Source organism: Pleuronectes platessa, chromosome 13 (assembly GCF_947347685.1).
Source record: "Pleuronectes platessa chromosome 13, fPlePla1.1, whole genome shotgun sequence".
NCBI classification, from domain to species: domain Eukaryota; kingdom Metazoa; phylum Chordata; class Actinopteri; order Pleuronectiformes; family Pleuronectidae; genus Pleuronectes; species Pleuronectes platessa.
Genome location: NC_070638.1, coordinates 17,158,851 through 17,210,675, shown reverse-complemented (window position 1 = coordinate 17,210,675; position 51,825 = coordinate 17,158,851). Strand labels below are relative to the sequence as shown.

General features: G+C 42.4%; 7 protein-coding genes across 9 annotated transcripts in view; 3 read left to right on the top strand and 4 right to left on the bottom strand.

Moving 5' to 3' along the window:
* The first annotated feature begins 4,807 nt into the window (after window positions 1-4,807).
* LOC128455142 (myocilin-like) lies at window positions 4,808-6,779 on the top strand. Its single transcript, XM_053438818.1, has 3 exons — window positions 4,808-5,291; window positions 5,752-5,856; window positions 5,977-6,779. The coding sequence occupies exons 1-3, from the start codon at window positions 4,808-4,810 to the stop codon at window positions 6,777-6,779; spliced, it is 1,392 nt and encodes a 463-aa protein (XP_053294793.1).
* A 1,666-nt stretch (window positions 6,780-8,445) lies between these two features.
* On the bottom strand, window positions 8,446-9,817 carry LOC128454597 (polyisoprenoid diphosphate/phosphate phosphohydrolase PLPP6-like). The gene is given in 4 exon segments (XM_053438030.1): window positions 8,446-8,614; window positions 8,616-8,844; window positions 9,474-9,720; window positions 9,722-9,817. Coding segments are annotated over 4 exon segments (741 nt in total).
* Window positions 9,818-10,261: 444 nt separating this feature from the next.
* Window positions 10,262-13,585, top strand: LOC128454071 (peroxiredoxin-6). Its single transcript, XM_053437236.1, has 5 exons — window positions 10,262-10,420; window positions 10,978-11,134; window positions 11,693-11,842; window positions 11,987-12,133; window positions 12,231-13,585. Exons 1-5 carry the CDS (start codon window positions 10,329-10,331, stop codon window positions 12,357-12,359), a joined length of 675 nt encoding a protein of 224 aa, XP_053293211.1. The 5' UTR covers window positions 10,262-10,328; the 3' UTR covers window positions 12,360-13,585.
* A 454-nt stretch (window positions 13,586-14,039) lies between these two features.
* Window positions 14,040-25,679, bottom strand: fggy (FGGY carbohydrate kinase domain containing). Of its 2 annotated transcripts, XM_053437231.1 has the most exons (16): window positions 25,448-25,679; window positions 23,904-24,097; window positions 22,656-22,767; window positions 22,028-22,179; window positions 21,722-21,810; window positions 21,314-21,429; window positions 21,050-21,178; window positions 20,152-20,255; window positions 19,136-19,243; window positions 18,458-18,519; window positions 17,978-18,140; window positions 16,940-17,014; window positions 16,703-16,823; window positions 16,420-16,514; window positions 15,008-15,069; window positions 14,040-14,360 (listed from the first exon to the last, which is right to left on the bottom strand). In XM_053437231.1, the coding sequence occupies exons 2-16, from the start codon at window positions 24,084-24,086 to the stop codon at window positions 14,279-14,281; spliced, it is 1,653 nt and encodes a 550-aa protein (XP_053293206.1). In that variant the 5' UTR covers window positions 24,087-24,097; window positions 25,448-25,679; the 3' UTR covers window positions 14,040-14,278. The 2 variants fall into 2 exon arrangements, with proteins under 2 accessions (XP_053293206.1, XP_053293207.1); XM_053437232.1 differs by lacking the exons at window positions 22,656-22,767; window positions 23,904-24,097; window positions 25,448-25,679 and having other exon boundaries at window positions 22,021-22,071.
* A 5,507-nt stretch (window positions 25,680-31,186) lies between these two features.
* On the top strand, window positions 31,187-33,360 carry LOC128454069 (transcription factor Jun). Its single transcript, XM_053437233.1, has one exon. It carries the CDS (start codon window positions 31,383-31,385, stop codon window positions 32,544-32,546), a length of 1,164 nt encoding a protein of 387 aa, XP_053293208.1. The 5' UTR covers window positions 31,187-31,382; the 3' UTR covers window positions 32,547-33,360.
* Window positions 33,361-33,752: 392 nt separating this feature from the next.
* Window positions 33,753-38,914, bottom strand: tada1 (transcriptional adaptor 1). The gene is made up of 8 exons (XM_053437235.1): window positions 38,798-38,914; window positions 38,242-38,333; window positions 38,064-38,129; window positions 37,538-37,632; window positions 37,157-37,369; window positions 35,992-36,143; window positions 35,586-35,742; window positions 33,753-34,733 (listed from the first exon to the last, which is right to left on the bottom strand). Exons 1-8 carry the CDS (start codon window positions 38,899-38,901, stop codon window positions 34,581-34,583), a joined length of 1,032 nt encoding a protein of 343 aa, XP_053293210.1. The 5' UTR covers window positions 38,902-38,914; the 3' UTR covers window positions 33,753-34,580.
* A 5,990-nt stretch (window positions 38,915-44,904) lies between these two features.
* Window positions 44,905-51,825, bottom strand: part of LOC128454585 (angiopoietin-related protein 1) — a 9,863-nt gene continuing 2,942 nt past the window's right edge. Inside the window, exons 2-5 of one of the 2 annotated variants that reach the window (XM_053438003.1) lie at window positions 50,353-51,193; window positions 48,284-48,477; window positions 46,929-47,199; window positions 44,905-46,232 (exon numbers count right to left, since the gene is read on the bottom strand). In XM_053438003.1, coding sequence (XP_053293978.1) covers window positions 46,045-46,232; window positions 46,929-47,199; window positions 48,284-48,477; window positions 50,353-51,160 — 1,461 coding nt within the window. In that variant the 5' untranslated portion in view covers window positions 51,161-51,193 and the 3' untranslated portion in view covers window positions 44,905-46,044. The remainder of the gene's footprint in view (window positions 46,233-46,928; window positions 47,200-48,283; window positions 48,478-50,352; window positions 51,194-51,825) is intronic. The other variant, XM_053438004.1, reaches the window with a different exon arrangement.

The following is a 51,825-nucleotide window of genomic DNA, read 5'->3' as shown; positions in this document are numbered from 1 at the left end:
GTTAAAATGTCACCTCTGTGCGGTGGTTGTGTTAAAACGCTTGATGGTCAGTTGCCGCTCTGGTGACTGTTTGCTTTATGTCTGCATTACATTGTAAATCAAAAAGCCAGACTGGCACCCGTGTCATACAACGCGGCACATTTGTAAATACACGTATGGTGAGCCAATAAATGTTTCTGTGGAAGACTTCCTGTTCATTACCTGTGGAAAATAATGCGTGAATGACCCAGTGTGGGAGAACTGGCACGCCATTTAGTTGCTACCCCCCCCCCCCCCTCCCCCCCTTCTTCTCAATAACAAAAATGTATGGTGGCTGCTGGGTAAACAACTGATGTTGTTTGTTTCATATGTCCCATGTGTCTGCCCTGATTCAGCAATCACAATGTGTCGCTCATCTGTTTTGTTTTACTCTGTATTCACAATATCCCCGGGAGCCCCCTTCCCCTCTATCCTGTTGCATAATATTATGTAATTCACATTCAAACAAATGCGGCAGGAAATGTTCCCTCTGAATTCATCTGTGGAACTCACTTATTGCCAAGAATTCTGGGACTGTGAGGGTATTTAAAATAACTGCCAGAGGAACTATGATGTCTCATATTTTTCTACCCTTTCCCCATTTAATCATATTACTTTGTTATTGTTATTATTATTTGGTATTATTTACCTGTTATTATTAACAGGTAAAACTGTTATTTTTCTGTACAACTAAATGCATAACTGTTACAGCTATTACAGTTCCATTCATAACCATTCAGAATCAATAATTGTCATTTTTACACTTCAGTTTTTGTATGGAATAAGTAAATACGCATAGATGAATGAACTCTGTTAGCCTTTGTTTGTTTATAGCATTTGACAATGCCACACGAGCTGTATCTCCATGTTTTCAGATTCTGTGTTAAGCTAAGCTAACCAACTGGCTGCAGACTTAGAGGCAAATATGAAAGTGGTATCGATCCTCTCACGTGGATCTCCACCTGAGAGCTATTGTGCAATTTGCCGAAATGTTCCTTTGACAAAATGGTTTCCACATTGGGGATTAGGACGGTGAAAGTTTCTCTAGATGAATCCAAAGGGTCATAATATTCAACTGCTGTTTTTCCAATTCCTCTTTGATTTTTTCCCTTTTTTTTCCAAATGAATACTTTCACTCTAGCCTGACGTTGTCATACTCACAATTCTAGTCAGAATGTGAGTCTGAGACTGCTCCATTGGGCTGTGATTATGGGGCGTGTTTCAACCGAACCAGAAAAAAAATGCCTCTTGTCTCAGCTGGCTCCCATCCACTCCCATGTTAAACCTTGGTGCGCCGCGCTGCACCAAGGCTGCCTCGAGCCGTGCAGCGATCGTTTCGGCGTCGAGTCTATTTTTTGGGCTTGACGCGAGCTCATCGCGCCAGGAAACACACTGAAAAATTATTTTAAATGATATTGATGACATATTTTATATGATATAAATGATCAAATATGCATCCCATACTTTGAAGTCCCCTTCTGTTGTCCTGGAGTTTTAATTTGACCAATGACATTATTAAATGTCCCCCTCTGCCCATCCACTACAGCCACACAAGCAGTCATAAAGATAAAAAGAGGGGGGGGGGGGGGGGGGGGGGCTACGTATTCTACACATAGGCTTGAGTGGAGAATACGTAATTTACCCTCGACACCCGACATTTACCGGAGCTAACAGCGGAAAAGTTCTTCTACATGGACGACATTAAATTAATAATTGAAGTGGAGAAGTACAGTGAGTTGTATGATCCTCGGAACATGTTGTATAAAGACAACACCAAAAAAGACAAATGTTGGGACGCTGTTGCTTAATGTTGGAGCAACAAGTAAGTATATGCTTTTATACTACTGGATCAACGGGTGACATTATTAGATATTATTTTGATTAGCGCGGCGCGGTGCTTTGGCGTCTCCTCCACGTTCTGTGTTCCTTTTTCAAAATGAATGTGCTGTCGATGTCTTCTAAAACAGACTCAATGGCAGCATCTACACATCTCAGCTCTCCAGCGGCAGGCATGTTTGTTGAAAACGAATTCAACTAAAGTGCACTTTGATGACGTGGTTGATTACGTTACTGTTGATCATCTGTCCATCATCGTCTAAAGCCCGCCCTGACAATCTGATTGGTCCGAACAGTTTCTGTTCGGGCATAATTTCTCCCCAACGGAGCGACTCCAGACCGAACTTCCCGACCTCAAATGTTGTGGGCGGGGCTAAGTTCGTCTGGCATCCAGGCTACTTTCACTCTGCAGCCTTACTGTGTTTTATTCCAGGTTTCCACTCATTTTAATATGTCCACTCTGCAACCACTGATTTGGTTCAGTCTCACAGCTCTCTGAGCTTTGTTTTCTACCACACCAGGCAGCTAAGGAAACTTCTAAAAACGTCTGTTGGAGTAACTAAAGAGTCGCAGATCCGCAGGAGTTGGAAGAAACCAAAAACAACAACAACATTGGACTCATATTCATCAGGTATCCAGAGATATGACTCTGAATACATGATTACATTGCTCGATAAGGGATCATTGCTTAAATAAGCAACAGCAAGAAATCATATTGCCTCAATGAAGAGTTTGAAACCGAATACCGTTAGGTTTTGTGGAAAAAGCTAAAGGAATGACAGAAACTGCCGATCAGGGTGAGACCACTGTCCATTACTGCAAAAATCATCATCAAATAAAAGAACGCTCTAAGATGTACATGTTAAGCATTTCAGCAAACAAACATCAAGGTACTGGTTCCCAGTGGAGCGACTGCTGTGAGACCTATCGCCAATGGAAAAGTCTACGTGCAAGTTGTGATCTTCTGTTCTCTCAGGGGCCGACAGACAACTTTTACAGGTGGCCTGAGTCGTTATGTTACATAAGGAGAAACACACCTCAGTGGGAAGAACATTGTGGAATACGGGTGACTTTCCATAGAGCCGTAAAACAGACAGGTTAACTAGGCAGCAGACGGATCCTGTGGAACCAAACACAGATGTGCTCTGCAAGTTGCTTAATGCTTCACTGCCGTTGGTATTTTTATGAAATATCTTTGTAACAGCCACGCTGGACAACCTCAGCATAGTGATTATGAAAAATGATATATGGTAAGAAATGACAGTGGAAGAAATGTGGAGGTCCTGAGACAGGACGTGTTACCAGCTCATAACAATGAGTTATGATTGTTTTTACCTCAATAATGTTTTGTTGGACGCCAGTGGTGAAATATTGGACATTTCCTATATGTTCATCAAGAAACAGAACAAGTCCCAGTCGTATCACATGGAGACAGGTGGGCTCCATGTCTCAGTGTAAAGACTCTAACGGATGTTTATCATCTTAAAAATTACTATTTTCCATTGTCATGCGCCCAGTCAAAGACAAATCCATGGAATACAAATAGTCAACACATATGCATACAGAGTTACCAGAGGATGAAACTTACTGAATCCTACCGACAATAACACCACAATGAGGTTCATTAAGGTTTGTGTTTACTGATATTTCTTAACAATGATTGCATCAATCCTCAAATTTGGTATAAATATTCATGGTGCCTGTAAGATCCCTCTTAAGGACTTTGTTGAGCACCTCAGTTTTTTTTTTTTTATTTGCCTTTATTTAACCAGGTCGGTCCCGTTGAGATACAATGACCTCTTTTCCAAGGGAAGCCTGGCCAAGACAGCAGCATACAAAAAATGTCCAACTCCACCAACAGCTTTCCAGAACAAGTTAGCTATTCATCCACATTCATACAGTGCATCTACGTGCAGCACTTTAACTGTCAATCACACACTCTGCACAGCAGTCAGGGACCATTTAGTTTTCGGTGTCTGGACAGAACGGAGGGACTGGGATCAAACCACCAGCAGTCTGGTTAGTGGACGAACCGCTCTTCCTCCTGAGCCACAGCCGCCAATCAACCAATATCTAAATGAATACAATTTACCTTGATGTGTGACCATCAGGTTCAAGATTGTGATTGTAAAATGCAAGACGCTATTAAGATCAATTTAAATTTTTTTTTAATTTAAACAGGGTTAGGGTTAGGGTTAGGGTTCTTTGTAAGAAAGGATGAGCAACAACATCAGAATCTTCTCCATTTCCTCAGGTAGCCAGCCGGTGCCCGACCTCCTGTCCTGCTGTGAAAGAGGAAGAAATTAGCCAACGTGCCCAGGGGGTTGCAAAATGCTGGCTTCAGATTCAGCAATTCTGAAACACTTGCCCTCTATAGCACAAATTTCTCCTCGTCAAAAAATGTTTCCTGTCAGTCGTGCCGTGATTTAATTGCAAAAGTATCAGTCCCAGAGGAAGTCAACCTGCAGCACCTCAGGCGACAGCAATAAAGTGATGCTGTCCAGTCAAAACAACCTGCGGAGACACACGGACGGCTCAGACTATATGTCATTTACAGCACACCTCACCCAACCAGTGGCAAAAACAAGAAACACGTGGACCTCTACACACACTGACACACACACACACACACACACACACACACACACACACACACACACACACACACACACACACACACACTGACACACACACACACACACACACACACTGCACACCCCCTTGGCTATTTCATTCCCTGCCACACTCCTCATCCCCTCCCACCCCCTGACTGTAAACTGTATAAATATCCTTCTCTGAGCATTGCTGGGATTCAGACACTGACCTGCACTGAGTAACACTTGGGTATAAAGAGACAAGCTCAAAGGAAAAAGGATCTATATCCTCTAAAGGAAGGTAAACAACTAGGCGCTCCTTAACCTGAAGATCATCGCCTGTGTCTGCCTCCTTCGAAATGTGGCTCCAAGTCTCTCTCCTGTGTGTGTCCTGCTTGATGCTGTCAAGCCAGAGCCCGGCCACAGACCGAGCCTCCCTCCGCCGCTCCAATGACTCTGCTGGACGCTGCCACTACACCTTCACCGTGGCCAGCCCAGAGGAGTCCAGCTGCCCTGGAGGCAGCGTGAAACCAGAGATGGATGGAGTCATGTCGCGGGTCATCTTGCTGGAGGCTTTGGTCAGCCAGCTCCTGGCAGGAGCGGACGGAGGCACGAGGACGAGGGTCGAGTCTAACACGGAAGAGGGTCTCCAGGAAGCTTATGCTCAGGTCACCAGGGAAAGGAACCAGCTGCAGCAGGACAAGGAGCGTCTGAACAAGCAGCTCCAGGAGCAGCAGAGGAGGCTGGGCGAGCTGAGCCAGGAGGCAGAGAGCCTCAGGCAGAAGCCCTGCAAGCAGACACACACCTCCGGGGGGGCTCAGCATGACAGCAGACCTGCCAGTGGTATGTACATCCCCAAGCAAAGATACACATAGATTAAATACAAATTCCCTTTTTCTCCTATTTTGTGTATATTTTGCTGGGGACTGCTTCTGTTTCCCATGTTTCTGGTTGACCTGGGCTATGAAAAGTCTCCCAGGGCATCAGGCTGCAGTTAAAGTCATCTCAGGTTCAGTTAGGGATAGGAATTTACAACACAGACTCTTTTATGGCTTTGTCCCTAATGCTTGTCTGTTTACTTTGCATGATCATTTTCGGGAGAGCAGGGTTCAAAGTTGTGCTCTGAGGCAAATATATGAGACGCTGAAACTTTGATGTTATCTGTGTTGGGGCTAACTCTGGTTTATCTGTAGCTTACCAATACTCAACGTGATTATTTTCAGCCATATTCTTCTCAAGAGCCCTCTCACATTTGGAATATTGTAACTTAATGTTTTTCTATATACATCTCTCTCTTCATCAGACCCTGCAAATGCCTTTAAGAATGGGGCGTACCAGGAGATGAAGGCTGAGGTGACAAAGGTTCAAGCATCCCACCTTAATACTGATGAAAATCAAACCATCACAGGTAGTAGTTGCTCCAATTTTCCTAATATTGGGCAGGGCGTTGATGAAATTTAATTTCTTTGTAAATTTTTCTGTGAATATATATATAAAATTACCATGACCTCTCTTTTTTCCTGCATAGACTGTGGAGAGCTGCTATCAGTGGGAGATCCTGTTCTGCACAGGAAGGCTGACAGTATCACAGGCAAATATGGGGTGTGGCTGCAGGACCCCGAGCCTCTGGGCCCTCATTACACCAAAAAGACTGTGTGGCGCATCGACGCAGTGGGCAAAGATGTCCGTCAGCTCTTTGCATTTGAAGACATGGACCAATTCTCCCGAGGCTTCCCCATGAAGGTGTTGATCCTGCCGGAGCCTGTGGAGAGCACAGGGGCGACCATCTACCGCGGCTCCCTCTACTACCAGCGCAAACGAAGCCGTTCCCTGATCCGCTACAACCTGACCTCTGAGAGCCTGGCATCACGTCTGGAGCTACCTCACGCTGGCTTCCACGGCCAGTACCCTTACTCCTGGGGAGGCTACACAGACATCGACCTGGCGGTGGACGAACAAGGCTTGTGGGCCATCTACAGCACGAGCAAGGCGAAAGGCGCCGTTGTGATTGCCCAGCTGGACCCAGAGAGCCTGGTCGTGAAGCAGAGCTGGGAGACCAACATCAGGAAGAACACAGTGGGCAACGCATTCATGGTGTGTGGACGCCTGTACACGGTGGCCAGCTACACTGCACCCAACACCACCATCAACTACGTGTTTGACACAGCCACTGGCACGCAGCGGGCAGTCGCTGTGCCGTTCAAGAACAAGTACCGTTACACCAGCATGCTGGACTATAACCACGGCCAGAGGAAGCTGTATGCGTGGGACAACTTCCACATGGTCACCTATGACATCAGAGTGGGCAGAGCCAATCAGGGCAGCAGCTAGAGGAAACCAACAGAGAAGCTGCTGCTGTTTACCGGACTGTTCTGGCACAAGTGAATGTGATAAAGCATTTACTCATTGACATTTTATTGAGGTTATTGTAAAGATTGTCATCAATGTGTTTTTAGGTCATTAAAATCTATTTTGTCTATTCGTACTGTAAATAAGATGTATAACAATGACTGAGGAATATCCATGGAGCAGTGACAGAACTGATGATCTCAGTTATTATTAAGAACAGAAATTATGGTTTAAAAAGTGAAATATTTTTGTTGTCTGCTAATAAATGTTCATGTTATTTAAGTCCTCAATAAAAACCAAGAGAATTGTTCCGGCTTGTGTCATCATTTTTGTTTTCAATTTGACAAACAGAAGCTTTAATACAATAGTGTTTATAGAGTAAAGATAGTCCACAAGTGAACCTAAAACTGGTATCTGTCTCTGGCATAAGAGATAACTTACCAAAACATAAAATGTCTCCATATATATATATATATATATATATATATATGCATAGATATATATATGTATATGGATGACAGTATGCATATAAACTGTATGTATATATATATATATATATATATATATGTGTGTGTGGGCAAAGTAAATATACCTTTATGCCAAAACAGCTCCTCATAGCGCTGATCGACCCTCATATTTTAATTGAACAATTGAACAATATGGCCAAAATATCCACAAGGTTAACTGAGTAGTGCTTTTTGAAAAGTGTAAAACTTTTGTTTAGGCTACTTTTGTTTGTTGCCTTGTCACCAATGCATCTATAAACACTAATATCATGCGCACAGTCACATTTACATCCATAGCTTATTTGCTAACATGGCTATCATTTTTAAAATATTCCGCTGTGGTCAAATACAAGTCAGGCACCTGATGGAGCCAATTCATCACCATGTGAAATCTGACTGTTAACAGCTGAGAGTTATGTGCTTAAGTTTGTGAAATTTCATTTTTTATTGCAGTTTGTATTGGGGCTTATTTCTTATTGTTTTAATAAAAACTTGTGTCCTTAGATGACACACCCACTCCTCACCAGTATGGATAGATGGAGAAATATTGAGTGCCTGTGTACTTGAAGACTTGAGCTTATAACCACAGATCCAGTCTCTGAGCTCAGCCCACATTAGTGACAAAGTTCAGAACCAGCCAATGGGGTTATGTGCACTGCACACACCCCATGTTGCTTTTTGCAGCTGCATGTTTTTCTTATGATTATGCACTGCCCTCTGTGGACAACCGGCTGAATCTGCATTTTACACACATCTTCCAGCTCAACTGACAGTTTATTCTAATGCAGTTATGCACTGGTAAAAACTAGAGGACTCGTCTGCTCTGTAGGATCTTTTACAGTTTTAATCCTGAACCCATATAAACTCAGCACATGTTTGGTTGTAGTTCATTTTCAAAATTGCGATTGGTATGTTCATCAACTGTGTAAGACGAGATGGGATGTATTACAATAATAATGACAGTCAGGAGACAGGGTGGCAGCTGACGGAAACTCAGATAAGTGAGGATTAATTTAAAGTTAGCCTTGGTGTCAGGCATACTGGAGTCATTTTGACACAATTCACTTCAGATTTTCATATACACAGACTCGTGCTACACATCCCCTATATATAAGTTGAAACACCACACAGCTCCACCAAATCTAATGTGTCCAAGATGCCATCCAGAGACCACCATAAGCCCTGTTGAGTCCCTCTCGCAGTCGCATGAGCAGCACGTCCTGAAGGCAGTCCCAGGTCACCCACAGCCTCTCTACCAAGCTGTACTGACAGTAACCCATGGCCAAGCCAAAGCCCACATCGGTCACCAACCAGGCTCACCAGGAAGGCCCAGCCCACGACCAGCACCCGCATGGAGGCTGTGTCCACCAGCTGGGCAAGGAAGAACCGAGCGCACATTGCCGCCCGCGTTGCGTGGCCTGAGGGGAACGAGTAGCGCTCCACGAAGAAGGTGGAGAAGATATCAGAGCGGTTCTGTGCGGGCCGTCGACGTCTCACCAGAGTCTTCACAACTCTGACCAGCAGCAGGTCCAACAACAGAGCTGTGAGGAAGACAGATATACAGTTTGCACTGACTCAAATCAAAACCAAATATCAAACCTATTTTAAAAAGCCACTGTCTAAAATGTCATTTTTAAGGGATCTTATACTGATCTCACTTCCCATCAATATTATTTTTTATATCAGTTAACTTGTGTCACTAAAGCCCAGAGCTTCAAGTAGTTACAGTTCTGCTATGACTGGTCCATAAGAAGAGGTATAATAGCTCATAATATTCCAGAACACTATCATCCTATAGATTAAATTGGCTAGAAAAGCTTTGACACTCAGGATGTTGCCTGTAATGCTATTTGAATATCCATTATCATCATGCAGCTCAACAAAGCCACCGGTTTTGGAATTGGCACAAATGTGCAGAATGACGCACTGGATTTACCAAAAGCTGATGTGGTGGTAAATATAAAGATGTGTTAGGACGATTTTGCGAGTAAAAGTGTGGTTATTTAAAGAGGAAAGAAATCCAAACCACACTCAAGGCAAAGTTAAAGATACTGTAAATCTTGCTGCAGAACAAGTTAAAGGGTTATTTATCTGGAGTACAGTTTTAAGAGGCCTCCATTCATCTCCTTTGGGATCTCACGTCTGCATTCAACAGGAGAAACATTGTTACCCAGGGCCATATTCAGCATGATCTCCTGCTCTGCCGCCGTCTCTCCACGGAGCAGAGTGTACAGGGTGCCCATGAGCCACGGGATGAAATGTCCGGAGAACTCCAGCAGGCGCACCAGGGGCTGTATGCTCCCCCATGGGGACTCCTCGAAGGCGCACACGCCGAGCCGCTTGGACAGCCACAGATCTATTGCCAGCAAAAAACGCAGCGTTATGGCGAACATCGGCTGACTTAATAGTCAGCCGATAGTATTCCTCTGTTGGAGCGCCAGAGTAAACGTAAGACCAGCTGGAGCCCCGGTGGCTCCCACGGCAACTGTTCCGTCTGGACGTCGGTGAGGACATTTTGGTTTGATTGTGCGTCCTCGCAAATGTATCCGCCCTTCTTCAGGGAGCACCTGTGGCCAGTAAATACTTTAATCCTGCTGCTCACATGAAAAACATCCGGCAAACTGGACAGTAAGGAGGTGTAATGTGACCGGCTCTGAACTGGACCACTGTCGTCACGTGGCTGCATTATCCTCCTATTAACATGAATTAAAAGTTGATGATGCCCCGATTTATGCGGAAATTATAAACAACATGTGTAGGTGGAGAAAATTGTCAATGTGGCATCTTTACCAATAAATTAAAGTTCAAGGTTGGAAATTAGGCATGTGCGTAAATGTGCGCCGGGGTGCGTAAAGGCGCTTTGGTAAAACCTGGATGTGGTGCGTTATATCCATCCCCATTGAACCGGTGCTTCTATAAATAGAGAAGCTGTTGTCAGGAAAGTTCCCCCCGCCTCTTCCTCATCTCTCTTGGTATCATCAGAGCAGCTGCTGAACACACACGCACCTCCACGCTCACACTGAATATGCCGGGACTGTTGCTCGGGGACGTGTTTCCTGACTTCGAGGCAGAGGCCACCACTGGCACAATTAAACTCCACGAGTTTCTCGGTGATTCGTAAGTAGGATCGTCGATTGTGATTGTCATGTTCGCTTTTGGTATTGAGTCAGTGGCTTATGGGAGCAGTTGGTACGAGAGGAAGAGAGAACTTGGTCCAGTCCATTTCCTGTTACTGACTTCTGCTTTAGACCTTTCATTTCATTAGATCAAATGTAAACCTAATGATGTTTGGCAAAAGAAAAACCTGATGGGGGATAGGAAGGGACAAGTTAATACTGTCAATATTCAAATGTGATCAGATGTTTATGACTTGATCACACGGTAAGCTGACCCCCCCCCCCCCACACACACATACACATACACGCACTAAAGCATGATGCACCATGAATTTGCTGAATTCGTAATTATTTTTTGATATATAGGTCACATCCTGTTAGTTTGGTGACACCACAGCTTTCTGAACACAGGTATATGGTGCATTCCAACAACAAGCAACATCATTATTCAGAAGTCTGACGAGAGGAAACTTGAGTAAGATGAAATCTCAGAACGGGCTGAGCACCGGCCCTGAGGTACACCTGACACAGCTTCGCCTTCCTCTCTTTTCAACCCAGATGGGGAATCTTGTTCTCCCACCCCAGTGACTACACCCCCGTGTGCACCACGGAGCTGGGCCGTGCTGCCAGGCTGCACGGGGAGTTCAGCAAGCGCGGCGTCAAAATGATCGCACTGTCAGTCGACCGCCTGGAGGATCATCACAGCTGGAGCAAGGTGTGATGGTTACAGCACGTGCTCCCCCACTTACACTGAGACTATTCTTGATTTTCTAAACACTCATTTAGAAAAAAATACCAATATATCACACAAGACCCTCTTTCTAACTTAGATGGTCATATCTGCACATTAAGATACACACCTTTTATGTATTTCTAATACACTGATCCATGAGTACAGCACATTAGTGTCTCTGTGTTATAATAAAAGAGCCCTCTCTTTCTTAGACTTGTAAAGAATAAAGACAGTAGTTTTGGTATGCAGGTCAGAGCCAGGGAGAGCGCCAGGGTGAACTTTGGCCTATTAGAGCAGAAATATCAGCCCTCGCTCCTATAACACTGTTAGAATTACATTACATGTCGCCTTGTCTGGTCTGGATTTGCACATTTGAGATGCTTACTTGGAAATCAAGTGATCCAATATCCAACATCATAGCCATCCGGGATTTTCTTCGTTTTTAAACTCTTTATTTTCCCTCATGTGTCACCGTATAACTGTTTCAAAAGCTCTCTGCAAAGCTCTGACTGACTATAACATGCACTGTGTAATAAGTAGGACATCCTGGCGTACAACTGTGAGGAGTCGGCCTGCTGCTCGCTGCCCTTTCCCATCATAGCGGACAGTAAACGGGAGCTGGCAGTGGCCCTGGGCATGCTGGAACTAGATGAGAAGGACAAAGATGGCATGCCGCTAACTGCCCGCTGTGTAAGCATCTCCACATCCTCTGCCAAACACAGAATTGCATCTGTTTCTTTCATAGGCTGCCTAAATAACTTGTTTCGATCTCCCTTCGTTGGCTGTAAGATATCATGTCTCTCAGTCTCCATCTCTTCCCTTGGTTCTGGTCAGGTGTTTATCATCGGCCCCGACAAAAGGCTGAAACTGTCGCTGCTCTATCCTGCCACCACAGGACGCAACTTTGATGAGATCCTGAGAGCGGTGGATTCGCTCCAGCTCACAGCGGGGAAAAGAGTGGCCACACCTGCCGACTGGAAGGTACAGTGTGACTTATTTCAACTGCCGGCAGCAAGGATTAAAAAGAATAGGCTAACCGGCCTCCTGCTGCATGTAATAGCCTTGTTTCTTCCTACAGCTTGGAGAGTGTGTGATGGTTCCTCCGAGCATGTCTGAGGAGGAGGCTGCTGCTTTGTTCCCAGAAGGCGTCTACACCAAAGACCTGCCCTCTGGCAAGAAGTACCTGCGCTACACACCACAGCCATGAACACTGACTTCTGTCACACACACTCCATCTTCACACCGCAGGTCCTCAACACCAGCAGGCGGCCCAGCTGTGAGTTAAAGTAGGAGGAATGAAAATACAGTCGAATTTTAGAGCAACGTGCTTCAGTCATGAAATGGTTGAGATGGGAACATGTGTGTATCACTCAAAGAATAAAATACATATTTTACAACTAGAATGGCATTCAGTAGAGCGCAAACCACTCTCAAGGCCCAACAGTCCTCTTAAATTTAATCTGACTCCTTAATGTACCTGATTTTCATCAACATCCATGAATTATTCTTTGGGGAAATAATAAAATGTAGAGAAACATGGCTGACCTTGCAATGTTAAACAAAAATCCTTTGTGTGGATTCACACCAAAACTTAATGGATTCTTCTCTGACCACTATCACATCCTTCAACCAAGTTCCGTTGAAATCCATTTTGTAGTTTCTGCATAATTCTGCTGAACACTCAATAGAGAAAAAAGACCAAAAGTGCCCTTGAGTTCAGCCAACTCACTGCACCAAATTTCACACACACATATGGCAGATACCGGTTCCTGTAATGTTCCATCAATAACCTTTACCTATTCCCTGGGAAAAAGGTGAAAATGTTGAAAAACGTCCCATCTCCAGATGTTAATGAAAGTGATAAAAAAATCCTGGATTGGCACTAAAACTGAAGGGGATCTTTCCTGACCCAAGTTTAATCGAAATCTTTCACTTGATCTAGTGTAACCTTGTTCACAAACAAACAAAAGAACAGAGGTGAAAACATAACCTCCTTGGCATACGTAATAGAAAGGATTTTCTATGAGCAATGATTCTGACTTGTATAAAAAGTCAATAGAATTGGTTAAAATAGTTTGAATAATTTGCGTATGCATTTGGGTCGCTCTGTCTTCTATAGACTGATGCAAAAGGAAGTGGAACCTGTGGTTATAAACACACACGATGAAATAATAGCTGCATTGAGCAAATATTTCATCAGCCTCTCCATTGTCCCCAAACCTCATTTATAGTCTACAGAATCAGAAAAGAATGCAGAAAAGTCTCTTATCAAATAACTTATTGTAATAACTTGCGTATTTGTTGTGTCAGGCTGCGCAAATTCATTGACTGAAAATAGTATGGTACTTGCATTTTAATGGTAGTGTGTGTGATGTGTGCATTTCACCTTTGTGAGCGAATAAAAACCGTTGTGGTTGCTGTTTTCCCTCTTAACCACCTATATTTGACTAAAGAGCAAAGTCTAGCAACAGGGAACTTGCTCTGTCACCGCGCTGACACCTCCTCTCTGATTCAGTTTGCCCTCTCCTTCATAAGTTAGTGGTTTTAAGGCGGCTGACTGTTAACTCAGCTGTGTGGGCTTTGCCGTTCTCCCCTTTGCTTTGGTCGACCACAGCAGCGGAGAGCTTGTCAACTTTGACCCTTGGAGCTGCTGGCAGGGAGCTCGTCTCTGTGAGCGGCCGACAGGAGAGTTTAAGGACGGAGGTGGAGGTGTTACTAGCAGGAAATGGAAGGACAAGAGGAAGTGCAGCGAGGGCAGAACAAAGGACAAGATGATTGAAAAATGAACCAGTGTCAGTGTTGATGTTGAAGTTCATTAAATTATATATCTAATACTTTAGATTGTGGAGGCGGTGAAAGACACAAGCACTGTTCTGTAATTTCAATAATTTCTTCATATATTTTAATCTGACAGTATTTCATGGTACTGTCACCTTAAGGCAGAGAGGCCTTTGGGGAGCCCACACATACTGTTCAATCTGTGGATGTCCGCACATTTGCTTTATCATCCTGCAGCATCGGGTCTGTTTTACTTCAGTTCATTGAAAACAATTATTCGGAACTGCTCTTGTTTGCAGTGTGTGAATCCATTTTCTGTTTTAGGTCACAGTCTTCATGGTGCCTCCGTCAACCATCGTTCATGAGGGCCTGGTACTCCCTCTGGTGGGCAAAAAGCCGCAAGAACACCTTGTTCTTTCTTTGATAGAAGCTGGAAAAAATATATAATATGCATTATAATTTTTTAAATAACATATACTAATTAATATTTAATTTGTCATTTTAATTTAAGCCTTGAAACATGCATCCTGAGAAGGTCCGTAATTCAAAGAAAACTAATGCGATAATAGAATAGATATATAAGTCCCAACTGGTGATGTTTATTTATTTATTTTGTGCATAAACAAAGACCGTGTTAATGTCTGCATGGTAAAGGAATAATTGGTAAATGCTTTAATAGCTTTAACGAGCAACATGAATTGAATTATATGACAAGGTGAACATAAAACTTGATTAGCTGAGTTCTCTCCAGCACCTGTTGTGCATCTAAAGTTGTTAGAGATAAATTATAAAGTAAATTATCTTATGCAGGCTGTATAATCATCTTTGGTGTTACCCTTAATTGGAGTGGAATCATTTAATAGAAAATAACTTGTAAATCAGTCTCTATATCTACAGGGGTTATTTTTGTAACTTTGAAATTAGATTAGAAATAAAACATAAAAGAAAAAGAGCATGTAGAAATGTATGTGAAAATGGTTCCCATAGAAAGGTGAGTATCTTAGAAAGGAGGGACTCTTCTTATTTTAAACCAAAAATTTTTGAGGTTATATATTCATTGATTTGTTTCTCTCTCACCTCTGGAGTTTATCGTCGGGCTGAACAACTCGCCCCACTTTGGCCATTCTCTCCATTGCCTCCTAAAATCATAGATCGCAAAGGAAAATGTGACTCAATAAATCATGTTACACTCATTCAGTTGCAGGCCGGCCCTGACCCAGTTACAGTGTGAACAAAAGCCAGCTGCAGCGGTTACAGTTTATGACTAATGCAGCGCTGGGGCCTCTCTGTTGTCTGAAGCCACCAAATCCAGCCGGTTGACTCTGTGCAGCTCAGAGGATCAGACGCAACAACTGGCTGCTGCAGTTATGGCCGAAAACGGTTTGACAGGTGCAGACTAGTCCAAACAATAACGTCTTATTTTTAGTACATGTGGCTTAAAGGCTCTTCATTCTACGAGCTCCGGTACTGGGAAGGCAAGGAACGATAAGCTGACCCAGTAGAGCACTGATCCTCACTTGTATCTTAAACACACGGTGCATGAATCTGGCTCTTCTCTGTGGCCGAACTTAGTCAGCAGAGCGATGCACATCATACATCCAATTTTCACTCCCAGCAGATGGCGGCATTGAGTCTATTAAAGCATGTGTGCATATGGTTTTTGTCATCAATGTTTCTCAGGTCCATTTTATTGGAATAGAAATAGGAAGATTGGATTTAAAACCACTAAATACACTGCAAAATAAAAAAAAATCTGCGATGTACAAGAATGATTTTACCCATGAAGTTCAGTTTAGAGTACCAGCCAACCTGTGGAAACAGTTGTATGACAGCACTGACCCATCTGTGGGAATAGCTTTGTTGTTGGTTTGGGACAAACCCAGGTGAGAAATACATCAATTTGACATTATTAATACAAAATATAGGATGAGAATAATGGTTCAAAATATTTTCCTATTTGAAATGTGCAAATATTGTTATTTTCAATAATAGAGTACAGTGGGCGGTGGTTTAGAGGTTCCCACTTGTCACAGCAAAAAGGTCCTTGGTTCAAATCCCTGTTCAGCTGGGGCCTTACTGTGAGACGTTCACCCGGTGTCTGAGTGGTTTTCCCAAGGGTTCTTCTCCCAAAGTCCAAAGAAATGTTCGGTAAATTGATCGTATAGGTGTGAATGGTTGTTTGTCTCTCTCCAAATTGTTAATGCATTTTCATTATTAATTAATTAATTAATTATTAATGTTTCTGAATATGGCAACCTCTATTTTACAGAATAAACAATTCAGAAAAGATGTGCAATTATGTTAATTTCTGTAAAATTGTGTTTTCTCAATTCAAGTTTTATATATTGGGTTTTATTTATATTTATTCTCTGCTACAGCCATTGTCATCTTCAGGTTTTTAAATGCTGTGTCTGTGTGTGTGTATGTGTGTGGGTGGGTGGGTGTGTGTGCGTGCATTTGTGCGTGCGTGTGTGTGTGTGCTGCTCTACCTGTATAGAGCTGAAGTCCTGTGATGCACATGCTCCCAAAATGGCTGCTCCTATTAACACAGCCTCCACCTGGTCTGGTAGCACCACAGGCAATCCTGACGAGGATCACGTTGAACAAAAGTGCAATGAGTGAAAGAGCCTTCATTGTAGATTCTGCTTAACCAGTGTTAGTTCACTTAATAGTTTTTATCTAAATGCAAATGTTTTCTAATATTAGTGGAAGTTCTAGTTAAAAAAAGTGACATCTAACATACTATTGTGATCCATTATTGACAGTTTCTACCTGTTGCATTGGCGTGAATCTGTACAAACAGGGAGTTTTTGCTCAGTCCGCCACACAGGAAGAGGGTTGTGATATCATGTCCTGCTTCCTTCATGGCCTCCAGAATATGTAGCGTACCGAGCTGAAACCAAAGAAGGAAACACAAGACTATTTAGGTTACAAGTAAAGAAATACAACCTCCCTCTGTAGGTATACCATGATGTGCGTGAGAGGCTCAGAGGAAGAAGTCAAACTTACAGCGAGGGCTTGCATAGTGGCTAAATAGAGCAGAGCCAGGTCATCCAAGGTTTGCGAGAAGCCCAGTCCAACCACCTGCAAAACAGTGATTCATGCAAAAAGACTTCAGTGCTGAATAAGAAGAATCACTGTTTGGTTTTAAAAACCCTACGTCAACAGTTCCTGTATTTTGTTATGGAGGGAATCTATTTTGAAATTATTTATCTGAAAGAAATTGTTAAACATTTCTGGATATACATGTATATCCATCAAAAAATGTACAACACTCATGTCTGTGTACTGCAAGTATAGTGGAGGACATAATTAATTTGGTGACTAGAGACAGTTCGTCTCCCTCCCTCCTGAGCGGCTCTACTTCTTCAGATCAGACTGATGTGAAGGTGATGAAAGTGACGAAGCTGGTTAGCATGCTAACTTCAGTAACGACAAAGGAGTGACAGAAATAGAAGCCGATCATTATCTCTACTCATAAAACGTTGGTGTTGCTTTTGACCACTGGAGGCAGCTCTTTGTAAGTAAATGAAGTTTAATGCAACATTTCGTCTAACCTGATAAGTTTTTGTAATTATTAGTTTTTAGTGATTATTTATCCCCCTTTTTCTTTTTTTATTATGTGATCTACATATTATTATTATTTTTATATTATAATCAAGCATTACTATTTTTTATTTATTATATCTGTTTTTCTTTTGGGTCAGTTTGATAACATGATTAAACATGTATTTTTTTTTTTTTTTACTAAATTGTTTCTTTTTTTTGGGTGTTCTTCTTTCTTTCTTATAATCAAACATATGTATTCTTAAATATAATTTTGTCTCTCTTTTTATCACCTCTGCCGTGTTTGAACATATACTACTGATAAAGTTAGTAAAAAGCTGTAAGCAAAATCTTACATGTAGCCCCTTTAGGTATATTTAAAACTTATAAGAGCATCCTACTTATGATCATTCCACCTCTGTAGGTCAGTGATAAATGTAATGCTTTAAATGACATTTAGTATCATAAAGTAATTTCAAGCCTGGAGTTGTGTCCCCTCACCATGCCCTTTAACGTGGGATCAGCCAGGGGAGACCTGTTCCCGTGGAAGTCTGGCCACAAGTGAAGACTGGATCCCAGCAGGTCAACAGAGGAACTGGAGGTAGCCATTGAACTCAGGTGGCTGTTCAGGTAGCTGTAGATGCTCTCACCTGTGAAGGGACATCTGAGGAAAAAGCACAGTAAGGAAACGGATGAAACAAGATCAAAAATGATGAAAAGAATCCTAATGAGATAGGCCTTTTTCACAGAAGACAATAAAGCTTGTCATAGGATGAAAAGCACAGCCAGGTGTGACTGAGCGAGAACCTTTGTTTAATTTTAGAAAATCAAACCATTAAATAATGCGGGAATTATATTTATTTTATTTTTAACTACCATTTAATACACAGTCAAACTTCTAATCTATGTAAAGTTGAGTAAACTGAACAGGGTTGACACCTGTGCTGACACGTATGTGTGGCATGCAGCACATCCACTGACCTCTGCTGTGCCTGCTCCTGGAGCTGAGCGTAGGCAGCGTGGCCCTTCACCATGTGGTCAATCTGAAGGGGGGGGGGGGGGGAGCAACATGGTCCAACAGAGAGAGAATCACAGTTCATACCGATTTTGAGGAGCTATCGCATCCAACAAAATATTAGGAATATTTTACAAATACCCATGTAGAGTTAATGACGATTAGGCAGATTATAAATAGTAGCTTATTTTGTCAAACCAAAGTATTCACACTCACAATGGCTAAAAAGTGATTCTATACAAATACGTCAATATTAGCATTATATCCAAGAATGTGTCTACAGAGTCACAGACACAAGCCTGACTGCATAATGTCCCTCATACCAAGTACTATGATGGTTGAACATAAAAAGACAGAAAACAACTTGCCTTACATGTTCCGCATTAATGTGCATCTTTACAAGTGTTTCAAAGTTGTGTTTGCATATTTACTCATATTTGAGTGACAGTACACAAAAGCCATATAATTACTGGGCAGAGACAAACTGCTCTCAGACTGAACGGTTTATGTGGCCAGATGTGGGATCACATCCAGATGTGTTTCGAGTATAATAATAATTCATCTCAGCTTGCAAACAGTTTTCTGTGAAGCCTGAGGTGTGTGTAGTACAGTAGGACGATCCCTAATCCAGACCGTGGACTGACCAGCCTTCCTGTAGCACTCTGTCCTCCCTCGTTGAGCCACATGTCCGGCACCATGGCCGACAGGTGGGGTCCCCACACTCCAGGCACAAACCGGGGCTGCTCGCTGATCTGACAGACGTCACAGTGAAAAATAAAAGTGAGGGGTCATTTTTGTCTGTCAATCAGGGTGTTTTTACATCTAGAGAGATATGAAAGCCTTTTTTTAAAGCAGCAGAAGGACTATGTATGTCTGAAAAGTGAATGTAAACAGCTAGTGACAGTATTAGTAACTGTGAGCTCCACTGCTCACAGCTACTAAGTCACGTTATATAATGACATGTGTAAGAGAGAGGTTATGAGAGCAGCCCTGTCATCAGTGTTACTGAGAAAGATGATTTATCAAACTACTATAGAAAAACGACTTCAAACTGATTGGGTACCAGTATAGTAGTTTCAGGATAGTATCAGCATTCTCAATCAGTGTCAGCCTTTTATTGGTACAAAAATCATTATGAGTATAATATTATTTTGAGTATTGAATCAGTGTTAGTATTAGTATTTGAGTAAGTATTACACAAAGTAGGTCAGAGGCCATGAGGCTGTCAAAACATGAAGATAAATATGAGTACTAGTATTATTACTATATAAGTATTATCCTTAGCAATATTAGTACCTGTGTTAGTAATGATATTAGTACTAGTATAAGTTTCAGCAATAGCATTAATATTTGCATTTGTATTTGTATCAGTATTGGTATTGGTATTGGTATTAGCATTACTATTAGTATTAGTATGTACATGAATTTAGAGTTTGTTCATTTTTGGTTAATAAATGCATGAGTAATCTGAGGAGGTGTTACGTTACTCATGCAGTGATGAAGTATAGTATAGTTTATCATGGAGTTCAAAGCTTGCCCATGTTTTCAGGAGCCAATAAGCTGGAGTGACTTTAACTGAAATGCACAGCAGGGACCACTGCAACTCAAGTCTGTTAAAAAATGTCACACAGCAGGTGAAGTGTATCTGCGACCCACTCACCGCCATGTGACAGCTGGACGTCCCGCAGATCACCGCCATGCGTTGGGTGATAGACTGGTCCTCACATGGCAAATTCAAGCCTTTAACATCTGCACCTATCACACCTGGAATGAGATGTAATATTAGATTTGATGGTCTAAAGCCCTTTTTGGGTATTACCTGATAAAAAATATTGTGGGTAGTGCTAGCAGTGATTTGCAGATCAAAAGCTTGAAAGGCTTTTGAAGCAACGCTCTCACCTACATGTGGGGCTCAGCACTGACACTAACTGCTGGAATAATGTTGGTCAAGCTGGTTTGAGTTTAAGGTGCAAGGCTGATCTATGTGCAAGGGCCGGGGCTGTACATCACTGTGACATGTACAACAACTAAAAGTTCAGTGTGTTTTAACCTCTGGCTGTTACAACAATGTGTGATCGGCAGAGGTCAAAGCCAGAGGTCAGAGGGCAGAGTTCATGAGCAGTTTACCTCTCAAAGCAAAACCAGATGGTTGGGGTTTCTGAACCAAGGACACAGATACAGTAAACTGAAGCACTGAGGGACTTTTACTTGAGATACCTGTTCGGAAATTACCTCCTCCTAGGAGATTATGTTTGTCTGTTTGTTTGTTGGTTGTTTTGTTTGTCAGCAGGATTACACAAAAATGACTTAATGAATGTCCACACATCTTGGTGGAAAGATGGGACAATGGCCCAAGAAAGAATATATTATGTTTTAGCACAAATCTGAACAAAGGATAAATATTCCTGGATAAAAAGTATTTTTTTAGTAACTCATGGATCTTGATGAAAACAAATCAAGCATATTTAAGGGACAAAAATGTGTGTGGATCCAAATAGAAATGCGGATTTATTGTATTTAATGTATCCCGGACATTTTTGTATTTCAGTGTGTGATACCTAGGCCTCCAGCATGAGCATCAATGAGAGAAGCGCCGACTGCAGTTCCCGGGTTCAGACCAAAATCCGCTGCTGCCTCCTGGCTGAGGCCTCCTCCCAACGGGCTCCCTGGAGAACAGGTCACGCTGCCTGGACGACAGAAAGGCCACAGCTTATAGAATGAAATAACTCTTGCAAAGACATTCTGTTTTAGGAGAGATGAGCATTTTCATTACAACATTTCCTTCATACACAAAGAATATTTTTGGTAGTCGATTCTCTGACCTATTTTGGAATAGTTATTTTCTAGGAGGTCCTCCAATCCAATACTTGTCCAAAAGCTGTCATCCCATCCCTCTGGAGGGCAGTACATCCACTTACACACCACAGTGCACAGAGATCTGTGAAACATTGCAGAATAATACTTCAACATGCCTCCAAAGATAGTTCTCTGAAATAAGGACGCTTTCTATCATCTATCCGATGAGTCATGGAACAGGATCTTGTGAAGGCCACTGTATCAAAAACATGATAATAGACCCATTTCGTAGAATAACCCCAGTTAGGACAAGCCCATTCTTTCTTTCAAACAGAGATATTCTATTAGACACACTCTACACCTTCCTGTTATATATGCACATTAAATGACTGGTAAAAGGTGAAATGATGTAATGATGATTCAGTAAAGTTCACCTGGTCAAAGACCCCGTTGCTTTCCACGACAGGAAATCTGGCAGGTCGAAGAAATGAGCTGCTTTGTTCCAGCAGCTTTCTTGGAGATTCTGATAAAAGAAGCCACTGATTTGTGAGTAATGCGGACACATACATGCACTGGTTGGTCAGAGCTGAGCCCTGAATCACTTATGGGGAACGTGTTTTGAAGAATCTGTCTCGCCAGGAGAAGGTAGGCTGAAACAACACCCGCCACATGCTGACCACCCAGTACAAACAAGAAAAATCTGAGATCAGTGTCCTCTGGAAACCTCTCTCACCTCTCACCTCTTTGAGCCAGAGCAGCTTCGGGGGCTGCATCTCAGGTGACATGACCCCTCCTACCCTGCTCAGAGCCCTGTGGCCGGCGGTGGTTATACGAGCGGCCTGCTCTGCAGCCCGATGGTCCATCCACATCACCACATTCCTTTGTCTGTCACCTGGATGAAGCAGAAGAGAAAGGAAGAATGTGTATGTTTAAATGACAGCAAATATCAATAATATGGCATGGACTGAATATCTTGGATGGAGCCATAAGATTTAACTGGGAGATGAGGAACAAAGTAATTTAACCTGCATATCTGGGTCCTGACCCATGTCTGCTGTGATTCTTTGAGGAAAAAAACAACAACTCCCTACCAGCTCCAGGGATTCTGATCTATAGCTGCCCTGACCCGGAGTTCAACTTCAGGGATCAATGAAGTATCACATAGCATTAGACTAATCAAAAAGTCCAAGCAGAGCTAACCCATTGAAAGATCCCATCTCAAAATGCGGCAAAAAATCCATTCTAGCTAAAAAATGATTGCAAACGCTTTTGTATTCAGATTTCAAAGACATAATAATTACTTCCACCCTTAAAAGCTCAACGTGTTCACTCATGATACATAGTATCCCGGTCATGTGACTCACTCACCATCCTGACAGACTGGTACAGGCTGGAAGCTTTGATCCAAAACCACAAGAGAGCAGGTGGCATCAAAACCAACACCACAAACCTGGTTCCTGTCCACACCCTGGGTAACCCTCTGGAACATATAGAACAGATATTAGTTTAGTGCATTTACAACACAACACACCTTGGCTGTTCTGTTGTATGGTGTGTAGATTGCAAAAAGCCCCTTAAATAAAACTGATTGAATAAATATTCTTCTTTTTTTCAATTTCAACCCAAAATAAACTATAAAAGGTTCATGCTCAAGCAAACAATATATCCACATATTTGTGTTTTGTGCAGAAACGAGGAGTACAAACTGGTGTCATGCTGATGTCACAAATACCAGTAAGCAACTTCACTGACTGTAAAGGCCCCCCCCCCCCCCCCCCCCCCCAAAAACCACATGAGATGGTTTTGACACCTCAGAGCCACAAGTTGCCGTTGAGAGAGCAGGGGAAACAGTGAGTTTAAAAATAATGGACAACACACTGAAATGTTGTCTTCAGCTTAATGACTAAACAACTGAAACAGCTCATTGTATCGAATAAACAGTGGCTATAGTTAGGAGACAGTCAAGAACAAGTAGTTGATATCATAGACTGTATCAGGCTGTATCTGATGGATGATATAACAGCTTCCAAAAAACAAACATGATCTGCCCCTTGGGTCTGGCTGTTAAGCCCTGCCTCCTCCATGTTGGTGGAGGGGACATGGGCCAAACTTAAAAAATCTACAATAAATACAATTTTAAAGATGGTGTCTGTCCTTTTAGGTAGTTCTAGTGACTAGTTCTATGACTAGTTTATGTAGTCAAACATAACATTGATGTATGACCGAGAGTTTACATGTTCGGTAAGTGGAGATTCGTCATCCATCTTTATACACAGTCTATGGTTATTGAGTTAGATAACAGTCATGGATAAACAATTGCTACAGTTTGCTCAAAGTAATGGAAAAACTGTTGGTATAGTTTAAATCAGGATTTAAAGTAAAAGAATGAATATTAAAAATTGGTCAAAGTAATGGATTAATTGATGCAATATTCCACCTGCACAGGAAGCAATAGGATTCAAACTACTTGTATAAAAATACATCCTGTTTTATGTACTTGTGTTAGTTAACACCAACTGTTAAATCAGGGACATGACGGCTGGGTTCCCTGTTTGGGTAATTGAGGGTATCTAAAACTAAGGTTAGGAACCAAACACTGCGTTGAGGTCACCCCACCTTGACAACTGCACAGCATTTCTCCCAAATCTCAGTGGAGGACTGGACATAGTGGTCAGACTGGGGCTCCCAGATGCTGATGGGCTCCTTTGCAGTACTCTTCAGGACGCCATCTCTGGTCACCAGTGCAGCCCTCACACTGGCAGTGCCTACGTCCACTCCGACGTAATAGCACTCCGCCATGGGGAGACGAGCTGAATGTAGAGGAGGAGGAGCAGGGGAGATGCAGAGGTTGATTATAAACCAGGTTTCAACTTTCTGGAAAGGTGATGGAGGTGGTCCTCCCTCAATGTGTGACCTGGACCCAAATAATTCCAAACACCACTGCGTGAGCATGTGGCACTTTCTCAGGACTCATCACGGTTAACCTGCGCCAAAATATAGAGTTCTTCAATATTAAGCCATGAAAAAATTGCAGAGACAGTTTAACCTCTGACCACTGTGTCCTCTCTGGATGTGAGAGGTGGACGGCTGCCGAGTTATAATTTAGCAATTATGTCCTAATTAAATGTCTGAAATTAAAATGGTCAAATTGACAACATGGCCCAAACAGACATTAAACCACTTCATTCATAATGTCGCAATGTGGATGCAGGTGAATTTGCCTAAACATGACCAGCTGTGAATTGATATTTACAATCTCAGACTAGAGTGTCGGAAACTCTAAATTACCACCGCAGGTTATGTTTTCGTCTGCATTTGTTTGTTTGTTTGTTTATCAGTCAGTCTTTGGGCAAGATTATGCGAAAACTACTGGACGGACCATGAAACTTAGTGGAAGGATGTGCTTTGGGTCAAAGAGGAACCCATTCAATTTTGGTGAGGGATGGATCCAGGACTTTTTTCTTTTCACTTACTGCAACATAATGATTTAGGGCATTTTCCAGCATTTTTGTTGATTTCTCTGAGAATAATTCACAGATCTTGATGAAGATCCAATTAAAAATCCCAACCTGAGGAATTTAACTGTGGTTTCATGAGGGGGCGGCTGGGCATTGGCAGAAGTATGTGCTTCAGCTTTTCACTTGATTTAGGAGCTGCCCCTAACTTTGCACTCCCTATTGTAATGGTACATGCCAGAAATACACACTGTTAAGTAACATCAGACCAGAATTTAAAACATTTACATCATTCGATCATCACGTATCTGTTTTGAAGTGCAAGGGAGGGTTGCTTTATTCAGCAAAGCTTATTTAGGAGCTGGAGAGATTTACACCTCGTGTTTTGGAGTACAGTCGCGATCCGTCACGCTATTGATTACATATATTATTGATGTAAATGCTAGTTAAGATCAGATCGGTGATATGATCTGTTCTTGTTGTCTCAGTCTGGAGGGAGAGAGGAGTGGTTTGTAGAAAGACACCGCACTCTCCCACCTCATATTCTTGTCATGAGACTAATCCATGATCCATGAGAATGCGCAGGAGGACTGATACTGCAGCCACTCTGACCTTCTGTCTCCGACACGGAGATAAACACTTGCACTTGTACATTATAAATCCATTGGAAAACAACAGTGGGTGGGTGGGGGGATTCAGACTAACCAGCAGCGTTTGTATCCAACAGTCTCTGTTTCAGATTCCTCGAAAACTCCGGAGCGTCGTGAACGCGTCACCGTTAAAAGCAATCAAACGTGGTGTGTTCGTGTGAAAGTAGCTGAACTCTTCTTCCCTACAGATTGTAATGTTACTCACAGATTCTCACAAGCTATACACCGTGTGTTTGCGTGTGCGTGTGTGGAACAGTTTTCGGGTCATTGTACTTTGAGCTGAGGACAGTGCTGGCTACGGAACGCGTAAGGAGCCAAAACAGGTAGAAGTCGCTTTTCTTGTTGAGCCGGATAAAACCATAGACTGCACATACATTATAAAACCATGGATCCCTGGATAAAAGCGAATCAAGAGGGCACCATGAACTGATCGTATTCTATGTTTGTAAAGTCCAAGTTGTTAGAGGACTTATTTTCCACATAAAAATCACTGCAACACAACAGATCCTGATGCTGCTGGTAGTAACACGGTACATTATCCTATGTTCAAGTCGAATGAGGGTTGATGGAAATACTCTGTGGGCCCAGGAGTAGGTCAGAATAAACTTGCTCCCACATTAGAAACACTTATTTTGTCGACTAAAGTCTGCTAGCTCATAAATAGCAAAAAAACAAAGGTTCAGTATATATGATAATATTTATTATAATGCAATATGAGATTGTGCATATTGAAATTATGATTTTGCATTATTCAAACACAGTGAGAAGGTATAACACATCAGAGTTTAGAACCACTAACTTAATTCAGAAGAAAAAATCTGATTTTAAACTGAAAATAATTAATACTGTGACATTTGCTGTGTTGATTATTATCATCGACTGAGATTAAACCTTTTTGCTCTATCGTCCAGCCCTAATCATAAACTGCATTTGTTCCTAAAGTCTATACGTTCGGTAATGTTAGAGTTATTAGATGAGTTATTATGGGTGAAATGGGCAACCATCCTGGGGCCTATACGACTTATAGGTGCACATGATTTTATTCGTTGCAACTTTTTACTGTACATGCAATTCTGAGAATGGTCTTGCATTGTTGCCTCATCTCACGGTTGTGCCTTATATAGTAGCCCGGTTTCAAATCAAGTTTTAAGAACTTTTGATTTCGTCAAACAGTATGCAGCCATCACTTATGTTTGTTATACTTGTGATTAAACCTTCATGTCCCAGTATTTGCTATGAAAAATATGGAAAACTAAAGTCAATGTTTGTATATGAATTATTGATGATTTACATGTGAGCTAGGTAATTTGAGAGGATCATTTACTGCAATAGATAATCTGTTACATTGGTGTAGTGATAAGGCTGCAAAGTGGCCTTGGTTGCAAAATAAATAAGAGACAATAATAGCACCGGTTCTGATGTAGAAATGACATGTCAAACTTTCTAGGCTGCATCCCGCCACGTCCCTTTCCTCCATTGTGTGTGTGTGTGTGCGTGTCTTTTTCTTGGAAGAGATAAACAGCTGTCCAAAGGAAGCAGCGCTGGCTGTGATCAGATTGTTTGGAGCAGGAATGATCAGCAGAGATGGAGTACTGGGAAACAACTGAGCAGCAGGACAGGAAGAAACAGATGGTCTTCACCAAACACCGCACAGGCAGCGTTTGAAATCTCGGCTGCCTCTCGGTGTGTGTATGTGTATGTGTGTGTGTGTGTGTGTGTGTGTGTGTCCTGAAGGTAATCAAAACTTTGCTCTGCTTATACATCAACACGTGCACATATAGGCTCGCTCTCTGTGTTTTGCCCACATGCAGAGGGGGAGTGTTTCCATGGAGGATGGCCTGTCCCACCTCTGCACAACAAAAGCAGGCCTGTTGGGAGGCTGGCAGGAGCAGCTCCTGATTAGAAAACGGTATGCGGTGGAAACAGCTGGCCTGGGCAGGGAGGAGGGAAGAGCTGTTATCTGAAGGCGACCCCGTCAGGCCAGCAGAGAGGAAACACTGACAGGGAAACAGGAAGCACGGCCGGAGCACAGCAGTGGTTTGATGGGAAAATATCGTGGGGGTTTACCCTATGGGTTTAACACAGGTGTACAGAGAGAGAGAGAGGGAGAGACAAGGGGAGGGTAAATGTATGTATGTATGTTTGGAAGAAAGGAAGGAGATTAGAAAGGAAGGAAATTTAGGAGGTAAGTAAAGACTAAGACAAGTAAGTAAAAGAAGAAGTAAGTGAAGTAAGGAAGGAGGTAAGTGAAAAATGGAAGAAAGTAAGTGAAGTAAGTATGTAAATCAGGAAGGAATATATGTAAGGACGGAAGGACGGAAGTTGGTTAGGAAGTAAGGAAGCAAGTAAGGTAGACAGAAAGAAGGAGGAGGAGGACCTTCATTGTTGTTGTGGTATTAGACACAAACGTTTTTTTAAGTGTTTCTCTGCTGTCTTTCCTCCACTGGCTGACACATTGTTCAGAATGCGTGCAGCGTGGCTGCGTGGTGTCACTGTGAGGACGACATGTCGTCTGGAGAGCGTTGACCTCAACAGCTCTGATTCTCTCAGGCTGTCTGGTCTGAGGCTGTTAACTTATTTATAGTTGGCTTGAGGAGAACATGTTGAATAATGCAATGGAGGCGAGGAGGCCACAGCGGCGGAACTGCAGCTGCGTCAATCATTAGTCCAGCTCCAAATTCACCCGTTAAACCTGTGTTTGAGGAATATTATTAACATCTTGTATGTATTGAGTAGTGTTATGACAGTTAAAATGCACAAGCACTAATCATATTTAAATTAGGAAAAACTCAAGATTTTGAATTTGCAAGTTAGAGCTACATTTTTAATTATGATACATTTGCCTTATTAACTAAACTTCTTTTTAATGCTTTAACTCTCCTTACACTCCTAATGATGTTAAATCACACATTGACATGTTATTGATTTAGATAAAAGGGAACTTCATTCATCCAGAAATATATTTTTCAAGCCAAACACTCTCAGTTTACGAAATAAAATGTGTATTGGTGCTTGGAGACCTCCACCAAGGCCAACGCCCTATCTCGCCATGTTAAAGAAAGTGCAAAAAAAGGTTCTGGATCCGCCAGATTATCTGAATTCATTCAAAATGTAATAGGTTCTTTTTTGGGTTATACTCAAGCCCTCCACACAATTTCAAGGAAATCTGTTCAGGACTTTTTTAGTAATCTTGCACACAAACAAAGGGCAATGTAAACATAACCTCCCTGGCGAAGGTAATCCATTGAAAAGGGTACACTTTTTGTCTATAGATATAGAACAGAGTGGGATGATATAAAAACAGTGAAAAAACTGATTGGTGCATTTGACGAAAGACAAATCTCTTCCGGCTACAGGTTGTAGTTTGGACTTTTTTGAAGCAACTTACTTGATTCTTGTTGTTCTGGGTTGTACCCTAATGGTTGAATGCACTTATTTTGAAAGCTTCAGCCAAATGAAATGTCACGTAATATCTTATATGAAAAAGTGTGTACAGATAGATGCATCTTAGTCAAACATTACAAATTACAAAAAAAAAATATAGATTGTAGCTGGGGAAAAACTCGCCTAATCTTAAATAGATTTGATTGACTTTGAATAATTAAATTGAATTTACATTGTGATTTTGATCAGCAAGAAATCAATGGCATGCATATTTATATAGGATTAGATTTGGTCTAATGTCCAGCCCCACAATATTTCAACATCAGTTATTGGTATGTAATACCAGTTTACAGTTACTATAGATGCTGCACATTAACCAGTATATAACCTGCTTGTTGTATTTCCGTATTCTCTCATCTTTATCTTTGTTATCTGACATCTTCATATCCTCTGCAAACCAGTTCTCTGGACCTGTCCAATCAGATTATGATTCCAGTGAGACACATCCTCATTTCAAAGTAACTAAATCAATAAAACACTTGCAGGCCTGCATTTTAAAAATGTGCTGTTCTCTTCAACAAAGGAGCTCTTGTTTTAGTCCTAACCACTCAATTTCCCCTATTCCTATTCCTCTAAGCTTCTTCCTCTTCCCTTTAAATTGTCTACATGCTGCGAACGCCCTGTTACTACAAATATGTAAAACACTGATGACTTCATGTCACTGCATTGAGATGATGCAATCAATCACCTCATGTATTGAATTTTGCTCTGGTCTGTTGGATATCAATTGGAGAAGGCCTTACTTTGGAGTGACTAATAATTAACTTGTGGGTAATAATTGACAGTAAATGTCCGAATATACTTTTTTCAGCAATGTATATATTTCCTCACCTGGCGTGGCTCACTTGTGTTGTTTTCATGAAATATGTAAAGTGCCAATCTCCCAGTGTTTTAATGTATCTATCTGTGTATCTATTTCTGAACACACATATGAGCTGGAAAACAAGATGATATTCAGGACTCTACTGTGAGGTGATTGGTTGATTTAACTTCTAGCTAGAATGGCACTAGCATAGGGCACACACTGTACCTTTACCCAGCTCTTTATGTCACATTATAAAAGAAAGGGATTCCAAAATTCCTGGTTCCACCCCTTTGTCGAGATCAGCACCGACATGTATTACTGTACAGAAGTGTCCTCGGGCAAGATGCTGAACCATGAATGGCCTCTCATAGATGTTGAATGCACTTATTGGAAGTCCCTTCGGATAAAAATGTCGGCTAAATGACATATGAAGTAATGTAGGGCTGAAATAAGCTTATACCTCCTATTATATCACATTGAAAAACTCTTGATTTGGATCCACAGAAAATTCCATAATTATCAGTTTCCTAAATGTGGCTGATTTCTTTCATTGAGATTAATGCATTATTCTTATTTCACAATGTTAAGGAGAGAGAGAGAAAGAGAAATATACTGGATCTGCCTCTTTGTACAGATTTGTGCCAAAGTCTTTTTTTCTTGGCCCATGTCTCGTCCTTTCACCAAGTTTTGTGGAAATCCACTTTTTCTTGCATAATATCATCAGAAAATATAAACAAACAAACCGACAGGAGGGAAAACATAACCTCCTTGGTGGAGGAAAACAAGTAATTATTTTGTATAGCATTTCTCTTCTGAATGATCTTTAAATGTATGATATTTGAACATTTTATTAAAAAAATATTTGTTATTGAATAGATAAATGTGGTTTATAATGCAATGCTTGTGCCAACCATACCAAACTCCTTGATATACAGTTTGCAGTATCAGTTTGACATAAAGCTACAGCTAATACATGTTTGTTGTTTTTTGTATGACTTGAATTTAAATGTCAATACTTGATTTTACAGCAAACACTCAAGCATGTGCATATAGAAATAAAAATGCTGAAGATCTGTTCTTTACCACTAGAGGTTTTGGGTGCAGGTTTATTTACACCTCTCTACATTTCATGTAACCCCATTGATTTCTAATCTTTTTATATCACTGCTATTGACATTGAAATACCAATGTATTTTCTTTTAATTCGTCAAACTTTACAAAAAGATTCAATATATTTCATGAAAATATTGAAAAAAAAAAAAATCTCTTAATATTATTGTTGAATTGGCTCTTATGTGTTAACCAAGGCTGAGCCCCACCGAGCAGCAGCCCTCCTTTTAAGATGGGTAACTAATAAATGAGCGGGTAACTAAATATTCAAAAACACTACGTAATCCCAGAGTACATTGCTCCACTCTCTGCATTACCTAATCCCACAAAGCACCGCGGGGGGCGTGGACATGGCTTGTTGTCAGAGCAACCTGCATGTCATTAGACCCGCCCCGCCCAGCACATCATCTCAAGCCAATCGGAGGCCGTAGAAATGACATCATTGTTATTTTCAGTGGCGCTGCAGCTTAGAGGTGGATAAAGTTCGTCTCCACGTTGGAAGTGATAGAAAGTATAATCCCTATTCAGCGTGTAGTTTCCATACCGAGTGGCGGAGAATCAATCGAACCGGGAAAGTAGACGTGGGAGAACTTTGACGCTCTGCGGAAGAGGAAGGATTTTTTTGGTATCGATGATCGGTCGTGTCACAGGAGAAAAGTTTTCTCAGGACACCAAGTTGTCAAGTGAGTTGAACTTCAACAATAGGCGGACTCTATCACAGGACAGAAGGGGGATCCGGAGTCCCGGGACACATGTAAACAGTGGATTCGAGTGCGATCAACGGAGAAAACGAGTCTTCCCTCAAGGTGATTCAAACTTTATGTCCAGGAAAATGGAAGCTACCTTCTACGACGAAGCCGTGAGCGCGTCTAACCCCCAGCATGAAGGCACAACGGTGTACGGCTTCAACCCCAAAACCCTCAGACAGACCATGACTCTGAACCTCAACGACCCGAAAAGCTTCAAGCCCCAGCTCAGCGCCAGGGCCCTGGACATCCTGACCTCCCCCGACGTCGGGCTCCTGAAGCTGGCCTCGCCTGAGCTCGAGCGGCTGATCATCCAGTCCTGCAACGGGCTCACGACGCCCACCCCGACCCAGTTCGTGTGTCCCAAAAACATCACCGACGAGCAGGAGGGTTTCGCCGAGGGCTTCGTCAGAGCCCTGGCTGAGCTCCACTACCAGCAGCAGATCCCGGTGGTCCTGCCCGACGCGCTGACCGGCGCCGCCAGCAGCGCGGCATCCGGGGCTGCTGAGCCCGAGAGCGGCGGGGTCCCCTACAGCTGCACGGTGCGCAGCGAGCCGCCGGAGTACACCAACCTGGGCAGCTTCGGCCGGGATGCGAGCACCGCGTCTGCACCTGCCAGCGAGAGGCACCCACCCGCGGCTTACCCGCAACCCGCCCACAACCACATGGACCAGCAGCTGGCGGCGGCGGCGCACCAGCACCAGCGCCACACGCGGCCGCACGCCCTCAAGGAGGAGCCGCAGATCGTGCCCGAGATGTCCGGGGACACGCCGCCGCTCTCCCCCATCGACATGGAGAACCAGGAGCGCATCAAAGCCGAGAGGAAGCGCATGCGGAACAGGGTGGCCGCCTCCAAGTGCCGGAAAAGGAAGCTGGAGAGGGTGTCCCGGCTGGAGGACAGGGTGAAAAACCTGAAGAATCAAAACACGGAGCTGGTTTCCTCCGCCAACGTCCTGCGGGACGAGCTGGCCCTGCTCAAACAAAAGGTCATGGACCACGTTAACAGCGGCTGCCAGCTCATCTTGACGCAGCAGCTCCAGGCGTTCTAGACTGCTCTAGGGGAAAAACAACCGAGTGGCACTTTTTGGGGACCAAATGCAGCTTAAACGGGCCTTTCCAGCCTCACAGAGGAGCCTCAGCCATGTTTCCTCTAATCACTACTCAGGCTGTTGATGGTGACTGACAAGAGACTTATAATTGGTCAGTGTATTGAATTGAACAGGACAGAAGCCAGCAGACCTAATGCACGAATCACAGCTCAGAGGGAACGTTTCATATATCACACCATGTCATTTTGTTACATGTTTCTGTGTTTTATTGGTTTCTTAAAAAAGAAAAAGAAAAAATCCATCCAAAACGAGGAAAAAATGGAATTTGTAATTTGTACAAGGAAACATGGCAGGTGTCCAAACAGCTAAATGTCAAATTGACTGTGGCCCACACAGACTTCCATCCCGGCTGGACTGTCAGTCAGAGCTTGTGTGGGATCAGATGGCAGATGGATAGAGAAACACAATGTGAGCCAGGCATTGTCCCGGCAGATCTCCCAGTATGTCCAGTATATGTATAAGGATACAGACTTGAGTCTAGCACTGAGTATCCCACCAGCGAGCAGCCGATATGTACAGATTTAACACTTAAAAACCGTTTCACACCTTTACGCACGGACTCTTGTAGGTGTGTTTGTAGCGTTTACTGACAAATACTGCCTTACTTTCTTAACCCCCCTGTGTTCAAACAGCTTTGTGATATACGTGTAACTAATGTTAGACCTGAATTAACACTTTGTAATAATATTTCTACGCTGTATTTTCGAGCACTTCGACTGTAAATATGACGAAATAAAATGTTGGACACGCGTAAGTGCTTGTGTGTGGTGGACAATCAGAGGATGGAAACGAGGTGTAGAACATGAAATAATTGAACGGAGTCTTCATGTGAAGTGTTTGTTATTGAAGGAACTGGGCGGACGGGATGTTGAGTCACCAGAGTAGAGTGCGACGTGCGCGTAATGGCTGAAGCTGCGCTGCCTCCTATTGGCCAGCGAGGTGTCGGAAGTTGGCTGCAAGCGGCCAAATATGGCAAGAGGTCCTGAGCCTAGCCCTGTGTGTGTGTGTGAGTCACCATCCTACCACCGCAGCTGGTGTCTCCCAGTAGAAGAAACCAATACAGGAAAAAAATCAGATTTGTTTACACACTATCGAAGTGTATTTGGAAAAAGAAAAAAAACATATTAGGATGAAAATAATACATCGTAAAAAACAAGATTCATGTTTTATTTACATAAAGTGCTGTCTGTAAAATTAACCAAATACAAACAACATTTGTGTAGAAAAAGATACAAATTTATACAAATTTGAACCCTGTACTAAACAAACGCGGCGAACACACACAAACAATGTGGACCACCGACACCGAGGGACACTTCGGAGAGTCGCAGGAAATTCGTCACTGCAGGTTTATGAAGGAGTTAGCTTTACCCATGTGGATGATAAAGACCCAACTCACCCACAGTAAAATGAAAGAGATGTTTTCAGCTACTCCTCGACTAGACCTCCTCTTAGGATGTAATACAAACTGCTTGACTGACATCTTTAAAGGAGGCTGTACACATCTCTATCATTCTGATTGGCCCATTAAATTAGACATAAAGATCACCATAGCGTTGACCCCAACTTCAGCCTAACATGAGGTCTAATCAGCGCTCTTATAGCTGCATTTAAATCAAACGCAAATATAACATCCTCACATTTAGAATCTCACTGTATGACAGAATTTAAAGTTATGGCTGGTCGACCCCCAACTTGTCTGACTGGACACACAAGAATAAAGCAGCTACAGTGCTAATTTGTCAGGGATTGGCTGTTAGCAGGTGCTGACGGCCCACTCTGTGTCCACTATCCAAATATCTTCTTTCATCCTGCTGCACTCATCCTTTTCCTGTGCAACATATACGAAAAATGTCAGGTCTTCTATGTTTTTTTCTGAACACACTGTAGCTGGTCCATTTGTGATTGAGGTGGAAATCGCATTTGGTTCCTGATGATATCCACAGTTTATGCACAGTCCTGCGTCAGGACTCCTCAGCTGACGTGCATGCCCTCTTTCCCAGCGAGCCGCTGCCGGTGGACGTGGTCTTGTTCTAGTTCCTCGTGGCTCGGATGCCAGAGCCGCGACAGGATGCGCTCCATGTTGAGGGCATACATGGTGTGGGAGGGCATCACGCCATGGTGAACCTACACAAGACCAATGGTACAGAGGATATTAGACCATAGAAATGTCTGATGGTTAATGGTGACAGAGCAGAAATATATAATGTGAAAAATTTAGTGACAAGCAGCAATTACAGAACAATTCAGACACAAACAAACATGTTGAAATGTCTAATAAAAAAAAAAATACAGATTTTAACCTTGTTGAAATATAGTATACAATTCTCGGAATCCCTGTCACTCAGTTGTGTATATTTAAAATTGTAAAAACAATTATTTTCTATGTGACCACGTATTATGTTCAAGTTCATCACTTATAAACATGGTTACTGAGGCTCACTTACTGCTACGCACTTCTGCTTACACTCTATATATACAAATCAAGAGGTAATATGTCACAACTTCTATATATGAAGCTTGTGTTATTAGGATCAGGTCTCTTGATTTAGATCTTTTTTAAAGATTAGGGTTGAAATCGATGATAATGTTCTCCATTTATTTTTAATGGTAAAAAAAGTCTTGAAAATTGCTTGTTTCAATTTTCTACAATTGAACCCAGAACCCACAAATAATACATTTTGTGTAACTAAAGAATAAAAAAAGCAGAAATTCCTGAAGAATGAGAAGCCGACTAAACAGCTCTGTTTCCCCAACTCTTAAATCAACAACATCAGGGTTTTTGATAGAAGACGGGTATAAGGAAATGTAATCACGTTTAACCTGGTTTACGGTTGATTCATGACCTAAATCTGGCGACTGCATATATTTCATTAAAACTTCGGAATATCATTGCATTCCATTTAATTCTTCCAATCATACAAGGTACTGCTGAAAATGCTTCAACTGGCAACATCCATGAGAACATTTCTCTTTTACCTGCAACGCCTCCAGGAGATCGAACAAGCTGATTGGAGAGAGAGGCATCGGAAGAATGTCGGCAGAACAAGCCAACAAGTGGACAGCTTGTTGTTCAGCCTCATCAGGTGACACTTGAGGTGGTGGACCAGCAGGGAGAGAAGCACTTGGAGGAGGACTGCATGAAAGAAACAATTAAAAATCCCTGTGAACTGAGAATGTGATCCTTATTGCTATAACTCTTTAATGACATCTACAAAAACAATTAATACCGCTGCAGATTACTGGATGGAAACCATGCCAAATAACATTTACAAAGTATTTATCCTTCAGAGCAGCAAGGCTTTTTATGTCAGCACTAAGTCTTTTTCTTATAATTAAACATGCACAATGCTTATATTCTTGTAAGAGCCGAGACAGTTCTTACCATTCAGTGACACTGTGGTAAGCAGCGAGGCTGTTTTTCAGATAAGGCTGCGGCGTGACATCACTGCCAAAGGCGTAAGGGAAATGACCATCCCGTAGCCGATACGCCTTCCTCCGGGTGATTACAGCTGTCAGGACGTCTTTCAGGTGATGCTGGAATAAATCAGAGCGGAAAGTAGAGCTTTAGCGAATCACATAAGAAGTGGTGCACAACATCCATACACATATATATATATATATATATATTGGATGACAACGAAAAGGTCATTCTCAAAATTCATCTTTACCAAACCAAGACCAACACTGTGTGACTTTGTGTTTAACCTACGGGTAAGTGTGTGTCAGCTGGTCAGAAACTGAAAGTAAACAAGGATTTCTCCTCCGATAGAGCTTCATGTCCAGCGTTTGTTGAAATAAGGCTGTTACATCAGTTCCCTCTTCTCAACTAACGTTGCAGTTAAGTGGCTCGCGCACACAAACAAACCTTTATGAAACCGTGATGTTATGAAACCGCGGTAATTGTAAAATCGTTTAATCCCGACATCCCTACTCGCTCGCTAACTTCTGACTTTCATCTGCGTCAGCAAACTGTCTGCAGTGAGACCACAGGCAGACAGTTTGCTTAGTGACAGGCAGGTACACCAGCCAATCCTGTCATTCATTGTTATTTACAGTCCTGCGAGGGACATACACCGGCTTTTTACCCTCACAACTTTATGGAGTTTATATATTTACTTGGGTTGTCAAAATTAACACGTTAACGCGGTATGATTAACATATCCGCCCACGCTCAGAGCGACACACGCAGTGACATCAGAGCTCGTTCAATTAAAGCAGCCAGTCAGCGACTTTGTAGGAGAACCGTGAAACAGAGTTTCTCTGGTCTCAGCTGCTCAGAGATCAGCGCTGCTGCGTTAGAGCAGAAGCTGCAGCTGGTTTGTACCAAGCTAGAGTTTCTGTGTACTCCTCCACTCTGACCTGCTCTCATTATTTTCTTTTTTAATTATGTTTTATGATAAATAAATCGTATAGTTGATCAAACCACTTCCTTTTTTCCTTTATATTTCTACTATAAAAGCCAGACGTGTGTATTTATAACACCACTTACACCAACAACCATTTATCCACAATCACGCTAAATCTCTTGGTGAACCGTTTCTACAAACCTCCACAGCATGGATCATAGTGCTGACAGAGTCATCTGTGATGTTGTCCAGGCCCAGCTCAAAAGCTGTCACCATCATACGGGCCTCGAGCTGGCCCCGCGTGGGCAGCAGCAGCGTGTGGGCGCTGAGACGCAGCTCCTCCTCCTCACCTCCCGCCTCTCGTGGGCTGAAGGGCTGGGCGGCGCTCAGAGGGTTCTGAGGCTGGAACCGATGCTGAAGACGCACACAGGAGATACACGCATTCAAATGATAAAGTCAATTGTTCAGACATTTCAAAATTTATTGAATATCATTAACATTTAAAAAAAACAATGCAATCGTGACATCAAACATAATTTTGGAAACAAGCCGTTTTGAGATCACAGATTTGAAAGCACTTACATCAAATTTCTGTCTTGTGGAACATTTCTTCTTCCCTTTTGGTTTGCCAGGTTTTGAGGCTGAGCCACCTTGCCACTGTGATGCTCCAGTGCCCTCTAGAGGACAAAATAAAACACAACAGCTTATGCTTTAAGACACTTCAATGAAGATGCACCAGTTACAACTTTGTTTCCCGTTAATAAGATATATATATAGATTCCAATATATATTGTTTACTCCTGCTCTGAAGCAGTGAATCATGGCGACAGTTTTTTCCCAATATTTATTGATTTCAGTAAACTTTAGGTTTACACATGTTGGATGGCACTGAAAGACAAAATATAAATTCCTTAACCACAGGACATTTCTTACTTTGTCCTCGTTTAGTTGTGTTTATCAAAATGGGGACGAAATGATACTCCTCATAACAGCAGACAGTAAAGTTACAGTATATGAAGGTAGTGAGATAGAATACAGTACATTTTAAAAACAAACACACGCTCACACGCAGTTTTAGAAACACTAAACTGTCAAAAAACGTTCCTACCTGGCGTGGAGACGATGATCTGGCAGCGTGTGAGAATGGCCAGGAGAAAATCATTGTGAATGTGAACTGCAGAGGAAGAAGAAGAAGGGGAAATGACAAAATAAGCAACATGTTTATACATGACACAATTTCTATTCCAAGAGAAACAATATTTATGCATTACTTCCTGTGTACTAACCATTCTCCTGGGCCAACAGACGACGGGCCTCAACGTCAAACTCCTCCTTACTGATCTTCTGTTTGAACCACAGTTTCAGATTTGCCCAGTAACTGTAAAGATGCAACGAATATAAAACATAAATAAGATTCATATATAATATTTTTTTCACAAACAACTCTAGGCTAAACACAAGGTAGCCATCATATATCTGTATATCTTGTTGGATTCATCTGTGTACAGTTAACTAGCAGCACCGTTATCATTTGTCCATCCTTTATTTGTTGCTCTTGTTTCACCTCATGCTAATTGAAGGTAAATGGATACACCTCTCCAGACTTTTCTTACCAACCTGCATCATCATTGAAGTGACAACTACAATGTCCAACTCGCAAATCTACGTTTCTTTGTATCATTTCACCCTGAAAACAAATAGTAAACACTGAACTCATGGATGCTACCAGTGCTAGCGAGCAGGCTACTGTCGGAATTACTTTTCGTTTTCGCAGCAAACCCACAGACACGTTCACAATTCAGCGTGAGAGAAAGAAAATCACGCAGACATCATTTCACTCACTGTTTGACGTTATCGCCGATCGCATCGGTTAAATTCTTCTTTGCGATCTCCAGCTCGCTAGCATGAGCCGCCATGGCGTTCATTCGCTCCTGCACTGACGTCATCACCCAGCGACACTGCGTCCCACCGGTTTTTTGTATCCGAAAACTTTATAGCACTGTAATTGTGTAGATATAATGGTAAAATATTATTTCCCGATGAAGCAAACAGCTGTTAATATGAACTCCTTGTTTGGAAAACATTATTTCAAGTATATATTCATCTATAGTATTATCTAAATTATGTCTGTGCAACGCAACGGTTCAAGTACAATCCAGTCACTGTACTCTCACACTGGACAGGTTTGTCTTGTTTTTACACTTTATATGGGTTATTATTCGAGCCATATTTATATATTTCTTTACACTTAACTACTATTATCATTACACTTAAGTATTGCATGTTACTTATTATTATTTCTTACTAATGTCTATTTTAGGGACTATTAAAGGCTAATCTTATCACATAATATCTACTTTCTTATCCCATTATCCTTGTTTTTAATATCTATGCTTTGTTTCTATATATACTGTTGGGGCCATATCACATTTTTATCACTATCTATTAATATAATGTTACAGTGTTCTCTTTCACATAGCCTGTTTCTCACATTGTATTGCATTCAGAACTATCTATTGATAAAATACCTCAGTGTAAATTAAAGCATATATATATATATATGCTTTAATATATATATAATTGCAGCACATCGTGTTTTTGAGAATAAACCGTTTATGAAGGCTGTTAAAGAGAGAAGATGTCCACATGTCAGCAATACACCACTAGATGGCGCCATGGTATCCTTTAAATCCTGCAAAGTTACTTCTACATCACATTTTAGTGCATTTGAGCTGGTTAATTAAACCAATGCTTTAGCAGTTGCTTCATTGAGGAGTTAAAACACAACAATGTGAATTTCACCCCCAAACACACAGTGCAGCGAGTTCTTAGTAAGTTTTCTTCTCTTATGGCATCATGGCTTCCCTGGAGCCTGAGCTAATGTGTTTAGATTGTGGCTCTGGGGTTGATGTACGATTCTGATCAATGCCAAGAATGTGACCCACGAAGCCCTTTCAAATAATTATGTCTGGAATAAAGCTGAGTTGCAACAATTTACAACAAAGTCGGAGTGAGATTAATTTATCCTCCTTCCCAGTTCTGGGAATGTATTATTAGACTTATTTAGATATGTTCCAACTTTTTACTGCTTAGTAAAAATGTATCCAAGGGGATTTTTTTCTGGTCCACAAACTCTAGACATGTTATTGAATAACGTCGCACCAACACAGACGCAGCAGCCAGATTATGAGTCAACAGTCATCTCACATCTGAAGCCACTTGTGAATACAGCAGCAAAAATGAACTCGTGCTAAATGAGGAGATCAGACACTGTATTTTCTGTTCTGTCATCAGAATGAGGTGGTAGAGCTGCTTTCAGAGCTGGCGGAAAAAATGTGGCTAATCACATTACAGAATTCAGGCTGGACTATCCTTCAGTCTGGACTCAATTTAGCCTGAGACATGAGACAAGATTTGGATGTCCTCAAAAAAACAACGAAAAACAGTTTTGGTGTTTTAATATATGTAAGATGCGTTGGAACTTGCATGTTGACTTTTTTGTTAGTAGCTAAGACAAAAGCAGAAATAGAGCCATTTAAATGGCTGTAAGCTGCTTCTTCTTCTCCTCCACTGGATAGAGAACATTTCTGTGGTTCCATCTGTTGTTCTCTGGGCTCACAGCTCTCTTGAGCAGGTTTAGACTGGGAGGCCCTTTTGTGTCTCACTGTTTAACTATGGTGTAAAAACAGTGGAGTCGATCGCTCCTCCGGCTGTCTCTCCCCAGGCAGTCGTGAAGCCTTCCAACAGACCTCCGTGACTCACACCATTCATCACAGTGAGTGTAATCATATATCCAGGACTTATGCAGTGAACAGTGGTACAGTGGACGGTTAAAGGGTCTTCCAGTTCAGTGACTAACGCTGACTCCACAGTGTTCTGAGGTCACACGTCTTCACAGGGGAGATTCATTAGATAGCATGATGGCTCTCAAGGCTTGAGTCGAGAATAAAAATGTGTTTCGTGCCAACCACACGAACAATGGATACCATCTGAATATGTTGGTCACTAGTAGATGGACTTAACAGACTTAAATGTCTGTTAATAAGCAGCTGAAACTCAATGAGCGCACTTCTCGAGGCTCAAATGGCCCCTTTGTTTGTTATCTCTGGGCTGCGATTGCTGCTTAGATTTACTTGTCTCTCCGAATAAAGAACCTCGTTAAAATAAATCAAATTTTCCCAATCTCAACACTCGCTGATGGGCTTCACAGCTGAATAAATTATCATTCCACAGTTTGTCTGAGAGGGTGAGTGGAAACATAAAGCTGTCTGCTCACTGAGCTCTCCCAGACCCCAGCGAATGATCATCCATCTCAAACAAGTGTCTGTTAAGCTTCAAGTCAAAAGGCCACTTAGGAGCAGACTTAGCTACGGAGTTGTTTGACTGTCCCAGTTAGGGCAAGAATTAGTCACGGTGCTTATTTTCAAAGAAAACAGCCCCACGTCCTGTCTGTTGACTCGCTGGTTGACACTGACTTGAGGTTTTCTGAGGATAATGAATCACTCTCATGGCCATTTCCCCCAAACAGCACATGTCTCTTAGCAAATAACAACTCCAGCTTTTTCCAAGAATCCTCCGTGCCCGGTGCCATTTTGGTGGTGGGATTCGTAGACAGCGACGCTTCACTCGGCGACAAAGAGAGCTTTCACCTCTGAAAGCTCTGGAGGACCACACAGCAGCAGCCCTCGGCCATCTTCCCTCTATACAGGCCCCGTTTTCGAGGGGGTATACAGGCCCAAGTGTGGTCCCCTCAGCAGTGGATGTCACCTGCGCTGTTCTAATGTATGACTGCGCAGCGGTCTGGTTTTTGTGGGCTAATCATGCATTCCCCATGCTGCCATTAAGCTCCTAAAAATGTGAAGGGTTCAGTGTGTGCAGGGCAGAGTTATTGGAAGACTGGAGTTATAGCTGAAGCTGTATCCCACACTGGCAATCTGAGGGGTGGTTTAGCGCCATGTGTCAGAGAGAGAGAGGCAGGTTTGTGACAGGAACGGGGGCCTGTTACAATCTGAGTCCTGGACCCATCTGGTATAATGTGGGCTGAAGTTAAACCAACTCTCTCATCACTGTCATCACAAGTTGTTGAAAGGTTCGAGAATTTTTTTATTTATTTTATTCCTGAATTTACAGAAGAGCTGAACAGACCGAGACATCAGGGACACATTATCCAGAATCTATGAATCCACAAAAGAGTGTGGATTTAAATGCAAAGTGTGTAGCATAGTGGTAAAGTTGCATATGGGAACTAGCTGAATACACCTCACCACACCCGCTATTTTATGTGAGAAATGCCAAAAAATACAACTTTAGAGCTATTGTGTGGTTTGTCTGTTCTGGGCCACTGTACAAACCGTTCAAAAGGACCCGCTCCTCACTTGGATGTAAACAGGTTGTTATAAGGTTACAAGAACATTATAGTTTCAGGTGATTACAAACTGATAACAAGATAATTATGAATTTTATATTCAATTTCTGCCAAGATCCCCTTAAATCCTACATCCTGGCCCTTTAAAGAACAGATGTGCTCAGCTGGCTGGTTGACAAATAAATATCTTTAAAGGGATTGTGTGCCCTTGAGCGTTTCCTCTAAACACCCAGATTAAATGGATAGTGTGGGTTAATTTTCTACCCTTGTAGGTTCGCCTACATTTGCATTTTTATTTAATTTACTCAAGAAAAATAAAATCCAATATCTTCCCTCAAGTACATTTTGATAAATGCTTTCCTGCAAAGAGTGAGGTGAGATCAATAGTGATTTAATGTCGGTACGCTAAATGTGAAGACTGCGAGGAAGGTACACAGCTCTCTCTGTCAAAAATCCACCAGAAATGACCTCTGCAGCTCACTGTGGTCTGATTCTGTTTGAAACGGAAAGAGCCAGACTTGCTGGCTCTGCCTCCAGTCTTTATGTTAATGTAAAGTAACCACCTGCAGCCTCTGGCATCAATCATCTCATTTTACTCTCGGCAAGAAGGAATTGAAAATGTCAGACTATTCCTTTAAGTACAAAACCACTCCTAGTCCAGGTGTCATGGTATAGATAAGGCTGTCATTGTTCACTGCTGTGCCATCCATCCATCTCTCATCTGTACCACTCATCCTTTTAAGGGTTGTGGGGGAGCTGGGGCCAATTACAGCTGCCATTGGTCAAGAGGCCGGATCAGGTCACCAGTGTATCACAAGGCTTACATACAGAGAGAGAGAACCATCCTCTCGCAACCCACAGGGTATCCAATTGTCTAATGTCTCTGAACTGTGGGAGGAACCCAGAGGAAAACCTGCAGACAGGGAGAGAACATGCAGACTCCACACAGAAACACAGAAAGATCAGGACCCTACTCCCCGTGCCAATGCACCTTCATCTGCACATTACAGAGGGTGTTGGATCAATCTGGCCGAGGGAAGTTGTGGCACAGGATGTAGAGCGGGACGTTCCACTGAGCAGAAGGTTGGGGTTCAATCCCTGTCTCCCTGCATGCACCCGTATGAATTATATACGACAGGAAAAAAGTGCTGCACATAGATGTACTGTGTGAATGGCTGAATGGAAAAACAGAACTGTAAAGTGCTGAGTGGTCATCGGGACTAGAAACAACGCCACAGACCTGCTCCACCACTACAACCTTTGAATCTCTGAAAGCTCGACACTCAGGAAACAGAGGTTTAGAAGCAGTGACAGATTCAAGGTGTAAAAACATTCACTGCACTTCAGTGAAACAGAAATACAGTGGAAAAGGATGTAGGGAAAAAGAATCACATTCAGGTTGTGAGCTAGATTTCAACTGACTACTAGACATCACATTTTTGAACATTCAAAATAACAACACTGCAAGTGCAATTTAAAATGAATTGGGGATTGGGTTGTAGATGCATTTATCCAAAACACTTCACAGTCGACACTGCACTTCAGAGGAAACCCACCAAGTTTGAAGTTGATCACATGAGTAGTCGAGACAATCTAAGGACAGACAGAAAAGACGGAAATCGGGATTTATTAGTGGGACGGCTCGTCCCCGCCCAGTCAACCACAAAAATGTGTAGCCACTTGAAAAGAGATGTCTTTGCATCGCGTTTCCTCCGTCTCTCCCGGTGAATGTTTCACAACGAAAGAAAACACACAGAACCAGGATTTTATTTTTGAAGAGATCTGTTATTTCTGTAAAACTCGAATGCTGCAGAGTTTAAGAAGGGGAACTTGGACAGCACCTCCCTCTGTCAGGAAGAGTTAGGTTCTGTTTGGAACAACAAGTTATCAGACTGACTCACACCCACAAGATAAGACTGAAATGTGCACGTAGTCTCAACAAAGCCTTAAAACTAACAATGTCATGTATCAACTACAGCTTTATAAATCAGAACATGAAAGGAGCTCTCTGTGATTGGGAGAGTCCCCTGAAGTTACACAAAATGTTGAGTCTCAGTCGCGTAATGTTGTTCTGCAAAGGTCTGTGACTCACTGGTTTTATTGCTGTTTTATTTTAACATGGTAATGACATTTTATTTGATGCAGCTTTTTCTTTTACATGTCCATAAACATGGTTCCATGTCCAGCTGGGTCCAGCAAAAGTTTGTAAAAGACTTGGGTGTGAGGGCCGTTGTGGTGAATGAGGCAAAAAACAGCAGAATATGAGGGTCTATTTTCAGCTCAAAAGCTGTTTCGTCTTTTTCGTGTGTGTGAACGCAACCCTGTTGTTCAGAGCAGGCCCACCAGTTCAAACACCACCCCCAGCTCCCCCTCTCCTCTGGGTAGACAGGTTGCCCCCAAAGGACACCGGTTTCCTTCCATACATTGGCGATCGCAGAGCACAGGAGCCTGTGACTTTGTCAATGAAAGATATTCTTTATGAAAACAGAATGTACATATTCAAAGGGAAGGGGGGGGGGGGGGGGGGTAACTTGGAAAATTGGACCAATTCCATCCGAGTTCATCTCCTCCCTCCCTCCCTCCCTCCCTCCGCTCCCCTTCTCTCTCTCCATCCTGTCTGGCTCTAGGCAATGTGTTTCTCGTTGTCTGTCCCAATGCCTATAACTCAGCACGCTTGGTCGGCATATTTGTCCTGCTCCAAAACCACTCAAAACCAAATATAATTCCTTCTCCTTTCTCTCGCTCTCTTTCTTTCAACGTTGCTTGTTTTTCCCAGAGTCATACTGAAACTGAATCAATGGTCCTAATGAGAAAAACATTAAGAGCAATTTGCGAGCACTCTTTGAGAATAATTGTCACATATACCGAGGAGGAAATAACTCTATTTTCTGCAGGAACATTCTCCGCTCCCACAGGATACCTGTCCCCTTTTTCACTGTTTTGATAAGTTTATTGCACACATAAATTATAGTTTCAGGTCATCTGGACTACGGCAAAGTACTTTAACATACATTGTAAAGGATATATTACGTGTAAGGAGTTAAAATAAAATAAAACATGGATTTAAACCTCTTTCCATTTTTCAGCTTCTGAAGATGTTGGTCTTTTTAAATTTGGAATTGGATACAGAGTCTAAATAAATCTAAATAAGTATTAACAAAATGTATTTACCAGGTTAGGGTTAGAACAGCAAGAACAGCAAAAGTTCAGTGAGGGAGAGTTTCCCCCTGACGTTGAACTTGGCGAGGTAGGAAGAGATGCATGTAGATCCTGTGAAAGCTTATGAATGAAATCAACACCGATGAAGTTGTGTGAGGATGTGGCGTCTCCTCCCCAAGGGGGGGCCCGGTAATGAGGAAAACACTGTGGTTTCTTAATCATAAGGCAGCTTGGATTATAAAACTTCAAAATTTAGACCTTTATTATCTATTTCCCTCAACTATCATACGTATTTGGTGGGAAAAATAGTTGTATGGCTTATTATAAATAATTATGTCCCATAAATTCCTCTATGTGTGCTTCTGTTTGATGTTATACAGAGAGGACAATGTTCAAGCAGAGTCTGTTTCTATGACAGGGGGCTTTCAAGTCTCTACCGATGGTCAAACTCCAATGATGCAGTTCTTTTTTTATCTTGGATCAACCAGTTACCGATGACACACAGTCAGAAGTGTGCCTTGACCTCCACAGCTGCCCGTGGACCGGCCCGGCTTACACAGTCTCCTCAGTCTATAGGCCTGATCATCAAGCGGACAGTTTTCATGGAGTAGAAGCCTCCCCCATAGTCGGCCCAGAAGATCCCGTCCTGGAACTTGCTGCGGTAGACGCCTCCATTGTACCAAACCCCGTTAAGGTTGGCTTGGCCGCAGGCGTTGTACCACCAGCCGCCTTTATGGAAATGGGCACAGTTACCTGAGGTGGGAGGAAAAGGAAGAGGGATGATTAGATCGGTTAGGGAGAGTGTTTTTCACAGAGGGAGGGATTCAAAAAACACATGTTATGTTGCCTGGAGAATAATGAATAATAATGACAACTTTTTATGTAATTCAATGCGTTTACTAAATGGTGGGTCATTGCCTCTGCCACTTCAAACTTCCTGACCCACCACTGCATCCACGTTTTTGATATCAGTTATTTTTTTAATATATATATCACCAGGCAAATTTTGCAACCAGTCATAGTGGTGTGATGTAACAAAGTAGAAATACGAATTTCTTACTGCATTTTTGGGTACTTTTCACATTTACTCCACTACATATATCAAAAAATATCCGTACTTTCTACTCACTACATTTTTACAATGCAATGTGATACATGTTCACGTTGGCTTTTATATATTTAAAGGTAAATCAATAACGGGAGAGGAATTGGTTTCATGATCCAATCAGAGCGGGCCGGTAACATTAGACAGAAGAGGCGGAGACTCAGCCACAACATTTTACACAGTTTCATTCGGAAAATAGGCTACACTCATCCAGTTCTTTTACTTTAAATACTCATAATCATATATAGTATATTAAAAGACATAAATTACTTTTACTCAAGCAGGAAAATTATGGTTGTGGTAATTTTTGTGTGTAAGTTTATTTTGACTTAAGTAAAATGTACCTGTGAAAGCATCCTTGTCTCGATCCAGCGTAGTGAACTGTTTGCCGTTGTGGCTGCTGAGCGAGTCCCCGGCGTTGCCCTGGTAGGTGCCCAGCCGCAGGCGGTAGTCCTCGCTCTGCGGCTCCAGGTGGAAGCTGCTGTACTGAGCGTATACCTTTTTGCCCATCCAGTCCTCCAGCTCCACCAGCAGCTTGTAGTCCCCCTGCCTCCCCAGATTGTAGATGCCTTCCAGGCCGAGCCAGTACTCCCCGTCTATGTTGCCAAAGCCGCTCTGAGTCAAAGGAAGATTAAAAGGAAGGTTACAGAGAAATTACAGAAAATAATGCACCTTGTTTGTTATGCGGCAGCCCCGGGGTGTTTAGAAACACGAGAGTTGTTTAGGAACTTTTGGGAGACGCCACGGAATTGCTAACAGAAAAGATGGGAATTTTCTTTTTGATAACATTTCGCTCTTGGATCTGTATATAAGAAAAACTTCAAACGATAAAAAACAACTGACTAAGGAAAAAAATGCACCCCTGTCTTTGACATTCCTGAGAAAGACATGTTGTGCAAGTTTGTGCTGGAAAATAAGCATCTATCTTCAAAACGCTGGTTCATCACTCAAACGCCACAGATCTCTCAGATCAAAATTGGAACGGGTGCTTGTGTCGAATAACCTCGAGCAATCTACATCTGGCCATGTGCCTGCAGAACACTTCACTTGGTCGAGGAGACTGAGGTTTTCTGATTGTGGATTAGTCGAGTGAGCCAGGAGACGATGAATGATGTGGGGTTTCAGTCTGGGGCCTCCTCTCCGATGCAGTGTGTGTGTGTGTGTGTGTGTGTACATGTGGTGGCTTTGTGGGAGAGCGTGGAGGCAAATCACTGTTGAAGAGACCATTTAGCTTCCAGTTACACATGCACAAGCCTGGCCGGGCCGAATGGAACACTGGATTTCTGCGGCTGCCAGCGGCGATATCCTCCATCTCATTCTCACAGAGCTTTGATGAGACGGCTCTATACGGTGTGGCGCAGTAAGCCAAGCGGCCATCCATCCAGGAAGGCACCATAGTAGCAGCGGTTTTGGAAAGAAACGGCCGAAGATTGAGCTGTGGAACATACCTTCCTCAGCAGGCCATATAATGTTTCATAATGGGGATCTCAAACCAAACGAGCAGACTAACAGTGGTGCTGACGTTATATTTTGCAGTAAGTGAAAACACAAGGACACTGGCCTTGGATATAGCCCCAAACAATCCAGATCATTGGCACAACTGTTGTCTCTGAATGGGCAAAGTATTCCGAATACTGGCCCGAGAGAGGAGAGAGAAAAAGGAGACAGATCATGTCAGGAGACGTGACATTATAATCACCTTGTAGCTCTCCCAGTTCCTGAAGAAGTTGACAGATCCGTCCCTCCTGGTCTGGATCACGGTCCAGCCCCCGTTGTCTATGTCCTGTTCGCACCAGACCTGCAGCGGCCGCTCTGCTTCGTCTGGTCGGATCAGGTACATGCCGCTGGTGCTGTGGCCGGCTTCCTGCGCCTCTAGACAGTCTCTGAATGGGCCTGAAAGCAAGACACGACAATAACACTTATTTTACAGCCAAAATTAGTTTTTAAGAGTAGACTAGCTAAAAGCGAGTCAATGCAAGCTTTCACATCAAAAATGAAATTTCACTTAGTGATATTACTGCTTTTTGTTTTCAGGCCGGGGACGATTTTCCCACGGTTCAGCTTCAGACCTGTACACATCTGACTAATCAGAATGCGTGTTGTTGACAATGACACATGTTGAAGCCATAGCTATAGAAGAATAGACACTTCCTCAACTCCATTATATAGTTATTTGTCGATTTATTTAATATAATTATCTTTAGCTGTTGATTAAAGTTATTTTTGTTCTCAGAATATGATGTAGCTGACTTGAAGCAACGATCAAGAAACAGGTGACCCAACCCCTGTCAAAATTTTACCAAAATGTACACAACAAACAACAAACGGGACATTTGTAAAATTAAATACATTGTGAAATACATCAAAAGTGACAATGTGAGAGTTTAAGCTCCTGAACCCAGCAAGGACACTCACCAAGCTCTTCTCTCTTCATCATTATTGGATATTCCCATGTATTGCATCTTTATTTTCTATTTTTAAAGTGAAAGCAGCAGAAAAAGTAGTGCCAGATTATCATCGCTAATGTTTCCATCTTTTTTTTTTCCAAGGCATGATATTTTTATCCTAATAGTTTATTCGCTGAATCGTGGTTCGTTAAAAAGAGTTGTCAGATGCAATCTAAGCTATTTCCTTCCGTTTATCCGTTTGACCACTGATGAGCAAAGCTTACTTGTGTCAGACAGACTCTGATCTCAACTCAAGCTTGAACACAAATATAGTGGCTTTATTTTGGCCTTGTGGGCCAGTTTTGAAAAAGCTTTGTACCAAAAGACTGAAACAACAACATCAGTGCCATTAGTTTACATAATGAAGAAAACACTGTGTGTGACAGAGGTTTGAATGCGAAGGAAAGACCAGTAAACAGGAACAAAACCGCACAGACACTCTAATAGAAAACACATTTATCTGGGTTCACAAAGATACCCTTGTTTACTATGTCCTCCCGGAACAGCAGAGAAAAATGGGACTAATTAAATTTTTTATAAGAAACTTACAACTTGCCATCACTCTAGGTTGAAAAGTGGTCACCACTGTTTTTAAGTGGTAAGAGTGTGGCCCTTTTCAAGGTAATTCTCATTAGAAGAATTTTAATTATAAACACATGCAGCACTGACTTTACTTAAAGGGGCAAATAACCCTCTACCAGGGTCCATGCTATTAATATAATATAGTTAAGGAGCCCATTCACGACATGAAACTTAACAGGAGCTTATATGATTCAGCCTGGGTCTTGTCCAACTCTCACATGCAATGGAACAGTCTCACATGGATCATTTTGCTGCACTGAATTCCTACACACTTTATTATTCTTTGGCAAGGCCAATCTAAATGTGTCAGGAATTTTCTGTTGATGAGGACAAATTCGCACCCGTTAGGTCTTTCTTTGCTTTATGTCCCCTGCCTAAATTCAGACGTTACAACGTTTTTATTTCCACTCTCGTTTGTGTTCTTTCTGTGGAGCGGGGAGCAGAGTTCCAGCTGAATTAGCAAATCTTTAACCTTTCAGAATGAGGCCACTGGCCCACCTGCGGCTGTACTCAAACCCAGAGATTATTATTTTGTTATGGTTGGCCTGAGAAGTCAGAGCTGCTCCAAATATTACACTGACTGTTTTGGATTTTCCTGAGTGAATCAAGGATGAAATGAATGAAAAATAACAAAGCAGATGGATGGATGGATGGATTGATAAATGGATGGACAGATGGACAGATGGATGATAGATGGATGGATGCATAAATGGATGGATGGATGGATCCATTCTCTCACCTATACCTTCTGTACTGAAGTTCCTCTCGGGAGGATTCTGGACTTCCAGGGTATCACCTGTGGGCGATGGCCCAGAGCGGGAGCCCCTCTCCCGCACAAACCTTTGGTTGTGGTCCCTCTGGATCTCATTGGTGAAACGTGGCACATTGACAGGAATGTTTTCAGGCACCACCTGCACAAGTGGAGGTCCCATTGGTGGGTGCTCATGCCTGCGGCTGTACACTTGCATACACTGCTCCTCCAGCGCTCCAATCAGCACCGACTGGTTGTTCACCACTGCCGACAGGGCTGAGTATTTGGTCTCCAGTTCCCTGTACCTGGAGGCCAGACGTAGTGACTCCGAGGTGGCGTTGAGGATGCGTGTCTCCAGCTGCGCCAGCTCCAGTGAGTTGTCCCTCTTCCTGATGATCTCATGCAGCAGCTGCATGTAGAGTTGGGTCACCCTCGAGTTCATGTTCCTGCTCTCTTTCCTCAATAGCTTCATCTCATTCACCAAGTTGCCGTCCACATCGACCACCAGCTTCAAAGTCTCCATCTCCCCACGCTGCTTGGACAGAAGGTCGCGCACTGCAGCCACGTCCAAGCGCGTCACTCGGTCCTTGTCAGTGGAATAACCCCGAGCAGCACAGATCGGGCCTGTGATCTTCTGCTCGGGGACCAGGAAGGTGTAAGAGCATTTCTTGGTTTCCCCGTTGGCCACTGGTGCCCTCCGTGTCCGAGAGAGAATTGGGTTCTTGGTGAGGGCATGGCAGTTGCTCCAGAGGGCCAGACCAAGCAGCGCAAATAGACTCCATGTTCCAGGTCCCATGATTCTTCCTCCCTTTAGCACCAAACTACAGATCTATAAACAGGAAAGAAAAAATACCATTTTACTTTCAGGGCAAAACTGGTGTTATTCTATTTTGTAGGCAGCTAATTGTCAATAAATTCCATCAAAAAGCTATTAAAGAGTACTCCTCCATCTCTCTATACTTACCCGCTCCCCTACACTTTCCCTAGGATTTAACTTCAAGTCCATTGCTTTCTAGAAAATAGGCTAATATATGTGCTTTAAAACAGCCGATGATAGCCAATGGATCAGTGATACGTTAGAGTGTATGTTTCAACAACTATTTGACGGTTGCACAGATATGCATGGTCTCCAGAGGATGATTACCAATGACATTAAATGTGTCATGTAGTTTTTGCATACCTGAAGAACTTATAATGTTCTTCACTTTATTTGGTGTGTTATGTTAGCATTGCCATAGTTAGGGACTATTTTCCACTGTGGACCAATACACAGTTTGTGGAATAGGAGTAGCCTATTAACAGCATTAGAAAGCAATTGTCTCAAACAAAACCATAATAAACGGATGTTCCTCATAATGTCGCCCAGCGCAAAACTTATTGGCTCACTCATCAAAGTTTTTGGACCCCAGCTAAGATCTATGACATCTATGACACTGCTTTATAATGCTTTGGCTTCACTAA

Excerpts from the sequence above, each read along its gene's own strand:
- tada1 (XM_053437235.1), bottom strand. The coding sequence starts at position 38,901 with ATGACGTCAGTGCAGGAGCGAATGAACGCCATGGCGGCTCATGCTAGC. Across the intron at positions 37,370-37,537 it reads CCACAAGACAGAAATTTGAT|CATCGGTTCCAGCCTCAGAA; the intron begins GTAAGTGCTTTC and ends GTGCGTCTTCAG. Across the intron at positions 36,144-37,156 it reads CTATGATCCATGCTGTGGAG|CATCACCTGAAAGACGTCCT; the intron begins GTTTGTAGAAAC and ends GATTTATTCCAG.
- LOC128455142 (XM_053438818.1), top strand. The coding sequence starts at position 4,808 with ATGTGGCTCCAAGTCTCTCTCCTGTGTGTGTCCTGCTTGATGCTGTCA. Across the intron at positions 5,292-5,751 it reads TGACAGCAGACCTGCCAGTG|ACCCTGCAAATGCCTTTAAG; the intron begins GTATGTACATCC and ends TCTCTTCATCAG. Across the intron at positions 5,857-5,976 it reads TGAAAATCAAACCATCACAG|ACTGTGGAGAGCTGCTATCA; the intron begins GTAGTAGTTGCT and ends TTTCCTGCATAG.
- LOC128454071 (XM_053437236.1), top strand. The coding sequence starts at position 10,329 with ATGCCGGGACTGTTGCTCGGGGACGTGTTTCCTGACTTCGAGGCAGAG. Across the intron at positions 11,135-11,692 it reads ATCATCACAGCTGGAGCAAG|GACATCCTGGCGTACAACTG; the intron begins GTGTGATGGTTA and ends TGTAATAAGTAG. Across the intron at positions 12,134-12,230 it reads CCACACCTGCCGACTGGAAG|CTTGGAGAGTGTGTGATGGT; the intron begins GTACAGTGTGAC and ends TTCTTCCTACAG.
- fggy (XM_053437231.1), bottom strand. The coding sequence starts at position 24,086 with ATGGCGGAGTGCTATTACGTCGGAGTGGACGTAGGCACTGCCAGTGTG. Across the intron at positions 21,430-21,721 it reads GCAACGGGGTCTTTGACCAG|ATCTCTGTGCACTGTGGTGT; the intron begins GTGAACTTTACT and ends AATGTTTCACAG. Across the intron at positions 18,520-19,135 it reads AGAGTGCTACAGGAAGGCTG|ATTGACCACATGGTGAAGGG; the intron begins GTCAGTCCACGG and ends CCCCCCCTTCAG.
- LOC128454069 (XM_053437233.1), top strand. The coding sequence starts at position 31,383 with ATGATCGGTCGTGTCACAGGAGAAAAGTTTTCTCAGGACACCAAGTTG.